The 72,089-nt window shown below is 43.7% G+C and overlaps 2 protein-coding genes and 1 long non-coding RNA gene across 10 annotated transcripts in view; all 3 read left to right on the forward strand.

The window, feature by feature from the left end:
• The window catches only part of LOC130380664 (NLR family CARD domain-containing protein 3-like), a 28,444-nt gene extending 27,621 nt beyond the window's left edge, over window positions 1–823 (forward strand). For 3 of the 4 annotated variants that reach the window (XM_056587938.1, XM_056587939.1, XM_056587940.1), the window contains exon 12: window positions 1–823. This exon is cut by the window's left edge and continues 2,295 nt beyond it. The gene's annotated coding sequence lies outside the window, so the exon portion shown is untranslated. The other variant, XM_056587941.1, reaches the window with a different exon arrangement.
• A 3,960-nt stretch (window positions 824–4,783) lies between these two features.
• Window positions 4,784–59,137, forward strand: LOC130380663 (uncharacterized). Of its 2 annotated transcripts, none has more exons than XM_056587937.1 (26): window positions 4,784–5,008; window positions 7,540–7,642; window positions 9,726–9,826; window positions 12,037–12,315; window positions 13,554–13,688; window positions 14,810–16,628; window positions 21,698–21,871; window positions 23,761–23,934; window positions 24,467–24,640; window positions 25,658–25,831; window positions 30,730–30,903; window positions 33,644–33,817; window positions 35,621–35,667; window positions 48,911–49,451; window positions 49,752–49,798; window positions 50,726–50,758; window positions 50,872–50,928; window positions 51,199–51,248; window positions 51,355–51,407; window positions 51,642–51,868; window positions 52,219–52,499; window positions 52,836–52,970; window positions 53,075–53,207; window positions 53,288–53,322; window positions 54,272–54,332; window positions 57,807–59,137. In XM_056587937.1, exons 2-26 carry the CDS (start codon window positions 7,584–7,586, stop codon window positions 58,079–58,081), a joined length of 5,412 nt encoding a protein of 1,803 aa, XP_056443912.1. In that variant the 5' UTR covers window positions 4,784–5,008; window positions 7,540–7,583; the 3' UTR covers window positions 58,082–59,137. The 2 variants fall into 2 exon arrangements, with proteins under 2 accessions (XP_056443912.1, XP_056443911.1); XM_056587936.1 differs by having other exon boundaries at window positions 4,785–5,008; window positions 7,535–7,642.
• A 7,844-nt stretch (window positions 59,138–66,981) lies between these two features.
• Window positions 66,982–72,089, forward strand: part of LOC130380671 (uncharacterized) — a 10,281-nt gene continuing 5,173 nt past the window's right edge. For 2 of the 4 annotated variants that reach the window (XR_008895315.1, XR_008895314.1), the window contains exon 1: window positions 66,982–67,536. This is a non-coding gene — a long non-coding RNA (uncharacterized LOC130380671). The remainder of the gene's footprint in view (window positions 67,537–72,089) is intronic. The other 2 variants (XR_008895312.1, XR_008895313.1) reach the window with 1 other exon arrangement.

A 72,089-nucleotide genomic window follows, 5' to 3' on the forward strand; every position in this document is an offset into this window, starting at 1 on the left:
CTATATTTCTAATGTCAAATGTATTTTAATTATTGATTGATGGTAAATTGTAACATTTTTAAACTACAATATTGTGTCTATTTTCAGACGTTAATAGTTTCATACGGCGGGGCTCTGATATCAGTTTATATTTTGATAAGCCTCACATGATGTAAAGCAGATTTTATATTATATTCATAATGCAAGCGGTCTATGGGAAAAGCTATAGATCATGTTGTGACGACTTTAAACTGAGTATTGATTCCTTGTGTTCTGTGGGGAACAACACAGCAGCAGAACATGTTCAGTTATCAAAGATATGTGCACACCTGTTTATGATTAGTAATGTCTGCTGCTTCTGTTGTTTGAGTCCTTGTGTTTATTGTGTTCATGTAAGGGACTGTTCTTCTATTGTTTGAGTTTTTTGTTTATTGTGTTCATGTAAGGGACTGTTCTTCTATTGTTTGAGTCCTTGTGTTTATTGTGTTCATGTAAGGGACTGTTCTTCTATTGTTTGAGTCCTTGTGTTTATTGTGTTCATGTAAGGGACTGTTCTTCTATTGATTGAGTCCTTGTGTTTATTGTGTTCATGTAAGGGACTGTTCTTCTATTGTTTGAGTCCTTGTGTTTATTGTGTTCATGTAAGGGACTGTTCTTCTATTGATTGAGTCCTTGTGTTTATTGTGTTCATGTAAGGGACTGTTCTTCTATTGTTTGAGTCCTTGTGTTCATTGTGTTCATTTTGAGGGTCTGTTTTTCTGTTTGGTTAATAAAGCATAATGGTGAGAAACAACTCAGTGGATCCACTGAATGTTCTCTTGTGTTCAGCAGAGGATCAGTTTACACTTTAAGGTCGGGGGTTCACAGAATAAAAAGCACAACAGAGGCTTTGTCTACACAACATTAATAATCAGGACACCAGCAAGTGCATTCCCCCTCAGCCTCGTGCGCCCGGTGAGGAACATGGAGAGAGTTCTAGACGCGAGCCGACAGGAACCAGCCCAGCTACTAGGACCTGGAACCCGATGGACCCCCCCCCCCCCCTCTGGTCCCTGGTCTCCATGGTAACCAAAGGTACCCGGACCCCGACTCGGTCCATGCGCTGCGACACACAGACCCTTTCCTGGAGGAAGCTTCCAGAATTATTTTCTCTGCTTCATTAAGTTGAAACCATCACAGCTTTGATATGTCTATCTAAATAGTTGTGATACAAAATAATGCTAACGCAATTGCCTTTGGAAATGTATTTCATGTCATATATGAATCACAAATGATTTAAAAGCAACCACATGATTCCCTCCTCAGCCAGCAGGGGGTGCTGCAGCCCCTCAGCGCCAGACCTCCAGCGCCGTGTGGATCTGGACTATGTTATGTGTGTTAGTTCCATATTTCTCAAATGGAACTAAAAAAAAAAATACCGTTGGATGATTTTTGTGAGGCTTGGTCTATTGATTTTATGGGGCGATTTTGGTGAACTTTTGATTATTTTTGTAGCCTGTGAATCGTTTTATCATGTTTAGCTTTAGTATGAAATTGTGGGAAAAGTTAACATCTTTTTTATAAATGCATCTGATTCTAGGGATTAATATTCTGAAAGAATTATGAGTCCAGGTCAATCTGTTGAGGAGAAATAAGCCCAATTCATGATATTTAACACAAATTAGGTAACCACATGTGGGTTTATGGGTAGTGGGGGTTATTGGTAACCATACCTGAACATTTGAAGAGTTTTCGACTTTCGGTATAGGCTGCAGTATGACTTTTACAGAATTTGAGGGAAAAGAAAAACGTTACAGAAACGATAGGCGACATAGTGGTCATTTATATGTACGGTATTCATTCACGTAATATTAATTTATCTTATTCATGTTAAGCTTGAATGTATATGTAACCCATATGGAATATAGGGCTACTAAACCCTTTATTATTTAAATATGCAATTGCATGTGTTCTCCAGTAGGGAGCGCTCAATATAATTCCAGTAACAGGAAATTACACGTGAGCAACCCGTTTCTGCACTATTTGCGCAGGTTGTTTTTTTAGTTTGATCCAAGGAAGATTGACTCTACGATGGCGAGCTTTGCCCAATAGAAATGTGGATGGTTCGGATACGGCGTGGCTAGCCGTGAACACCGCCACAGACGATTATGATGATCCATTCATAACAGATAAGACAACAGGTAGTTACACTAACCTACCCGGGTAGTAGTAAGAGAAACTGAAACACACATATCCGGATATCCCCCCCTGAACTAGTCATTCCTTGACCGAACAACTCATTTCCCAAGGAGTACTGTAGCTGGGGAGTCCTGCTACAAAGGACTTATTCTATTGGTTTTGTTTGTTATTTTCAAAAGCTTTATTTTGTATCAATGTCAATGTTTTATGATAAAAGGCATTACAATTGATACAAAGTAAAGCTTTTGAAAATGGGAGTGAGTCAGTCCTCACTAGTGTAAGGACTGTCTCTCCCCTCCAGGTGGGCACTAGTGTAAGGACTGACTGTCTCTCCCCTCCAGGTGGGCACTAGTGTAAGGACTGTCTCCCCTCCAGGTGGGCACTAGTGTAAGGACTGACTGTCTCTCCCCTCCAGGTGGGCACTAGTGTAAGGACTGACTGTCTCTCCCCTCCAGGTGGGCACTAGTGTAAGGACTGACTGTCTCTCCCCTCCAGGTGGGCACTAGTGTAAGGACTGACTGTCTCTCCCCTCCAGGTGGGCACTAGTGTAAGGACTGACTGTCTCTCCCCTCCAGGTGTGCACTAGTGTAAGGACTCACTGTCTCTCCCCTCCAGGTGGGCACTAGTGTAAGGACTGACTGTCTCTCCCCTCCAGGTGTGCACTAGTGTAAGGACTGACTGTTTCTCCCCTCCAGGTGGGCACTAGTGTAAGGACTGACTGTCTCTCCCCTCCAGGTGTGTACTAGTGTAAGGACTGACTGTCTCTCCCCTCCAGGTGGGCACTAGTGTAAGGACTGACTGTCTCTCCCCTCCAGGTGGGCACTAGTGTAAGGACTGACTGTCTCTCCCATCCAGGTGTGCACTAGTGTAAGGACTGTCTGTCTCTCCCCTCCAGGTGTGCACTAGTGTAAGGACTGACTGTCTCTCCCCTCCAGGTGTGCACTAGTGTAAGGACTGACTGTCTCTCCCCTCCAGGTGAGCACTCGTGTAAGGACTGACTGTCTCTCCCCTCCAGGTGGGCACTAGTGTAAGGACTGACTGTCTCTCCCCTCCAGGTGTGCACTAGTGTAAGGACTGACTGTCTCTCCCCTCCAGGTGTGCACTAGTGTAAGGACTGTCTGTCTCTCCCCTCCAGGTGGGCCCTAGTGTAAGGACTGACTGTCTCTCCCCTCCAGGTGTGCACTAGTGTAAGGACTGACTGTCTCTCCCCTCCAGGTGAGCACTCGTGTAAGGACTGACTGTCTCTCCCCTCCAGGTGGGCACTAGTGTAAGGACTGACTGTCTCTCCCCTCCAGGTGTGCACTAGTGTAAGGACTGACTGTCTCCCCTCCAGGTGTGCACTACCGTAAGTCGTGTGCGTCGTCGGGGGCGTGTCTCATCTCGTCGTCGGGCTACCAGCAGTTCTGCACGGGGCGCCTGCACTCGGTCTGCATCAGCTGCTGCTCCCAGCCGCTGTGCAACGGGCCGCGCCGGAGGCGGAGCCAGCCCTCCGCCAGCAGCGGCCCCGCCTCTTGAGCCCCGCCCCCTTCTGCAGGCTCCTCCCACTCCTCCTGATGTTGGGGGAGGGGCTGGTGTAAACGCCGCCGGCCGCGTGTGTGTGTGTGTGTGTGTGTGTGTGTGTGTGTGTGTGTGTGTGTGTGTGTGTGCTTCTTTGTAATGTTATAATTCTTTATGTTTATTTATAACCACATGTTAGAACACCTGGGTCTGAATTCCCGGTAGCTCGCTCTGAATAGAATAAAATATAGACCTGTTAAAATATAAATATATCGTCACCATATTGAGCGGAACACATTAGTTCACCAACAAGCAGCCGTCGAAGACACTCTGCCAAGCATGGCGTGTAAAAAAATACCCGATAACTATTCAGTATATCCACGCCGTACACCGAATGAGCCTTCACGGATGGTGCAGAGGAACTCCTGCATATTGCTGTGTTACTGGCGCCCCCTGCTGGGGACGCTGTTGAGTTACAACATGAACCCGGCAGTGCTGGTGGTTCCGCAGCGTCCGTCCGCAGCGCTGTCGACGAGGTATCTAAAAGGGGGTGGAGTCACACAACATTCAATGAAGACCTTAGTATACTGGTTCATGTTGGACTTCAACCATAGCACACTGAGTCCAGTTGTAAAAGAACATATGGTTTTAGGGTTCTTATTTAGGCCTATATCTCTCAATAAATCTTTGATCATCAAACCTCTCGTCTTTCAATGCAGTTTGTGTTTTGCTTTTTTCAACCATTTGTAGTTTACAGACAAATATAATGTCTATAACTGGTTGAAGTCTAACAACGGTTGGACTTCGTGCCAGTATATGTACTTATTACTCTTATTCTCTCTTTTGATCTACTTTTCACCCTTGAGCTGCTGGTGTGTGTGTGTGTGTGTGTGTGTGTGTGTGTGTGTGTGTGTGTGTGTGTGTGTGTGTGTGTGTGTGTGTGTGTGTGTGTGTGTGTGTGTGTGTGTGTGTGTGTGTGTGTGTGTGTGTGTGTGACAGACATACACTGCGCCTTTAAGACGAATGACGGACACGGAAAAGGAAAGAGGCGGGAGAGAGAACCGAAAGAACGAGCGGGAAGGGGTGAGCGGAAGATAGTGAAGGATCCAGGGGGTTGCATGCAGGTCTTTTTCGTTCTGGGAGTTCGGTCTGGGAGTGGTGCGGCGGTTTTGGCGCTCTTCGTGGAGTGAGTCTGGACGTCGGTGGAAGCGACGGGGGAAAGAGGCTCTCCTCCTGATTATTACGAGGAAGGACGCTGTCCTGCGTGGTTGCCTGGAGCTGCCTTGGGACGTTTCGGGGAAAGTTTTCCCTGGCAGCCATTGTACATCCCGAGGTGCGATCTCTGCTGCGGACGGTATTGTTAATCCTTGCACCACACTTAAACATTTACACGGAAGCAGAACACACACACACACACACACACACAAAAACACACACACACACACACACACACACACACACACACACACACACACACACACACACACACACACACACACACACACACACACACACACACACACACACACACACACACACCGTGCGCAACCAGAACAAAACTGTGACTGAATGAACCATTATGTCCATGGTGGAATGAACTAACGCTGCCCTGGCATTTTCTGTCCAGGCCAGCCCACTCAATTATCATTACTAGGGGTGGGACGAGAAGAACGGGGAGAACCCTGTATGTACTTGATTAAAACAATTTAATCAAGTACATACATCCGAATAATAGTACAGCACTGTAAATAATAGCAGTTGTTGCTTTTTTTTGTTTTTCAAGTTTGTGTCTCTTGTGCTGCTGACAAGAAAGGTGTGAAACCTGAACAGGAAGTTAACAGACATCCTGTGGTCGCTGCATCTCCACCCCACCTATCTGCATATCTACAAAACCCTTGTTAAATATCACACTTGATCCTACGCTTAATTCTCTCTCGCAGTTTTTAGTCTGTGAATGTGAAAATCTTTTGGTGTAAGCCCATCGTTAGTTAAAACCAGACTCGGACAATAATTACAAAATATCCTGACAAATAATCTAAATAGAAACATATTACAGAGTAGCGACATTAGAGCTGAAACTCATTTGTTTCAACCTTGACTCATTGTGAAACCATAAATAGAGAATTAATTTTTTTTATCTGTAGCTGCGACATGTCTAAGACATGAATTATAGGTCTGAACAGATATGCATTCTCATATTAGACATTAGACTTTTTCACACAGCTATAGATAAAAAAAATATCAATTCTCTATTTATGGTTATATTTAGGGCAATTTATATATTGCCCTACTTCCTCGTCCGCAGCCAGCCAGCTACACTCCTCCTCACCAAATTTATGACCTGCAAGAAACAGCCATGTAGACTTTTTGTGACGTAGTGACACGGATAAACAAATTTATCCGTCATGAAGGATGACTTAAGTCTCAAAATAGCCCTAAGGCCTACCTGCATAACTGTTAATTGTACTTAAAAGAAATGCAGATATTTGAAATTAAAATGAATATCAATATGAAAATCTTCAACCAGGAAATAAACCTTTGTTTCAATCTGAGACGAAACAAGTTGCATAGTAAACTCGCAAAGTCAAGACGAATCTCTCTCTCTCTCTCTCTCTCTCTCTCTCTCTCTCTCTCTCTCTCTCTCTCTCTCTCTCTCTCTCTCTCTCTCTCTCTCTCTCTCTCTCTCTCTCTCTCTCTCTCTCTCTCATCATAGAATAACTTCTATTAGGTCAGGAAAACCTGTTTGACAGGAGATGATGGTAGCAGAGAATATAAAGAGACATTTATGAATTACCAATTGTCATCTTATCACACATAGTATGTTTCTTCACATAAACCTTTAAACATACACATATTGCATTCCTCTCGAAATAGTCATGACCTCAGTAAACAATAAATGAATTGAAAGATGCTGTATTTATAATACAGCATGATTCTGCATCTCTATTTACAGCTCATTAGTCCATGTCAATGTTTACTGATGCTATGGCAACAAGAGACTGCTGACGTTAGAAGCTGTTTGCTACCTTAGCTAAATCATCTGACCAATAATAACCCATAATATCACAATCCGGCATATTTAAACAAAATCAACCACAACTACCAACAGTCACAGCCCTTCAACTCTGGGCTAATATGTTCACACAAGTATGCAGTTAATTAGGTCACATCACATTCAATGTAAAAACGTTTTCTACTTTGTTTTGGACATGTCTCAAAATGTAGCCAAGCTAGCCACAGGCTAACGTTACTTAGCATACATGCCTCCACTCGCTCGTCTCCCGGCGCAGCAGCACCTGCTGGGGTGTTGACCCCGGCACCAAATAGGTCCGTCAATTTTTAACATTTAGCAGCTTCCACCTCCAGAGAGTCGCAGCTTTTCAGCGCCACCCGGGCGTTTCTTACCCTTATCCATTTTCAGCTCCTTCACGACTTCCGAGACTCCGGCCCATGCCATGAGGTCCCGCCCACCCTGGTTTGTGTTGTGATTGACAGCACTTTCAGGGCTCTCTGAGCCTGTCAGCTCATGATTGATTGACAATGACAAACATAGACCAATAATATGCGTCGATGCTGGCCACACACTGCTAGCTCTCTGTAGCCCATTGGCCGGCACAATTGGAGGGAATTTAGAGAGAGAGAAAAAAACAAAACATAGCAGACCGGACCGGCCCACATTGGGTCAACGGCCCACCGGGACAATGCCCGGTGGGCCGTTGACCCAATGTGGATGAATGATGGCAGTGAATGATCCCAGATGGCCATTCCACACACACACACACACACACACACACACACACACACACACACACACACACACACACACACACACACAGCACCGGCAGTGTGATTAAAGTGTGTGTGTGTGTGTGTGTTGAAGCCCAGAGCAGCAGCAGAGAGCAGACTCCCCTGGACCCAGCTGTGTCTCCATGGGGCGCTCAAAAAAGAAAAAAAAGAATGATGGAAATCACCAACCTTCTAAGAAAAGGTGAGGATATATCAAATAAAGTATTGTGGTAGAAAATAACCGAGTTCTATCACTTCAACTAACTTAGAGAGCAAGAGGAATCGGGGAGTCCGGATCAAGTATTGACAGAGACTTTATTGTTTCCCGCAAACAAGCAACAACAAAGCAGAGTGAGGTTTGCAAAGACGCTAACGATCATAAGATCCCGGGCTTTTTATCCTCACAAACAAAGCTGTTGTCCATATGGTATGCCTGTTTACAGCCGGTCAGTCATACATTACTCTAGTTATGTGGTCAACATCCTCAGCCAAACTAATCTAAACATTAGGCTAACTAATCTAAACATTAGGCTAACTAATCTAAACATTAGGCTAACTAATCTAAACATTAGGCTAACTAATCTAAACATTAGGTTGAGCTAATCTAAACATCTGGTGGAAGCCAATCTAAACATTAGGTTGAGCTAATCTAAACATTTGGTGGACGCCAATCTAATCTAAACATTATGTTAACGTCGGTACGCCTTGACCCCAGACTCTGGCATCGTGCCGAGTCCCATAGTACGCCTATGAATTCAGAGATGATTTAGCTGCTTTCCACTATTAATGTATGATATATAGGCCTGATAATACTCATAGTTAATATAAAAGTACTGGTTCATTTCTCCCAGAGTATCACATAGTATGGACCCAGCTGTGTCTCCTTGAAGAGTGACCGCTCTATGGGTCAACCTGTTACCTTTAAAGATGGAAATCAGTCTATTGGGAAGAGGTGAGGACTTGGAGAGTGAGGGGGGGGGGGGGGGGCGTCTTCAGCGAGGAGGATCGGGGGGGGGGGGGGTGGGGGAGATGTTATGGTGGTAAAAGGCTGGGATTGGCCTCGTCAGTTTGCAAGCAAGAGTTCCCAGATTGTTTTGCTCAAGGTTGACTCGGATCTGATTTCTTTCAGGACAGTGTGAACAGCACAAAGCACACAGAATCAGGTCTGTTAAATTCTGGTTGGGGCCACTTCCATACGCGGTCGTGAATCAGATACAGGAGGGATTTCTCTCACTGCGACCTCAGGTTGAACAGTCTTATAGTAATGTGACTCTGACCTCACTCTAGATCCACAGTCATCATATCGGCCACGTTTAAAACACAACGTGAACAACCGGAGCAGAAACTCATGAAGAGCGATAAATCGGACCTGAGCGAAACAGTATAAACTTTGTGTTTTTGCTCACCTCAGATTACCCCGTTGACATATCCAGAACGCCCTCACTAGCCGGCATCCGTCCTGCTGTCGACTAGTGAGGGCGTTCTGGATAGGTCAACGGGGTAATCTGAGGGGAGTGACTCCATGCAAAAACACTAAGTTTGTAATGTTGCGCCACACTATTTGAGTTAATCGAGCACGGTGTTGTCTCGTGAGGACCCAACTCGTGAGGACCCAACTCGTGAGGACCCAACTCGAGAGGACCCAACTCGTGTTACATGGGTCTTGGAAGGGTTTTCTGAATGTATTGAGAAGCCCCAGAAGCGGCTAAAGAGTTTGCCCCCATAGGTTAGTGTTATAGCTATTCCGTATCGCTGGCAGCCAGGGCAGATCTCTGCCTAATGGGGTTTAAAATTGCCGGAGTTCTCCTTTAAAGGCTCCCCTGATATGAACAGGGTTCTGTCTTTGTTCTCTACTGTGTTTCTGTCTACATGACCTACATGTTCTGTGGTCAAGATTGACGCTAAAAAAGTGACTTCGATTTGGATATTGTCTGTTCTTAATATAAGAGAAGGAAAAGATAACATGCTTAAATAAGACTCAGACTTTGACAAAGCAGTTTGGTACGTCAGAGTTGATCAAAACTGATTTGTCATTCTGTCATTCTAGTTTCAAGCCTAAGGTTACTGAGAGCAAGTAATAAGATCTCAGTAGCAAGTTATAATATCTTATTAAGATAATTAAGGACTTAAAAGCTGGAAACAAGTGAAATGCTCTCACCTAAAAACTGCCGTGTGTGTGTGTGTGTGTGTGTGTGTGTGTGTGTGTGTGTGTGTGTGTGTGTGTGTGTGTGTGTGTGTGTGTGTGTGTGTGTGTGTGTGTGTGTGTGTGTGTGTGTTCTCCACAGACACCAGGAGAGGTCAAAGGTCACCAGTGCTCAGTCTGTACAGCAGCATCAAACAGAGCTGGAGATGAACCAGGAGGAACTGGCCGACATACTGGGGGACGGTAAGAGACTCTTACTTTGAAGACAGAGGAGACTATTATTTTAAAGGGCAGAAGAGACTCTTACTTTGAAGACAGAGGGGACTATTATCATGAAGAGCAGAAGAGACTCTTACTTTGAAGACAGAGGGGACTATTATCATGAAGAGCAGAAGAGACTCTTACTTTGAAGACAGAGAAGAAATTCAAATTTTAAGGAGCAGTATGAAACTCTTATTTGGTCTGTTCGGACTGAATTACTTTTTCATGTGGAGACATCTTACCTCTTGGGGGTTAAATGGTTTGATCCAGATATTATGGGTTGTGTGGTGTATCAGGTTAAATGGTTTGTTTCAGCTTGGCACCCGTAAAATTCTGCTTGCAGATTTTATTATTAGGGTGCCAAGCACAAAGTACGAAGGCAACCTATTGTAATTGTTAGTTTTATTATTATTATTATTATTATTATTATTATTCCGCCACGGTTGACTTACACAGCCTAAACCGGCGCTCCCACGCTTTTTATGTAACTTACAATAGAGGCTGACTCAAGATTAGAAGAATTGCTAGTCAGCAATTACCAGCTAATTGATAATGATTTTTTAGAGTGTGTGCGAGCAAGCAAAACTACCATGACAGCGCATGAGACTAAGCAAGAGAATACTTCGATCACAATAGGCCTTTTTAATCATTGTTTACTCACTATTGAAGCATAGTCTGGGGCAAATATAACGAAAGACCAACCTATATTTAGCCGATTCAAGGTTGCAATTATGGCTTTCGCCATGTTCCTAATAATTGTAATTCAAAAATTAAACCAGTGGTGATCTGACTGTCCAGATAGTATTTATTATCTTTTCAATTTTTCTTATTTTTACACGAGAGAAATGCGCTCCAGCAAAGTTTACGAATACACATCTCTGTGTTGGATCATGCCCCGTGTTGGATCAGTCCGAAACGTTCATATTAATAAAAGATACAGTTGTTGACCAGTTGTCAATGTATTGATAAGCTGAAACAAGGATTAAATGTAATGTCACCAAACTTTCCGATATAGCCAAAATATGTTGGTTTACTGTTCGCTTACAGCCTACAACTAAAAGATAAAAACCAACGTAAGCAGAAGTGTAAAGATACCAGCAGGTCATGAGAGGGTTCCTCTAAATCAGGGGTGCCCAACCTTTTTTGACCCAAGATCTACTTTTCAAGTAGCCAACCTCCCGAGATCTACCAGCAAACCTACCTTCAAGCCAGGGGGGGGGGGGGGGGGGGGGGGGGGTAGAGAACAATTGTTGACGGGGGGGGGGGGGGGGGTTGTATCGTGAACCTACGGACTTCAGTGGGGGTTTCATTCCGTCTGCGCACGGCACCTTCTCAACGATAATCAATAATCTTCCTCCCACTCAGGGTGAAAATGGTAGGTCTTAGCTTGTTTCCCCTCAGCCATGCCAACGTTTAGGAGTGTGTAACTACTGTTGACGGCTTTCAACTGCTGTTAACAGCACATGCGCTACCGCGCGTATATGTCCCGCGCAAATTTAATTTCATTAAAAAAAAAAAAAAAAAAAAAACTTTTTTTTTTTTTTTTCTTCACCCCTCGCGATCGACTTGGGATCTGTCGGCGATCTACTGGTAGACCGCGATCGACTGGTTGGGCACCCCTGCTCTAAATAAACCCTTTTGAAGCTCTCTGGATCTTGTTTGGACAAAAGCTCTTCTACATATTAAAGTCATAGGAAATAGGATTATTGTCTACACTAGATCGTTGATGATGGTTAATCTGCACGCATGAAACACACGTCATAGAATAGACACTATTCATAATGTAGTCATTCGAAATGTCAAAGAAGATATTCTAACCTTTAAAAAATCTGGCGTTAGCCTCAAGGAAGAGTGAGGGAAAAACCAAAGTATATTCGAAAGTATATGGAATCGGCGCAAAGCCACGTTACTATAAACTGGAAGGTAAGATGTGTTTATCCTAATGCACAAGGGAAAAACTGTTGAATTTTGCTGTATGATAGGCATGGGTTTTTAGAATTATTGATCTGAACTAGAAACAATATTTAAATGAACTATCAAAGTTGTTCGTTTGAAGGACTTTTTTTATGTTGTGAGTTAACAAGTTGGTGCAACAAACGGTTTTATCTTTACCCCAATAAAGACGAGCTTAATGAATCAACTATCGTGTTTGCTCATTGTCATTTCATATTGCCTTTTAATTTCTCTTCCAGGGGAGCTTCGAAGGATCCGTTCTGAATTTGTGAAAGGAGTTTCAGAACCAGCTATCAAAGGTCTCCTGGATGACCTTTATGATCATGAAGTGTTCAGTACTGAGGAAAAGGACTCTGTGATGGAGGGCCTGAAGATCAGAGCGGACCGAGCACGTTGTCTGATCGACATGGTGATCGGTAAAGGGGAGAGAGCAAGTCAGATGATGATCGATAGTATGAAGAAGAGGGACAAACACTTATGCATCAAGCTGGGTCTGATCTCTTCTCTTGCTGGTGTGGGTGAGTTGTTACCATGAATCTACTTTTTAAAGAAACGGTCTCTGCCAGCTTTGGTTCAACTAGAGGGGAGCTTCTTTGTCCTTTAATCCACTGGGATCCAGTGATTCATTATCATCCACTCAGGATTGAATTTGTGTGGCATACATTTTACCTTTTTTGAGAGGTAGGGGTTTTACTAAGTGCTGCTGTATTCCTTGGCTCAATGGTGTTACTGCTAGTTTGACAGGATACCTTTTATAGTTTGGTAGCCCTCACCTTAACCCCTCACACCCATTTTTAAAAGTGGCAATACTAAATCTACATTTAGTATTACTCCTTCCAGACCCCTTCCAGGAAGCACAAAATGGTTTATTCCACCTCTGCACATGGATTCCCCAAAACAGTAACGGGCTTGGGTTGAGTGACTGATTGATGGCCGCTAATGATGGAGCGCTAATTTTCACCACAATAGTCACGTCTTTCCCTCACATAAAAGAAAATAATCTTGGAAAGGGATGACAACTGTGGACCAACTTCAGTCAAGTCGTAGCATTGGATTACTAGCAGTCAACGTAAAGAATATCCCAGAATCCCAAACTGTTGAGATCGATTCGTCTTTTCAACTAATAAATTAACTTGTGAAAGCTGGAATGAACCAGCATGTGATGGGAACGCAGGTTAGGTACTTCATATGCAAATGCTGAAAAAATACTTTTTAGCTAAGGTACTTTAGCCGATCAGTGCTCCAGCACCAGGCCCTGCCAACACGTGCAGCTGCCCTGACTGGGCCATGATACCACTCACCGTGGGGCCTAGACTACGGGTCCCTCTGAGCTCCGGGCCCCAATGGGCCTGCACTGTAGTTACCTATAGTAACGCCTCTGGCTGTCTGTCACTGTTGAGTATTTTGCACTTCCTGCACTTGTGATCAATCATTTTAAAGTTTATGATTGTAAATGCATTTGGCCTTTTGTGTTGATGTCTGTACTCGTGTTCTTGGGTCTTTGTGATACGTCATTTGTCACAGTCCCAGTACTGTCCCAAGTTTGCATTTGGCAATGAATGGTCATAAGTGTTTTCTACACACCCATTTTACCCAGGATGCACCGGTTGGTATATTGTAGGAACTTGGCAGCACAGATGCACCAGAATTAATTTTGGCATTGGAGCGAGGAGCGGCAAGCAGCAGAGCAGACCAAGAACGCAATGTTGTTTTACAATTATGGTATCCATTCAAATTCTATTGATTTGTCTTTCAGAACAAGTCAGGAATCAATCTGCTGGTCTGATTACGTCAGGCAGTAGTGGCCGGGGGAGCTTGCCCGAGTCTGAGCTGTCTGCCCCTATGGACGGGAAGTCATCTGTTCCACTTGACCGGCATGGTAGCACGCTGGGTGAGTTCAAGTTTTAGGAGTTATTACTCTACCTGCATTACCCTCTATGTCATGGTTTGCTCACCAGATGAATACGTAGTTCATCTTTTAACATTTTAAAACACGTTTTATTTGCTAGGGCTCTGAGCTGAACTGAAAGAGACACCCTAACAAGATTCAAATCTCCTCAAAACACATGTGTTCCCACTGGCCTTCTCGCTGTAATGACCCCCTACCATGGGTTCCCCTCGTATACCCGTTCTGCTGCTGTTCTTACCCCCTCCTACCTGGGTCTCCTCACTGCTGTTCTTACCCCCTCCTACCTGGGTCTCCTCACTGTTCTTACCCCCTCCTACCTGGGTCTCCTCACTGTTCTTACCCCCTCCTACCTGGGTCTCCATTGTGTTCTTACCCCCTCCTACCTGGGTCTCCTCACTGCTGTTCTTACCCCCTCCTACCTGGGTCTCCTCACTGCTGTTCTTACCCCCTCCTACCTGGGTCTCCTCACTGTTCTTACCCCCTCCTACCTGGGTCTCCTCACTGTTCTTACCCCCTCCTACCTGGGTCTCCTCACTGTTCTTACCCCCTCCTACCTGGGTCTCCTCACTGTTCTTACCCCCTCCTACCTGGGTCTCCTCACTGTTCTTACCCCCTCCTACCTGGGTCTTATGTCTTGTTTTGATCATGCTGTTGGCGATGCAGCTCTTGCTGTTTTTTACTCTAAATTTTTGGTGTTTTATGAATTGTGAGGCGACCTTGGTTGTCATAAAAAGTGCCTTGAAATAAAATGTTATTCAATGTAATTATTGTTAATGTTAATATTAAACATAAACTGCAGATCGACAGCAGAATAACTCAGTGGAACAGATGCAACACTATCTTGTTATATCAGCATGTCATTTTTGCACCAATTCACTATCATTATTACTATCATTAGACCAATCTTATTGCTGTGGAAAAAACGAAATAGTCCTAAACATTTGTAATCTGTAACATACAGTCTTTGTCAAGACCAGCTTCTCCAACCACAAGTTATGAAGCCACTAAATATCATGAAGTTGATAATTCAACAGGAAATATTGACATGTTCCCAGTGATGCCACCATCCACTAACTGATGTCTTCTGTTGTTTTCTCATTTAGGATCTCCTGCTGTCGAGTGCCAACAAAAGATCAAGTCTTGTTTAAAGAGGATGTTCAGGTGTGTGTTTCAGGGAATCCCTAAAGCAGGACAATCAACACCTCTGAATGAGTTCTACACTGAGCTCTTCATCACAGAGAGAGGCAGTGGAGAGGTCAACAAGGAACATGAGGTCAGATTGATTGAAACAGCTTCCAGTGATCCATTCAAGGAGGAAACACCGATCAAATGTGAGGACATCTTTAAACCCTTACCTGGAAAAGATAAGTCAATCCGGACAATAATGACAACTGGAGTGGCCGGCATTGGTAAAACCATCTTAACACACAAGTTCACTCTGGACTGGGCAGAAGGCAAAACCAACCAGGACATACACTTCACATTTCTCCTCACTTTCAAAGAGCTGAATTTACTGAAAGGGAAAGAGTTTAGCTTGGTGGAACTTCTTCATCGCTTCTTTATTGAGACCAAAGAAGCAGGAATCTGCAGATTTGACCGGTTCCAAGTTGTCTTCATCTTGGATGGTCTGGATGAGTGTCGACTTCCTCTGGACTTCCAGAACAACCCGATCTGGACTGATGTCACAGAGTCCACCTCGGTGGACGTGCTGCTGACAAACCTCATCAGGGGCAAGCTGCTTCCCTTTGCTCGCATCTGGATAACCACACGCCCTGCGGCAGCAGATCAGATCCCTGCTGAGTGTGTTGACATGGTGACAGAGGTCAGAGGGTTCAACGACCTACAGAAGGAGGAGTACTTCAGGAAGAGATTCAGAGACGAGACGCTGGCCAGCAAAATCATCTCCCATGTCAAGAAATCACGCAGCCTCCACATCATGTGTCACATCCCAGTCTTCTGTTTGATCACTGCTCAGGTTCTGGAGTACTTTTTCAAAGATCCCCAGATAGGAGAAGAGGTGCCCAAGACCGTGACTCAGATGTACAGCCTCTTCCTGAGGGTTCAGTCCATACAGGGGGACAGGAAGTATCGTGGGATAGATGATAAAGAGCGATACTGGAGTTCACAGAGTAGGAAGATAATTTTTTCTCTGGGAAAACTGGCTTTTAAACAGCTAGAGAGTGGCGACCAGATCTTCTACGAGGAAGACCTGGCAGAGTGTAAAGAATATTTCAACGAAGCCTCAGTGAACTCAGGACTGTGCACCCAGATCTTTAAAGAGGAGTATGGGCTCATCCAAGGTGACAAGGTGTTCTGCTTTGTCCATCTGAGCGTCCAGGAGTTTCTGGCTGCCCTTCATGTCTTTAAGTCCTTCATCGACGATGAAGGACTTAATCTGCTCACAGAACAGCCAATCTTCGGTGAAGATAAACTCCTCCTCCTCTACCAGAGTGCTGTCGACAAGGCCTTAGAGAGTAAGAACGGACACCTGGACTTGTTCCTCCGCTTCCTCCTGGGCCTCTCTCTGGATACCAATCAGAATGTCCTACGAGGTCTGTTGGGCCAGACACGAAGTAGATCACTGATCACTCCGATTAAACAAGGTCTTCTGGGACAGACTAAGAAAACAGTGTCTTACATCAAGAAAAAGATAGGTGGAGATCTCTCTACAGAGCGAAGCATCAATCTGTTCCACTGTCTGAATGAGCTGAACGACCATTCTCTAGTGGACCAGATCCAACAGTTCCTGACATCTGGAAATCTCTCCAAAAAACTTGTCTCTCGTGCTCAGTGGGCAACTCTGGTCTTCATCTTACTGTCATCGGAAGAGAACCTGGATGTGTTTGACCTGAAGAAATACTCAGCTTCAGAGAAGGGTCTTCAGAGGCTGCTGCCAGTGATCAAAGCCTCCAAAACATCTCTGTAAGTTCATTAATAACATGTATTACAATACACACAACACTATATACAGAATACTAGAATATAAGTCATAATAATATACAAAATATCTCTTTAGGTTCAATTATTCAACACAATATACCTAATCCTTGAGTATATAAGTTATTATAACAAAAACATATCTGTACGTTCACTAATAACATGTATAACAATACACAAAAGATAATATACATAAAACTAGAAATTAAAAGTTATAACAACATATAATTATTTGCTGCACGTTCGGTGATAACGTATTACATTAAACACAACACTAAATAAATAATACAATTTAAAAGCCGTAAAGATTAAAAAAACATTTTCAATCAACTATTTAACATACACCCAAATCGTAATAAACATTTAAATATCCAATGTTTTAAACAGGTTCAGGTTACTTTATTTGTACCCATAGGTAAACTTTCTTTGCCGTTGAAAAGTTGGCTTCCGTTTCAGACAGGCACAGTTTCAGACATCACTTACGCACAAACACAAATGGGGCCGTCAGGTAAAACAGTTAAAGTGCTCCAGTGCTCATCCCAATTAGGACTCTTAAAACTGACCAGCATAATGTAGATAGTAAAAAGCAGATAAAAATATCAAAAAATCAACAAATGAATAAACAATACACAAAATATGTGCTCCAGGTATATTTTGTGCAAATTTTGCAGTTCCTGCAGCTTGTTCATCAGCGTGATGGCAGCTGGAACAAAGCTGTTTTTAAAACGCTTGGTTTTAGACCTTGGAATGAAAAAGCTTTTTTCAGAACGGAGAAGCTGAAACTCATTGTTCAAAGGATGCAAATAGTCATTTAAAATGGAGTTGGTCATCCGCTTTACCTGTCTAGTGTTCAGGGAGGCCGGGTTCAGCTGAGAATCTCCTATTAGCTTACTGGACCACTTCACCACCTGATTAAGTGACTTCCTGTTCTTGACAGAAAGTCTTCCAAACCATGAAACCAAAGAAAAGAATATAATAGATGTGATAAAATCAGGATATAACAAGGTCATTATGGTTTTATCCACATGGAGGTAGAACAGTTTTTCCCAGACAGTGAAGACGCTGGTGCCCCTATTTACACACAGATAAGTTAAAGTACACAGTTCAGTTTAAAATAAACTATCGTTCCAAAGGTATTTATACAAATCCACATATTGCACTGGTTGTATTTTTATTGTTGTGACATCGCGAGGGGAAACATGTTTTCTAAGGCCCCGTTTACACGAGGACGCCTACGGGAAAAAATGACAAAATGTTTTATCGGAAGGGCGGTTTGTTTACACGGTGACAGCGTTTTTGGGGCTTAAAAACGCAAAAATCTGAAACCACCCTCCATAGTGGAAAACTTGAATAAGCTCCGCCGTAGCGTTTCCGTCTACACTGCCAAGACGCAAAACTAGGGATGCACCGAAATGAAAATTCTTGGCCGAAACCGAAACTGAATATACTGAAACAGTTGGCCGAAACCGAATACCGAATGTGGCTTTTACTGTTTTTTTATTTTTCACCATTGCATAAATCAAACAATTAAATGTCCTCTATAAACTTTTTTGTCTTGCTTTCCAATAAAAAAAATCAATTACAAATTTGATACAAAATATTTATTTAATACTGAACGTTTTCTAACATTCCAGCAGACCTTATAGCAAGAATTTAAGAACAATGTTCCTTTTAAATAAATGAGGAAAACATTTTTTTTGAAATCTTTTTTTTTATCACAAATAAAAATGTTCGGTGTATTATGTTCGGCCTTTTTACTACTTTGGCCGAAACCGAACATTATGTTTTGGGCCATTTTCGGCCGAACATGTTCGGTGGCCGAATATTCGGTGCATCCCTATGCAGAACTCTGCGCAGATCTGTTCACGTCGCGTACGCGATTACGTTGCATACATGCGCCAGTATGGGGAAATAAACAAACATGTTGGACTATTTCCATGTGTCGGACCTTCAAGCTGCTCTGGCAGCTCTGATAAATTACAGGAGTCTTTACACGAAATGTACAGGATATGTACAGATAGTATTACTGAACAGAGAAGGATCTTTTTGGTTTTCGGGGCGCGGATAAGAGAAGAAGGAAGATTCTACGCATGCGCTCAGACATGGCGGTGTTGTGTGATGGTGTAGCACAGCACCACCTAGCCGCCTGGCATGCATACCCAATCGAATTCCACACACTTTTGCGTCACCGTATGCACGCAGATTTCCTCCCGAAAACGCTGGTCTAAGCGCGGAATAAAAAGTGAAGACCCAACGCCACTTTTGCGTGTTCTGTTCAGACCGTCATCATGTAAACGTAGCATAAAATAAATTATCATATCTTTTGGATATGTTTAATTGAAGATCTGAATCCTCTCACCACTTCATAAATTCATCAATTATTGGGCCATGACTAGTCAAATTTTCTGGAGGAGACTAACAATAACAGAGTCATCCGCATACTTAATTATGGTCCTGTTTTCAAATTTACTTTGACACATGTTGGTGTACAGGATAAAAAGTAAGGGTGGCAGCACACATCCCTGTGGTGAACCAGTAGAGGAGCAGAGTTGGCTGGACAGTACTCCATTAACCCTTACTCTCTGTCTCCCTCCAGTTAGAAAATCCACAATCCAACCCACAAGTTTAAAATTAGGTTGATCGGTTCAAAGAGGCGGCCCGCCAGGATGAGGAGTTGTATTGTGTTAAAGGCACATGAGAAGTCAACATAAAGGAGTCGGGTATGAGACCCACTTACCTCCAAGTGTTTAAAAAGCGAGGGGAGAAAAGTGACAGTGGCATCCTCTACACCCCTACGTGGCCTGTAGGCAAACTGCATGGGATGAAGTACTTGCTCAGTTTTTTCTGACCTTACCAATTTCTCGAAATTGTTCATTATAATTGATGTAAGAGCCACTGGTCTAAAATCATTAAGGGTTTTTGGGGACGGGGACTACCACAGCATCTTTTCAGACTTTAGGGGAATGCTGTGTCTGCAAGGACCTATTAAAAATGCAATGAAATATGGGGCTCAGCTCTTTTGCACAGGATTTAAGTAGGTGGCGACATATATTGTCAGGGCCTGTACTTTTGTTGACCTTTGTCGAGTGAAAGACGTTTGAAATGTAATTTTGTGATAGTTGAAAGTGCTGTTTGTCTTTGAGTTTAAAACCAAGTTCCTGAACCTCATGGCTAAAATCAAGGGTATCAAAACAATTATAAAAGCAATTAAGAGCATTTGCAAACTCATTGTCCGACTTGAAGTCCACTAGAGGGAGACATTGCTGTTTCTCTGATTCTGGAGGCCCGTTATGGATTTGCATTTACATTTAGGGCATTTAGCAGACGCTTTTATCCAAAGCGACTTACAATAAGTACATTTGTCATAAGAAGTGCATCAATATATCGCTGTCGGTACAGAAAGGATGTTCATAGAACCAAGTGCAAATACAACAATCGCTAGGCTAACCAATTCCCTGTGTTACAACAATGATAGCAGCTACTGCAGTTGCTATGTTTAATACAGTACTTTAATACAACAATACAATACAATACAGTGTACAATGGTGGCCAGGAGGGGGAGGGTGGCTATGCAGTGTCGGGGTGGACTCTGAACAGGTGAGTAGTCCTTTTCGGAAGATAGTGAGCGACTCTGCGGTCCTGAGAGTGGCAGGGAGCTCGTTCCACCACTGAGGTCCCAAAACCGGGAAAAGTTGTGACTTTGCTGAACGGCCTTTGCTAGCTCTTAGCGATGGCGGTTCCAGACGTCCAGCTTAGGTAGTTGAGCGGAGGGATCGAGCTGGGGTGTGTGGCTTTATCAATGCTTGGAGGTAGGCAGGGGCAGTTCCATCGACTGCCTTGTATGCCAGTACCATCGTTTTAAATTTGATGCGAGCTACTACAGGGAGCCAGTGGAGGTCCCGGAAGAGGGGGGTCACATGGGAGAACTTCGGTAGGTTGAACACGAGGCGTGCTGCCGCATTCTGGATGCGCTGGTTTTCATACTGGATCAGGCTGAGCCCAGATTATTCTCCAGTTCAGTCTTATATTTCCGTTTTGCTTTAAGATTTTCTATTTTCAGCTCTTTGGTATCCACATGCAGCTCAGAGACTGCTCCACTCTTAAGAGCAAGCCTTTTTCTCTGTCCATACGATTTAACAGAACTATACACCCATTGTTTATTGTTTGGAAAAATGTTAACCTGTTTGCATGGTATAATTGTGCCTCTACAGAAGGCAGCATATGAACATACTACAGCCAGCTCGTCCAAGTCATCATCACAGGACTGTTTAAACATGTCCCAGTCCGTGCTCTGAAAACATTCCCAGACAGTCCACAGCTTCTTCTATCCAATTCTTTTTTTCCCCTTATTTTGAGTATTTTGTTTGTTTGTTTTATGTTTAAAACAGTCTTGTATGTCGGCAATAGATGCACGCAATTGTGATCAGCTGAGCCCAGCGGGGCAAGTCGTAATGATTTGTATGCATCCCTAACTGACCCATAACAGAGATCAAGTGTCTTATCCCACCTGGTTGGACAGGTGGCAAATTGCTGAAAGTTTGTCAGTGTCTTATTAAGGGACACATGGTAAAAATCACATGAAATGAAGTTGGGCGCATCTGGTGAAATGGACTGTAACTTTTGCACCACGTAAAAGGGATTTCTGGAAGCAGAGGCAGCATTTGCCTTTTGGTGTATATAGACTCTTGTTAAAAAGGGTTGAGGGAACTCGCTTGGCAGATAAAAAGGACACAATGGTACAGATATAAATTCAATGTCCAATGTGAAGATGCAGTCTCTGACAGTCACAACGCTACAATACTGCTTGTTAAAATATAAACATTTTAACAAGCAGTATTAACAAAACATTAGGTCAACTAAAAACACTTTCTAATAACGAAGATAATGAAGATAATAAATTAATTATGTTAAAACTTGAGTAAAAGTTACACCGATTATTAAATTAACATTTATGGATTTTATGTAGTTGAATCAATAAAACATCTTGTTACATTTTTCAACACGTCCTTCATTGTGTTAAAAAGAAAAACTTGTTTTGTTTATTGTGTGTGAAGGCTGAATAGCTGTCATCTGTCAAAGAGATGCTGTGGAGCTCTGGCCTCAGTTCTCAGCTCAGACTCCTCTAGTCTGAGACAGCTGGACCTGAGTACCAATGATCTGCAGGATTCAGGAGTGAAGCTGCTCTCTGCTGGACTGGGGAGTCCACACTGTACACTGGAAACTCTCAGGTCAGTTTTACTCAATGGTCGAACAGGTACACCATAACTTCCACATCAGAGGACATTAAACAGATTTACCTCCAGAAAGTTAACGGGTCTAAATAAATAAGTAGAATATGTCCTCTCAGGGCTCAAGACACATTTTCTACTTGTGCCACTAACTTTTTCATTTGGTGGCACGCTAAAAAATGTGGTCCCACCCCTTTATTAGACGTGAGAATGTCTTTGGTCACGTACCATCCATCTGTGTCCATTCATGTGAACAGATTCCCTCCCTTTTTAAATCTGTTTTTAATGTTTTTAATGCATAGGAGGTATTTTTATATTTTTACCGCCAGTGCCTCAACATCTCTTTGCTCTGACCTGGGAACTTAAAGCGATACTTCCCCGATACAGAACCTGTGTTCTATCATTATCAAATCGCTATTATAATATCATGTCAGTGGAAATTTCCTTGCCTGCTAGAAGGGCCGAAGAGTACAAACCACTGGTTCTGCAAATCTGTATGCCCACCAATAAGGAATGAGGGGGGCGGGAGCTTGCGTACGAGATGTAAACACAATGTCCGCCATTTTTCTTCACCGAAGAAACATGTTTCTTAGCTAGAGAACTACACTGACCCGCTCTGTTCAGGCGTCCGACCCGACAAGCACCCGTGTCCGACGCAGTACCTAAATTTTTTTCCCCCATTTCATCGAAGTTGTGCGATTCACCCGTCGGGTACCCGAACCCGTGCAGGACTCTGGCCGAGATAACCCTCAACACTACAAGACTTTACTTGTTGTGGAAGTACCAGAGACCTCCGAGAACCTGACAGTCTTTAATTCACAATATCATCCGGAGGCGCACACAGCTTTTGAACGTGATATTGTATTATATTATTACATATACATATATATAGATATAGATATAGATATAGAGAGTTCCGGGAGTCCACAAACGGCAACAATCACTTCTCCTCCATGCTGCTGTTCATGCTGGACTGCAGAGAGTGAACGCTGGTTGGCTCTTATGTTACGTCCCTCAGAGAGTGAACGCTGGTTGGCTCTTATGTTACGTCCCTCAGAGAGTGAACGCTGATTGGCTGTTATGTTACGTCCCTCAGAGAGTGAACGCTGATTGGCTGTTATGTTACGTCCCTCAGAGAGTGAACGCTGATTGGCTGTTATGTTACGTCCCTCACTGGGTGAACGCTGATTGGCTGTTATGTTACGTCCCTCACTGGGTGAACGCTGATTGGCATTGTGGGAGTTGTCGTCTTCAATCCGCAAGTGGCAAAAAGTCACTGTCCACCTTTTCTCGGTCAAGGAGGTTCAAAATTAGAAATGTATGTTACTATTAATATAAATATATGACCCACTTTCAATTCAGATTCATGTCTCCACCGCTGAAGTATTCCTTTAAGTGGGTCGTGTTTCCCAATAGAGCGATCACACCGGGGTCGCAATACAGCCACGCTTTAACTCAGCACTGAACTAAACCTTGGCAGTCTGCGTGCATCACAGCGCCATTACCACTCATCTTATCAAACACAAGACCTCCATCTCACTCTATTTGTGTTACCATGACAGTAAAAGGTGTACGTTGGATTCAGTTTGTCAATGATGGTATAAGGTGTATGTTTTATTACATTCCTATTTTTCTCATAATGATTTATTTTGAAAGTAAGGTGGACTTTAGAGTTGTTCAGTAAAGTTTAATAACATTTTCATCTCAGTACTGGCACTTTTTAGGGACATTTTCAGGAGCTTTGTTGAATCTTTACTTATCCGACCTCTAAGTCATATTTTGAAGATCTACTGTACTAAGATTTAGTTCAACTAATAAAACATGTCTTATAACAAATTTCAAATAAAACAATCACAGTTCCTAACGTGTTGTGCTTATTGTGTGTGAAGTTTGAAAGGCTGTCAGCTGTCAGAGAGATGCTGTGAAGCTCTGGCCTCAGTTCTCAGCTCAGACTCCTCTAGTCTGAAAAAGCTGGACCTGAGTTCCAATGATCTGCAGGATTCAGGAGTGAAGCTGCTCTCTGATGAACTGAGGAGTCCAAACTGTACACTGGAAACTCTCAGGTCAGTTTTACTCAATGGTCAAACTGTTCAACCACAAGTTCTACATCAGAGGACATTGAAAAGATTTACCTCCAGAAAGTTAACGCGCATTACTGCCACGCTTTAGCACTGAACTAAACCTCGGCAGTCTGCGTGCATCGCAGTGCCATTACCACTCATCTTATCAAATACAAGACCCCGATCTCACTCCATTTGTGTAACCATGACAGTAAAAGGTGTATGTTGGATTCAGTTAGTTAATGATGGTAAAAGGTGTATGTTTTATTACATTCCTATTATACTCATAATCATGTATTCAGGCAGTAAGGTGGAATTTAGAGTTATTTAATAAAGTTTAATAACATTTTCATCTTAGAACTGGCTCTTTTAAACGACATTTTCAGGGGTTTTGTTGAATATTTATTCATCTGACCTCATATTTTGAAGATGTACTGTACTGACATTTAGTTAAACTGATTAAACGTCTAATATCAAGTTAAAAAATAAAACATTAATCACAGTTCCTAACATGTTGTTTATATTGTGTGTGCAGGCTGAATGGCTGTCATCTGTCAAAGAGATGCTGTGAAGCTCTGGCCTCAGTTCTCAGCTCCAACTCCTCTAGTCTGAGAGAGCTGGAGCTGAGTACCAATGATCTACATGATTCAGGAGTGAAGCTGCTCTCTGCTGGACTGAGGAGTCCACACTGTACACTGGAAACTCTCAGGTCAGTTTTAATCAATGGTCGAACAGTTCCACCATAACTTCCACATCAGAGGACATTGAACAGATTTACCCCCAGAAAGTTAACGGGTCTAAATAAATCAGTGGAATATTTCCTCTCAGGGCTCAAAACACATTTTCTACTGATGCCACAAACCTTTTCCTTTGGTGGCACACTAACAAATGTGTTTGCACCCCTTTATTAGACTTGAGAATGTCCTTTGTCACGTACCATCCATCTGTCTCCAATCATGTGAACAGATTCACTCCCTTTAAATCAGTTGTTAATGTTTTTATTGCATAGAAGCTATTTTTCTCTTTTTACCGCGAGCACATCAACATCTCTTTCCTCACCATCCAACTCTTCATCCTCCTCCTCCTCAATCAAATACCTACTAATAATAACCGGCTGCTGAGTGGATAATTTACTTCAATTAGGATTTATTTTCTTATATAAATATAAATATATGACCCACTTTCAATTCAGATTCATGTCTCCACCGCTGAAGTATTCCTTTAAGTGGGTCGTGTTTCCCAATAGAGCGATCACACCGGCGTCGCAATACAGCCACGCTTTAACTCAGCACTGAACTAAACCTTGGCAGTCTGAGTGCATCACAGCGCCATTACCACTCATCTTATCAAACACAAGACCTCCATCTCACTCTATTTGTGTTACCATGAGAGTAAAAGGTGTACCTTGGATTCAGTTTGTTAATGATGGTATAAGGTGTATGTTTTATTACATTCCTATTGTTCTTATAATCATGTAGTCAGACATTAAGGTGGAGTTTAGTGGTGTTTATTAAAGTTTAATAACATTTCCATCTTAGAACTGGCTCTTTTTAGGGATATTTTCGCGAGTTTTGTTGAATCTTTATCCATCTGACCTCTAAGTTACTCATATTTTGAAGATCAACTGTATTGATATTTAGTTAAACTAATAAAACATGTCTAATAACAGATTATAAATAAAACTTTCATCACAATTCCTAACATGTTGAATTTATTGTGTATGAAGGCTGAATGCCGGTCATCTGTCAGAGAGATGCTGTGAAGCTCTGGCCTCAGCTCTCAGCTCCAACTCCTCTAGTCTGAAAGAGCTGGATCTGAGTACCAATGATCTGCAGGATTCAGGAGTGAAGCTGCTCTCTGCTGGACTGGGGGGTCCACACTGTACACTGGAAACTCTCCGGTCAGTTTTGCTCAATATCTCAGACAGTTACACCACAAGTTCCACATCAGAGGACATTGACCAGATTTATCTCCAGAAAGTTAACAGGTCTCAATAAATCAGTGGAATATTTCCTCTCAGTGCTCAAGACAAATTTTCTACTGATGCCACTAACTTTTTCCTTTGGTGGCACCCTAACAAATGTGTTCGCACCCCTTTATTAGATGTGAGAATTTACTTGGTCACGTACCATCCATCTGTTTCCATTGTCCAATCATGTGAACAGATTCACTCCCTTTAAATCAGTTGTTAATGTTTTTATTGCATATGTGGTCTTTTTCTCTTTGAACCGCCAGCGCCTCAACATCTCTTTCCTCACCAACCAACTCTTCATCCTCCGCCTCCTCAATCAAATACCTACTAATAATAACCGCCTGCTGATTGGATAATTACTTCAATTAGGATATTTTTTCTTCTGTGTCATCCAGAATAGTCCATTTCTTCACAGGCTCTTGAATAGCTTTAGTGCTGCGGTGACATTTAAATTAAACTTTGCACAAAGCACACTGCACTGTTTTAGTTTTCTGATCAAAGCAGAGTGTCTTCATGGGAACTTAAGTGGGTCGTGTTTCCCAATAGAGCGATCACACCGGCGCTGCAATACAGCCGCGCTTTAACTCGGCACTGAACTAAACCTTGGCAGTGTGCGTGCATCGCAGCGCCATTACCACTCATCTTATCAAACACAAGACCTCCATCTCACTCTATTTGTGTTGCCATGACAGTAAAAGGTGTACGTTGGATTCAGTTTGTTAATGATAGTATAATGTGTATGTTTTATTATATTCCTATTAGGGCTGTCAGTTAAACGCGTTATTAACGGCGTTAACGCAATCCAATTTTAACGGCTTTAATTTTTTCGCGGGATTAACGCAAATTCATATTTAAAAAAAATAGTTTTTTTGTTGTTCCTCTCCTGGAACCGTCACCTTATCGTGGTGGAGAGGTTTGCGTGTCCCTGTGAACCTGAGGGCTGTGTTGTCTGGAGCCTTGTGCTCCTGGTAGGGTCTCTCATGGCAGAGTGGTCTCAGGCGAGGGGCCAGACTAAGAATGGTTCAAAAATCCTCAATGAATATCGAAAAAAGAGGAGATGTGACCCGGCCCGGAGGAAGCCCGGGGCCCCCGTCTGGAGCTAGGCCCAGACGGAGGGCTCGATGGCGAGCGCCTGGTGGCCGGGTTTGCCACGGAGCCCGGTCGGGCACAGCCCGAACAAACTACGTGGCACCCCCCCTCTCTTCATCTCATGGGCCCACCACCTGTGGGAAGACCCGTTGGGGTCGGGTGCGCAGCCACATGGGTGGCAGCGAAGGTCAGGGGTCTCGACGGACCAGACCCGGGCGGCAGAAGCTAGCTCTGGGGACGTGGAACGTCACCTCGCTGTGGGGAAAGGAACCGGAGCTTGTGAGGGAGGTGGAGCGCTATCAGTTAGATCTGGTGGGGCTTACCTCCACGCACAGTCTCAGCTCTGGTACCGTACTCCTGGATAAGGGTTGGACTCTATTCTTCTCCGGAGTTGCCAAGGGCGTGAGGCGCCGGGCGGGTGTGGGGATACTCATAAATCCCCGGCTGAGCGCCGCGGTGTTGGAGTTTACCCCGGTAGACGAGAGGGTCGCCTCCCTGCGCCTAAGGGTTGTAGGGGGGAAAACTCTGACTGTTGTTTGTGCGTATGCACCAAACAGCAGTTCAGAGTACTCGGCCTTCTTGGAGACCCTGAATGGAGTCCTGTATGGGGCTCCAGTAGGGGACTCCGTAGTTCTGCTGGGTGACTTCAACGCCCACGTGGGCAACGATGGAGACACCTGGAGAGGCGTGGTGGGGAGGAACGGCCTCCCTGATCTAAACCCGAACGGTCGTTTGTTATTGGACTTCTGTGCTAGTCATGGATTATCCATAACAAACACCATGTTCGAACATAAGGGTGCTCATAAGTGTACCTGGTACCAGAGTACCCTAGGCCGAAGATCAATGATCGATTTTGTGATCGTGTCATCTGATCTGAGGCCGCATGTTTTGGACACTCGGGTAAAGAGAGGGGCGGAACTGTCAACCGACCACCATCTGGTTGTGAGTTGGATCAGGGAATGGGGGAAATTTCCGGATAGACCTGGTAAGCCCAAACGCGTAGTGCGGGTGAACTGGGAACGTCTGGAGGAGGCCCCCGTCCTAGGTATCTTCAACTCACACCTCCGGCGGAGTTTTTCTAGCATTCCTGTGGAGGTTGGGGACATTGAGCCGGAGTGGGCTGTGTTCAAAGCCTCCATTGCTGAAGCTGCGGTGGCTAGCTGTGGCCTCAGGGTCTTAGGCTCCTCAAGGGGCGGTAACCCTCGGACACCGTGGTGGACACCGGTGGTCAGGGAAGCCGTCCGATTGAAGAAGGAGGCCTTCCGGGATATGATATCCTGGAGGACTCCTGACTCGGTTGCAGGGTACCGACAGGCCCGAAGGGCTGCAGCTGCTGCCGTGTCGGAGGCTAAACAGCGGGTGTGGGAGAAGTTCGGAGAGGCCATGGAGAAGGACTTTCGGTCGGCACCAAAGTGTTTCTGGAAGACTATCCGGCACCTCAGGAGGGGGAAACGGGGAACCGTCCAAGCTGTGTACAGTAAGGAGGGGACTCTGTTGACCTCCACTGAGGAGGTCGTCGGACGTTGGAAGGAACACTTTGAGGAACTCCTGAACCCGAATAACACGCCCTCTATGTTGGAGGCAGAGCTCGAGGTTGATGGTGTTTCGTCGTCAATTTCCCTGGTGGAGGTCACTGAGGTAGTCAAACATCTCCGCAGTGGCAAAGCCCCAGGGATTGATGAGATCCAGCCAGAAATGCTAAAGGCTCTGGGTGTTGAGGGGCTGTCATGGTTGACACGCCTATTCAACATCGCGTGGGAGTCGGGTACAGTGCCAAAGGAGTGGCAAACCGGGGTGGTGGTTCCCCTGTTCAAAAAGGGGGACCAGAGAGTGTGTGCCAATTACCGGGGTATCACACTTCTCAGCCTCCCTGGTAAAGTCTACTCCAAGGTACTGGAAAGGAGGGTTCGGCCGGTCGTCGAACCTCAGATTGAAGAGGAACAATGCGGTTTTCGCCCCGGACGTGGAACTACGGACCAGCTCTTCACTCTCGCAAGGATCCTGGAGGGGGCCTGGGAGTATGCCCATCCGGTCTACATGTGTTTTGTGGATCTGGAGAAGGCGTATGACCGGGTCCCCCGGGAGAAACTGTGGGAGGTGCTGCGGGAGTATGGGGTAAAGGGGTCTATCCTCAGGGCCATCCAATCCCTGTACTCCCAAAGCGAGAGCTGTGTTCGCGTCCTCGGCAGCCAGTCAGTTTCGTTCTCGGTGGGTGCTGGGCTCCGCCAGGGCTGCGCCTTGTCACCAATCCTGTTTGTGATATACATGGACAGGATATCGAGGCGTAGTCGTGGTGGGGAGGGGTTGCAGTTCGGTGGTCTGAGGATCTCGTCACTGCTTTTTGCGGATGATGTGGTCCTCATGGGATCATCGGCCTGTGACCTTCAGCACTCACTGGATCGGCTGGCGGCCGAGTGTGAAGCGGCTGGGATGAGGATCAGCACCGCTAAATCTGAGGCCATGACTCTTAGCAGGAAACCGATGGATTGCTTACTCCGGGTAGGAAATGAGTCCTTAGCCCAAGTGAAGGAGTTCAAGTACCTCGGGGTCTTGTTCGCGAGTGAGGGTACTATGGAACGTGAGATTGGCCGGAGAATCGGAGCAGCGGGGGCGGTATTGCGTTCGCTTTACCGCACCGTTGTGACGAAAAGAGAGCTGAGCCGCAAGGCAAAGCTCTCGATCTACCGGTCGATCTTCGTTCCTATCCTCACCTATGGTCATGAGGGCTGGGTGATGACCGAAAGGACGAGATCGCGGGTACAAGCGGCCGAGATGAGTTTTCTCAGAAGGGTGGTTGGCGTCTCCCTTAGGGATAGGGTGAGAAGCTCAGCCATCCGTGAGGAACTCGGATTAGAGCCGCTGCTCCTTTACTTAGAAAGGAGTCAGCTGAGGTGGTTCGGGCATCTGGTAAGGATGCCCACTGGGCGCCTTCCTTGGGAGGTGTTTCAGGCACGTCCAGTGGGGAGGAGACCTCGGGGAAGACCCAGGACTAGGTGGAGAGATTATATCTCAACACTGGCCTGGGAACGCCTCGGGATCCCCCCGTCAGAGTTGGTCAATGTGGCCCGGGAAAGGGAAGTCTGGGGCCCCCTGCTTGAGCTGCTCCCCCCGCGACCCGACCCCGGATAAGCGGAAGAAAATGAGATGATGAGATGAGTTTTTTTGTTTTTTTTCTTTGGCTCAAAACAAAGAAGCAGTAGCCTGACTGCTATGTTCAAGGCAGTATGTTTGATTGTTCATCGTTTAATTTCACTATAGTCTTTTTTTTTTGTATCGTCCTGTTTTGATCAGTATATGCCAATGTTGTTATCAATAAAAAAACCTTTGCACAAGGCAAGCCGATGCACTTCTTCATGTTGATAAGAGCATTAAAATTAGAACAATTAATGGGACAAAGAAAGCAAGGGATATTTAGCATAGAAAAAAGATTTGAGATTAATCGTGATTAATCGCTTGACAGCCCTAATTCCTATTCTTCTGATAATCATGTAGTCAGACAGTAAAGTGGACTTTAGAGTTGTTTAGTAAAGTTTAATAGCATTTCATCTTGGACCAGGCACTTTTTAGGGACATTTTGAGGAGTTTTGTTGAATCTTTATTCGTCTGACCTTTTGGTAAGTCATATTTTGAAGATTTACTGAACTGACATTTAGTTATACTAATAAAACATCTCTAATAACCAATTTCAAATAAAACATTAATTACAGTTCCTAACGTTGTGTTCATTGTGTGTGCAGGCTGAATGACTGTCAACTGTCCGAGAGATGCTGTGAAGATCTGGCCTCAGTTCTCAGCTCCAACTCCTCTAGTCTGAGAGAGCTGGACCTGAGTACCAATGATCTGCAGGATTCAGGAGTGAAGCTGCTCTCTGCTGGACTGGGGAGTCCACACTGTACACTGGAAACTCTCAGGTCAGTTTTACCCAACACTTACACCACAAGCAGTGGCGGTTTTAGGCACGGGCAAAGCGGGCAGCCGCCCGGGGAGGCATTCTTTCATGACACATGGGGGGCGGCACGAGCACTTAAAAAAGAAAAAAGTATAATCTGCGCCACAAAGTGTTTTTTTATTATCTATTATATCACTGTGTGGGGAATGGCACATTGGCGCCCCCTGCAGCTGCAGTGCAGGCGCCCCTGCTCGCTAGGGATGGGCAAAATGATTATTTTCCGGGAACTAGTTCTTTCAGTTCAGTTCACTATAACGATTCGTTTGTTTGATTCGTTCGTTTTGATTCGTTCGTTACGTCAGATTACGTCATTTGGTGTCTGCCCCCCCCCCGCGAGACGGCCCTGAGCATAATTTAAGCGACTTCTAGGCTCTAGCCCCCGTGAAAATCGAAAAGATACACTATATATTACAACCAAACGTCCCACCAATATTTATACCACTTGCTTACTCTCTATATGTCATTCATGGTTTTATTTTTACTATAATATAGTATTTACTTAAATAATAATTGTATTTTACTTTACATTTAATTCTTCATTATTCAGGCATTACAGAACTTTCATGGTCATTAATAAAAAATACGAACTGCAGTTTAATTTCTTTGTTTGTTCTTGAATTGACGTAGAATGGAGCAAAGACTCCTGGGATTGGGAAATTAGTTTATCGAATAAACAGATCGAGGTCAAGTATATTTTCGGAAATGTAGGGGGATATATGAGTGGCCCCACGTCGAATGGTATGACCCAAGATACGTCAGACAGAGAAAGCGCACATATTCGACGGTTCCGCCTTGTCATTTGTTTACTCAGGTGCCATGGCAACACCATTGCTACCTCTCATTGGCTGAATCTTTGAGAACGTTGTAGACTCAATCAATATAAGTAGTGGGGAGACAAAGCTCTGTTCGTTTGTATATTTTATTTACGTGACCATATTTTCGGTTTATGTTAAAAAAAAAAGAATCAAAGAACCAGTTCTTCTTGTTTTGTCGTCCACGTTAGGGATTCGTTCGTTGTGAATGAATCGGTCGCGACCGACTCATCCCTACTGCTTACTGAGAAGGTGCCGTAACAGAAGCTGTGTGTGAAGGGGAAAGGGGAGGGGGGCGCGGGGGACAGTTCACCTCTGGGTCTCCCAAATGGAACAACAAGGGGGGGGGACGGGGGATCCACTGTTAGCGTGGACTGAAATCCTTATTGAAGCCTGCAGGGTAATGTGATAAACATACGGAGGAACGCGGTCGCTGAGCTGCCCTGCCCCAACATGACACGGTAAACTCAACTAGCATCGGCACCCACCATCATCCAAAATTTGATGTCAACAGACCAAAAATAGTCTGAAAGCCTACAGACACTATAGATAGTTGATGTGACAATCACATTATTAAAAATACACATGGAGCAATGATTTACTGAGGGACAATTTTTTTGGGAGCATGCTTTTGCAAGTAGTTCCAGCCCAACCTGCTCATATGGACGGCACGTCTGAATATGTATTAAATTATTTCCAATAGTCTATTCTCCTCATTTCATAGCTTTTCTCTTGGTTGCGCTGCTTCCACTAGTGTAAGTTTTTGTTAGAGCTTTTATCCAATCACATTTCAGCCATCATGTGTTGCCAGGGTCAAAGAAATGTTGCTTCAACCAATCAGATTTCGAGTTGGCAACACCGAGGCCATCTAGCAGGCGTCCAGTGACGTCGTTATTTTCACGTCCTTTGATTGGATGGCCAGAAAGGTACTAGTCAGAGCCAGCAAAGCATCGATAGCTACCGGCACAAACTAAAATAAAGCGAATAATAAATAAATAAATAAATAAAGCGAATTAAAACTTACTCCAGAAACACGACTGGACAGAATCGACTTTCAACATTAGCCTCCATGGCGATAGAAAGGGACTTATGGTTGGAACTGAAACGCACAGATAAACTGTACGACAGAGTAATCAAACTCTCCTTGAGGAAAGAAAGGAGGATGGACTTTGCGTACAAATAATCAGTAGTTTTGGTGAGTTATGCATTTTATTTAAAAGTTTTAATATTTTTGTAATTTAATTAGGTTAATATTGACGTTTCTGCTAGAGATGATGTATGTATGGCAGCTGTGGCTACAGTGAAAATAGACTTGTTGAATTGTCCTAATTGGGTTTATTGCTTTAGTAATGGCATTCGTTCTTGATACATGAGATACCTGTCTGTGATGCAAGGCCCTGTTATACTGTATTTTCTGTGTAATATTGATGGTTTTTAGAGCCGTGGAGTCATAATGATGGCATTAAGAGGTGGATTAGTTCATGTAGGACACCAGTGAAGGCCTTGGTGTGAAATGCACGGCCCACCATTGGCGCCCGGTATAGAGCAGCACACTAATGGAATTAGTGGGCTAAAGTCAGGCACGCCTAGACTTTCTTGCAATTGAGAAATATAAGATTCTCTTTCACTGATATTGTTAGAATAAAACATGGCTGTTTTTGTCCCTGTCCCCCCCCCAAAAAAAATTATATATATATATATATATATATACACAACCTCACCCGGGGTGTAACCAACGTAGAATGGCCGCTGACCACAAGTGTTTCCTGTTGATACCTGGCTGCATCCTAATCTTCCCTAGTGGGAGAACTACATTCGACTTTGACTTTGACAAGTTAAAATTCTCGTGTGTGTGTGTGTGTGTGTGTGTGTGTGTGTGTGTGTGTGCAGGTTGTCTGGCTGCCTGGTCACACAGGAAGGCTGTGCTTCTCTGGCCTCAGCTCTGAGCTCCAACCCCTCCCATCTGAGAGAGCTGGACCTGAGCTACAATCACCCAGGAGACTCTGGAGCTGCGCTGCTCTCTGCTGGACTGGAGGATCCACGCTGGAGACTGGACACTCTCAGGTATGGAGAGGACAGCTCACCACTCAGGGACAAAGTCTCCTACAAGCAGGGCTCCAGACTAACTTTTTCACAGGTAACACTGGTGCCACCTAGCTTTTCATTTAGTAGCACCAAAACAAATAAGGGAGCACCATTTATTTTTTTTGTGAACGGGAGTTCCTCTTTAGTGATGTTGTACGCGGTGTTAAACTTGATGATCATTTCTACATTCTCCGCCGAGCGATTGCTCTCATCTATCCTATTAAATGAGGTGGGGAAGTGCTGGGAGCTTCGTGTGATGCACCGGTCCCTGCACGTATTGTGCTTTTGGCTTTTGTTGTGTAATTTTAATGACTGCACTTTGAATTGTGTGGATCCATTTGCAAAATGTGTCCTGCCTGCAACGGACGGGCCACATGTCCTGCAGTACACACACACCATGGCTTGTCCCCCATATCGTAACCACGGGAACTGCACCAGCCATTGTTGTTGAAAACAACAATGGCTCCCCACTGCCCCCCGCCTTTCTCCCCACTGCCCCCCGCCAACCTGTCACTGTCGCTTTCTCTGCTAACCCTTCTCCACCACCACCAACAGTAGGGGTGCAATGGATCACAAAACTCGCGGTTCGGATCGTGTCACGGTTTTTGAGTCACGGGTCGGATCATTTTCGGATCAACAACAGCAAAAAAGATAACGAGACAAATGTGACTTTAAATAAAATCTTAAAATGTGTAAAAACAAAATAAAGTGAACAATTTGGTAATAATCCTGCTTCCTTCAAGCATAGTCAATATTTAAAAAAATTGCAATCTGAGGCATTATTCCTTCTTCTTTTTAACATGGATAGTAAATAATCCCTAACCCTGGATTTACAACTTTAAATTCAGGATGTCTGCATTGCCTGGGGAGAATTTAGAGTCACTCTCCCAAGACAATGCAGACATCCTCATCATCTTTTTTTTTCATCAAGTATGGTAGCGAAATACAGTTTCTGTCGTGTTTTATTTGGCATTTTGTAAATCCATTGATTTCGGTTGGAAGACTCATTGCTCATTGCAAGGGTCATTTCGCTCGGTTCTAGCCCTACTGTTTATATGGAGAACCGAGCGAAAAGACTACAACCAAACATAAATATGACCGGTTCCGGTTCCGGTTTCCGGTTCAAAACAACTTATTTTTTTATCAGCCGATCCGCGGATCACTTGCGTCCCGAACCATGAGGGTTGCACCGTACGGATCACGGGAAACCCGTAAACCGTTGCACCACTAAACAACAGCCTCATTTGTTTCCTCTGGCACATTTATTTTCTTAAAATAATCGACTATCGACCGCTTCATATTGTATCTGCTTTGTTTACTTTTTTGTGCGTGCTGCGTGCGCAGCAAGACTGTGCACGTGTAGTGTGCAGACCATAGACTGTAAAAGGTGCAGACAGACAGGCATGCAGAGACAGGGAGCGAGAGAGAGTAGTGGACTCGCTGGAATGAGCCAGAAAGTAAGATTTTATTATCAACCACAACCGCGGGAGTGGGGAGAGAAATAAAAAAAATAAAAAACGATATATATATTTTTTTCAATCGTCCTCCTGCAAGTAGCACCGGAGTGACCTCATTCAATTTTAACTCGCACCTAAAGAAATTAGGTCGCATATGCGACCTAATAGGTCGCACTCTGGAGCCCTGCCTACAAGGTTTCAAGCTGCTGCTAGATGAAGTGGTTTGAAGAGGCAGCTGTAACTCATGTTGTGTAGAACGCGATGAGACGGCAGATGATGAAGGTGAATGTTTCAACATGCTGCTCTCACTTTGTTTCCCCCCCAGTGTGGAGCACGGTGGAGTGTGGAGGCTGGAACCAGCTCTAAAGAAGTGTAAGTGTCTGTTTGATTCATCACAAAACACACTCACTATTGAGATGGAAAGTCCATCCACACAGCAGGAGGTGACGTCCATCATTCACATGTGGACTTGTATACGTTTGTGTAGCTATGTTTCCCTGTGTTGATCTATGTCTAGTATGTTTGTTATAGGTGTGTGTACGTATGTGTACATGTCTATATATAGTATGTATGAACCAGTTCTATGGTACCAACAGTTAGTTTCCAGCCTGTATGTGAGGTCAGCTGGTTCAGTCTGTTGTTTACACAGGTGGATTATAATGGATGTGTATCGGAACCTTTCAAAGTCTAATATCTTGAAAAGTATGTTGACTATAGCTTAGATATTAGATGAATCAGCTCATCATGCTGAACGTTTTGATGTATAATATGTGTATGTTGTTTAAATATTGCATAGATTCAGTTTATACTTCAATGTTTGAATGGGACAGCCACTCACACACACATAGGATTTACATTTAAGTTGAACTTAAATTATCTTATGAACAATGTTCACAACTATTTCTAAAGCTATAGCACACTAGTCCTCTATAGTAGCTCTGATATGATTTAGTCTTTCTACGTTAATGCTTGTAGAGTAGATGAACGTGACAAAGGAAGAAGAAGAATGCAAGAGAACTGTACTGAAGTTGAGGATGATGATGATGATGAAGAGCGGTTCAGCAGCTCATCATGTCTGGTTCTCCCTCAGATGCCTGTGAACTCAAACTGGACCCCAACACGGCCTACAGACGACTCTCTCTGTCTGAGGACAACGGGAAGGTGACGCGGGTTGAAGAGGACCAGTCGTATCCGGATCACCCAGAGAGATTTGACTCCTGGCCCCAGGTGTTGGGTAGCGAGGCTCTGACTGGCCGCTGTTACTGGGAGGTAGAGTGGGAAGGACGTGTTGAGATAGGAGTGACATACAGAGGAATCACAAGGAGAGGAGATGGTGAGGACAGCAGGCTTGGACGGAACAACAAGTCCTGGAGACTTGATTGTCGTGATGATGGTCGTTACTCTGCCCGGTACAACGGTATAGAAACAGCCATACGTCTCTGCCCCGATGGCTCCACCAGAGTTGGAGTGTATCTGGACCGGCCTGCTGGCTCTCTGTCCTTCTACAGAGTGTCCCCAGGTGGAGGAGGGTCCTCAGACACACTGACACACCTCCACACCTTCTGCTCCTCCTTCACCCAGGAGGACCTCCTCTCTGGGTTTGGGTTCTGGAGGAGTAGCAGGGGTGATTCAGCGTCTCTGTGGCCGTTATAGTCTCTCGCTCGCCCTCTCTCTCCTCATCTCTCTGTCTGAGGACACACATGAACACAAACACACATATATTAGCACACACTTGCATATATTAACACACGCACATATATTAACACACACACACGCATATATTAACATATACACACACATGTACGCACACATGTGCCCGCGCGCGTGCGCGCGCACACACACACGCACACGCGCGCATATATTAATTCACATATATAAAGACACACACGCACATTAAGACACGCAAACACACTGATAAATGCCATTGTGTTTGTGCGCGCACAAACAACAACAAACGCATATATAAACACACACAAACGCACGTACATATGAACATAAACAAGCGCGTGCGCACACACACACACATGCATATTTCAACACTGAAATATACACGCGAAAGACACGCGAATGCAAACGTGTGCACAATGTACACATGCATTTATAAACGCGCACACGCATGCACAGACCCGCGCACGCATTTATAATCAGACATACACGTACACACACACAGAAACACACAAGCAGACAGGGGCGTAGCCAGGACATTATTCCTGGGGGGGCCAGCTCGGGCCAGTCTTTTATTTGGGGTGGCACTTAATGGTCTAAACCATGGTGGTGGGTCATGGTTACCTGAGGCGGTCCGGGACTTTAAACTGACACAGGGATGCTTTTAGTGCACATGACAGAAAGACATGGCATTTTCGTTTTAAGCAATCATTTCTTCAGGTAAACGGTAGCATTTTAAGTGAAATATTTATTTCGATATGAAAATATAAGACTTAAAATAAAAATAATAAGTCAAAGTAAGGGTTAGGGTTAGTTAATGCATATATTTCAGCTTCCTTTAGGCCGTATCTGTTCAGGATATTTTTTTTACATTTTCCAGGGTGCCCGCGGGGTCTTAAAAAGTCTTAAAAGCATTGAATTTATGAATTTGGAAATATGCTATGTTCAAGGCATTTTGTTTGTATGTTCGTTTAATTGCACTATAGGCTTTTTTTTTTGTATCGTCCTGTTTTGATCAGTATATGCCAATGTTGTTATCAATAAAAAAAACATTTGCACAAGGCAAGCCGATGCACTTCACCATGTTGATAAGAGCATTAAAATGAGAACAATTAATGGGACGAAGAAATCAAGGGACATTTAGCATAGAACTTTTTTTGAGTTGACTGACATTAATGCGATTAATCGCGATTAAATATTTTAATCGCTTGACAGCACTAATATATTAGGGCTGTCAAATTAACGAGTTCATTTCGATTTATTAATCACAGAAAAAATAACGCGTTAAAAAATGAACGCAGATTAATCGCGCTTCTATAGTGCCCTTTGACCCGGTGCGTCATGTGCGTTGAAACTATAAGGCCCGGTCCACACTAACCCGGGTAAATGTAAAAACGCACATCCGCGATGAAAATGACCTCCGTCCACACTATCGTTTTCGGAATGTTTTGCATCCACGTTACACACTGAAATTATTTTGATAAACAGTTGTTGTCATGGTAACATAACTCTGCGAAGTCTCTCTGTTTAGATTACAGGCGCGCGATCAGCTGATATTTACAGTTGATTAGCTGGTTAATCATTTTCGACCTGTCTTGTCCAGAAACGCCACTCCAAGTACAGTTTGAACGGCCGTCTTTCAGATTTTTTACCATCACTGAAGAAGATCAAGTACAGCGCTCGCCTCCGGCGTTGGAGCAACGAATATGTTAGAGCCAATATGTCGAGTTGTTTCTGGAGATAAATTAGTACATTGTGCAGAGAGATCATCATTTGCATTTCTTCTGCCATTCTTTTGATGAGCGTCTCGGTCTCGAGTGCAAGCTTGTGGCAGCGTCATGTCAGTGTCATGGCAACCGAACGTCATCGTTTCTGAAAGCCTCCATCTTCCCTGTCCGCACTACAACGCGAACCCATAATTTTCACATGTTTTGCTACAGAATAAACTTTAAAGTCTATTATGTCTATTATTCATTGAATCGCTCATCTGCCATTATTTACTTGAATTAAATTATTTTGAAATACTTTCTCGGAAAAATGCAAGCATGCGAATAATTTAGATTAATTAATCACAGAGCCTGTAATTAATTAGATTAATTGTTTGAATCACTTGACAGCCCTAATATATCTATATATATGTGCATATATATTTTTTTATATTTATATATATATACAAATATATAGTATAAATAGATATTTCTGTTCTTTGGCAGCACAGATGAATGTTAGCACAGATCCGTTGATGTATTCTACATGCATACCACATTCATGCTAATTATTGGAGCTGAATGAGGTGCAGTACCGAACCATGCCTTGAAGCGGTCGAGAAACAGCGCTGCTGATTGAGATCGTGGAGAAGCTTAGCTGGACCCTCTGGGACAAGGCTCTGCTTCACTTCACACGGACACACACCCTGAGAGACGCTCCGACAGGTAGCTGGGATGTCTGGTTAAACCGCCCGTCTGGAAGCTGCCGCCACTTGAAATGAGATGCATCTCATTTACGTCTATGTGCCCCCCCAAGATCTGTGCGTGTGTTCCCTGACCAAACACCTTGGTTTAATGGGGACATAAAAAAAAAAATCATAAAGAATCATAAGAAGACGTGAGCCCTCAAGTCAGGAGATCAAGGGGAATATAAGAGAGCCCGTATGAGGTTGAGAGGTCCATACAGGTACTTGTCGAAGCGTTCACAGGCCGACAGCTGCAAAAAGGGCCCATTCCCAAAAACTTGAAAGCCTCTACCTGAACAACATCACGTGCAGCATGTGGAAGGGAATCCAGGCAGCTACAAATTATAGGACTATAATCCTCACACACTTCCTCACACTCCTCTGCCCCGCTGGGTTTTCTCTGGCTGTGGTCACTCCGCAACGTTTCGGCCCGTGGCAAAACTGGTCATCCTCGCTGCTGTCGAAGGCAATTTGAGGCGCAGCATTTATTTAATGCTCATGTGACCTAGTGCAAAAAGAAAAAAATGGTTCTCTCAAAAAGGTGTGAGGGGGAGCGGTGGTGTGCTAACTTGTTCTGTGAGCAGCTGGATGTGAACAATGGTGTGAACACAACGATTTATTTTCGACTGCGCGCATGCACAATATTGCATTGGTGTAATCGAGCTGTGCTGCTATAGATTTTTTTATCAATGTAGCGAGTGTGTGTGTGTGTGTGTGTGTGTGTGTGTGTGTGTGTGTGTGTGTTTTGAGAGTACATAAGTGTATGAATGCAAGTAACTGTATTTGTTCAGGAGGAGGCGCTGTTGCGCCAAATATGTCCTGGAGCCGCGTGTGACTGATGACACCACTACCTTATAAGGGGATGTTACCCTCCTCTCTCTCTGTACCTGACTCTCAGGTACAGAGAGAGAGCAGCATGTTCTGACCAGTTCTTCAATAAACAAATTGTGTGTGGGCGCGCGCTGCGAAACATTCTGAACATTTCCCAGAAAACACGTGACCCGCGCGGAGAGGTGTGACAGCTCATCTGGGGCTTCCACCTCTCTGTCAAACCGGTTCAGCAAAGTTACTTCCCCATCCTACCGTCGGTCGCAGCGAGGAGCCTTTCTTTCTCCACTTTGAAACCTTTCACCTGATTAACTTGTTGTATCAACACTTTAACCTCAGTTTCTTCCCTTACATTTATACTTTATACCGTATGGGACGGAACGTATTTTCTCCAGTCTACTATGGATGAGGAGAGAGAGGAGGGGGGTCCTACCTCTAAGAGCACTCTGTCTGGGGAACATGGCCGCCGGAGCAAAGCTAAGAGGTAAGAAGAGGATCTCTCTGTCTGTGACTGTTGTCCATCTCAGAGCTCAGCAGTGATACATTATGACTCCATCATTAGTCTGAGTAAAAGCTGTGTGTGTGTTGAAGCCCAGAGCAGCAGCAGACCTCAGGTTGAGATCTATCGTAATGTGACTCTGACGTCACTCTAGAGCCACAGTCGTCGTATCGACCACGTTTAAAACACAACGTGAACAGACAGACCAGAAACTCAGGAAGAGCAATACATCTGACCTGAGCAGTAAGGCTCCCCTGATATGAACAGGGTTCTGTCTTTGTTCTCTACTGTGTTTGGTCTGCATGACTGCTGTCTGTGGTCAAGACTGACAGTAAAACAGGGACCTCCATTTGGTTATTGTTTGTTCTTAATATCAGAGAAGGAAAAGATAACATGCTTAAATAAGACTCTGACTTTGACAAAGCAGTTTGGTACGTCAGTGTTGATCCAACAGATTTATAATTCTGTGATCCTAGTTTCAAGCATTAGGTTACTCAGAGTAAAAACATATCGGTAACAAGTTAAATTATTTAAGTATATATATATTTTAATTAAGATCATTAAGGACTTAAGCTGGAAACAAGTACAATTGTGTGTGTGTGTGTGTGTGTGTGTGTGTGTGTGTGTGTGTGTGTGTGTGTGTGTGTGTGTGTGTGTGTGTGTGTGTGTGTGTGTGTGTGTGTGTGTGTGTGTGTGTGTGTGTGTGTGTGTGTGTGTGTTGAAGCTCAGAGCAGCAGCAGAGAGCAGACTCCCCTGGACCCAGCTGTGTCTCCATGAGGAGTGACAGGTCTATGGATCCTCCTCCTGACCAGTTGAAAGATGGAAATCACCAACCTTCTAAGAAAAGGTGAGGATTCAGCCAATACATCATGGCTGTTCAACTGGCGGCCCAGATCAGAACATACCAACGTCCGATCTGTTACGTATTTTAAGAACATGAGCTGCCTCCACATAGCCTCTAGGAAGCAGATTCAAACATACAAGCCCTAAATACTATACATTGCCACAAGGGGAGCAAGACCTTATTGAAGGCAGCTCCATCCACAGAAAACAGCACCTTTAGACAGGGGCGGAGCCATTACGTCACCCCGGCCACGCCCACTAGGCCACGCCCACTTGACGTCCTCTAGCGGGTGATTCGAAGTGAAGAGGCCAGAGATCCATAGGTAGACGGCGGAGAGCCACTGGGCCTAAGCCCGGGGGGCTTGAAGTAGATCACGGTATTTTCCTCTCCACGCGTTAGATACAATTCCCTCCCTTAAGCTTCATAGTTTACCATACCGAAACATGCCTACTTTAACAAATAAAGTCTGTTAAAAGCAACCCGGGATTGGACTATTTTCTTCGAAGAATGCTGCAATAGATCACAGGACCGCTTGGTACTGGATTGACTCATGGCTGAGGCCGTTTATTCTGCTGTTTGAATCGTATGAATGAAATTAATATTAAGACGGCTTGTAGCAGACTTTAGAGGTTTATTGTTAGAAGGTTCAATGTCTTTCAAAGACGTTGAACCGGACTGCTCTATTTTCAATGTTAGCTAAACACATTGTGAATCAAGTACGATTGCCGCCCCAAGTAGGAATGCAGAAGGCAATTATTTTTTATTGTCTCAGGTTGTTACACCCTAGTGTCATACAGTCTCTCCCCTGAGCTAGCTGTAACAGCCTGACTGTGTAAACCAGGGATGGGGAACTGGCGGCCCGCGGGCCGCATGCGGCCCGCAGCCCGCGGGCATGTGGCCCGCGGCCCGCATGCCCACTCAGCCTGCACATAAAAAAAAAAAAAAAAAAAAAAAAAAAAAAAAAAAAAAAATTATAATAATAATAATAATTGATCGAGTTACAGAAAACTCGTTCAAGAAAGATGAGAAGAATTCATAGAATTCAAAGGCAAACCCATGCGTCTAGTTTGCTTAGAAGCGATATCAGTCACTAAAGATATCCACTTAAGTCGCCACTACAACTACTACAACTGCTTGTTGGGTTTGAGTTCATTGAGTTGTTGCACTTAATGTTGGGCCACGGTTTTTCAGTTTTTTGACTTCATTGAATGATGATGTATGTGAGCCCTTTGCACTGATAAAAATACTGACCATTCATGTGGCTGTTTGAGCATGGAAAACATGAAATTAATGTATGTTGGTTCAATTAACATACCGTACATAGGTTATGATTCTGGACGATTTTTTAGGTAGTGGCCATCGCCAAAATGCACCAGAACACAGGAAATCATCTACCAAATTCAAAATTATGTAGCTTCTCTCAGCTCACGTATAGTTGAAGTGTGAAGTCATGTGGCCCTCCGATGGTTATGATAAAAAATGTGGCCCTCTTTATCATGAAAGTTGCCCATCCCTGGAGTAGCTTCATCATCACTGCCAGCTGACATCAAACGCCTTGCTAGAGAAAAACAGTTCCAGCCATCACATTAGGTGCGTCTAGAAATGCAGCAAACATGAGGCTTAGTAACACAGCAGTTATAGACTTTTTTTGTCTTTTTTTTCATCTTTAGTTATGTGTTCATAATGGTACGGCCCTCTGAGGACTTTGGAAAAATTGAAATGGCCCTTGATGTGAAAAAGGTTCCCCACCCCTGGTGTAAACAGTAACAATAAGTACCCACATCACCTCCAGACTCTATCCGTAACAAAATAAGACAATCAGTTATAAAACTGAAAATTCAGCATGTCTTATTTATGAAAGTGCAAAGTACACAGAATTTGCGCATTTCCACCGGAGGGTGCGGGTCGGTTCGGTGCGGCTTGGTAGAATAGTGAAGGTGCGGTTCGGCGCAGCTCAGTTACAGCTCGCGTTTCCACCACCGACAGTACCCTTATGGTAGGGGAGGGGGGAGTGGGTTAAACCGGATCGCGATAGCAGCGACAGCTACGTTAGCATTGTGACCTCATAGCAGCCCGACATAGTGTAGCCTCCTAATAAATCTAAGGAAAAAGAAGAACCCGCACAATGAGCAAAGATCAACCATGTAGGACGTCCAAGAAGGATGGGAAACTTTTGTGCAACATTTTCTTCAATAAACAAAGCTTTCGCCGTTGTCCAGAAATACCTTGTGGATTATGTGTTTGTTTATTATCCCCCTGTCTCATGGAAGTGTGATTCTGTCGACCAATCAACGGACTGCTTTTGTAACTCGAACTTGCCTGGACCCTTTCAGGCGTCTCAGTTGTCCCTGAAGATGGCGGATCTAACATTAGTTTTATTCGCACGCCAGTTTTATTTAATTTTATACTGTGTATTCTCCGTGTAAATCCATGCACCGAACCGTGACGTCCGTACCGATTCAGTTCAATACGAATACATGCATCGTTACACCCCTAGTGCTCACACTAGGCAATCTGAACCGGTCCTGAGTACGGTTGCCTCTTGTAATACTTCAAGTCGTAATACGTCACCACCAAGCGTCCGCTGCTTAGTAGAACAACACAGAGAACACAGTTGACACTTTACTGACTTTGTTGCTTATTTGGAGCCGTTCTACTCAGATACAGGCTGTAAGGTTCTAAATTAACTTTCTAGAGTTACCAGCCAATCTGAATTTCCACTAGCCAAATTTCTTCCTGTGAAAATAATAGAGATGAGTGCCGCTGAATGAATTACTTTCACATTTTGGATTTTATTAAAACAATCCTAGTACAATACATTAGGGATCAATCGATACAGATGTTTTGGGACCGATACGATACCGATCAGCCTTAGCCGATACGCCCATACCGATTTCCTTGAGCCGATATTTAGAGCCGATATTTAGAGCCGATACTGCTTTTGCTCCCTCAATCATAAAAATTACACTGATAACAAATGTTACAAGTCTCAATTTAAAAAAAGGAACATTTATTGAACTTCAATATAAAAAACAATATTTAACAAATAGTAAAAACTAGGGATCGACCGAAACAGATTTCTTAGGGCCGATACCGATATCGATTCTTTTTCATCAGCCTTAGCCGATAACCGATACGCCGATACAGATTGTCTTGAGCCGATATTTGAAGCCGATAATACCCTGCAAATCCAGAGTTCTCGCGAGAGCACAATTTGAATTTGCTCAGCGGTCACTCTGGGAACGAGCAATATACTCGTGTATGTTCTGGGCCTCCCCTGACCCAGAACACTAATCAATCACATCGATGTATCAATGTAGGCGGGCCAAAAGCGTTGCTGTTTTATCGACTGGATACGGCAAGAGTATTGTCTATTGGTTAGCTCCACTGGTCTGGATACGTCACCCCTTGTATTCTTCTGATTGGTCATAGTGTTATCCAATGTGTGTTCTCCAGTGATATCTTCGAATGCATGCTTGGTGCCGCCTCTCGAGTTGGGCCATTTTAATTTCTCGTTGCCAGACGCTACAGCTTTCTAGATGTGGGTCTGGATTTCCTCCCTCAATTGACATCATAAAAATATACACGATGATGATAAAAAATGTTACAATGTGTCAATTAAGAAAAAAATGAACATTTATTGAACTGTCGGTAAATCACGGCAAAAAAAATAAATCTGCTGATACAGAAAAAATATCGGCCGATACGATACACGTAAAAAACGCAAATATCGGCCGACCGATATATCGGTCGATCACTTGTCCAGATCCTTGCTGTTCATGAGGGGTACCAGTGGTTTGTGATCGGTCACCGGTCTAAAACTGTCCAGTCCATACAGGTACTTGTGATCGGTCACCAGTCTAAGACTGTCCAGTCCATACAGGTACTTGGTTTGTGATCGGTCACCGGTCTAAAAATGTCCAGTCCATACAGGTACTTGTCGAAGCGTTCACAGGCCAAACGCTGCGGCGCTCCTTCTCTCACTGCTTTATTCTATTTCCTGAGGTCTGCGCGTAGCCGGACCTCTCTCTTGTTCGGCCTCAGCACCGGCACCATGGCGGCGCACCATTCGGTCGGCTGCGTCACCTTTTCAATGATGTCCTCATCCTCCATGCGCTGGAGTTCCCGCTTCACCAGCGGTACCAGTGGCAGGGGTATTCGTCTGGCGGCTGGCACTGCATACGGCTGGGCATCATCATGCAGGGCTATTCTGACTGGCTCAGTTTCCAATAGCCCACTCGACCCAAACACACGGCTGACCTCGTCCATCCTCTTAACGAGGCCCATTTTCACTGCTTCCTCACGGCTCAATTAGCAGCTTGTTCCCCCCACCACATACATTTTGAAAGAAAACATTTTCTCTCTGTAGCTGGTGGTGCTTTGGAACACGTCTGCACATTTGAGGTCACCTCCTGGGCTTACAAAGCGTGTGTCCGGAGGCCCTAACTAGTTTACAAAGGTAAACCCAAAAGGTCCAAAAATTGACCTTACTTACTTACCGTAATCTACCTTACTGCTCAGTGAGCAGTAAGTTTCCCCTGATATGAACAGGGTTCTGTCTTTGTTCTCTACTGTGTTTGGTCTGCATGACTGCTGTCTGTGGTCAAGATTGACAGTAAAACAGTGACCTCCATTTGGTCATTATATGTTCTTAATATCAGAGAAGGAAAAGATAACATGCTAAAATAAGACTCAGACTTTGACAAAGCAGTTTGGTATGTCAGTGTAATGTTGTTTTTGGCGGCCTGTTTTAATTGTAGTTTTAGTCCAGTCTGTGTCAAGCTGTCATTTTAGTTTTTAGGTCAGGGTAGACAGAGGCTTGCAGATACGATGGCGTTGGGTTGCCATGACACTGCCATGACGCTGCCACAAGCTTGCGCTCGTCTAAAAAAAAATGGCAGGTGAAATGGAAATGATGATTTCTCTGTGCAATATGCTATGTATCCTGTATCCTGCGTCTTGTGAATCTAAATACTGCCGTGACGAGCGGGATTCAGGAAGTAACGTAACCTGATACAGACCCAGAAATAAATAACATAAACAATTTTTCTCGAATAGTTTTAGAGTATAATTTTGTAAAAGACATTTAGTCTGGTTTTTATTCGTCAACAATATTGCATTATGCATTTAATTATAGTTATTGTCACATGACCAGCATTCACGTTGCGTCTGGTCTCGTTTTCCCCACCTGATAAAGGGTCGTTCACGACGATATTTAGTCATCATTTTCGTTGACGAAAGCAACACTACGTCAGTGTTGATCCAACAGATTTATAATTCTGTGATTCTAGTTTCAAGCTTTAGGTTACTCAGAGTAAAAACATCAGTAACAAGTTAGATTATTTAAGTAAGTTTATATTTTAATTTAAGACTGGAGGATCCACGCTGGAGACTGGACACTCTGAGGTATGGAGAGGACAGCTCACCACTCAGGGACAAAGTCTCCTACAAGGATTCAAGCCGCTGCTAGATGAAGTGGTTTGAAGAGGCAGCTGTAACTCATGTTGTGTAGAACGTGATGAGACAGCAGATGATGAAGGTGAATGTTTCAACATGCTGCTCTCACTTTGTTTCCCCCCCAGTGTGGAGCACGGTGGAGTGTGGAGGCTGAAACGAGCTCCAAAGAAGTGTAAGTGTCTGTTTGATTCATCACAAAACACACTCATTATTGAGATGGAAAGTCCATCCACACAGCAGGAGGTGACGTCCGTCATTCACATGTGGACTTGTGTATACGTTTGTGTAGCTATGTTTCCCTGTGTTGATCTATGTCTAGTATGTTTGTTATAGGTGTGTGTACGTATGTGTACATGTTAGGGATGGGCGTGAGGAATCGATTACTCGAGTACTCCTCGTTACAAATGAACTCGGTTGGTGGACAGGCAAACTCGAGTTTGCATATACACACACAAACAAAGTTTTCTGAAGCAAATGTATCAATTTTCTGTCGGCGTCACTAACGCATGACGTGGGCACAAAGAAAATTAAATGCATCCATTTCCATGGCGCGTTCCGTGCCGTGTGCAGGCCGTGCAGGCACGCCAGAATTCAATAAGTTAAGAGATGGCGGTTAAAGCAAACCGCAGCGAAGAATTGAAATACTTTAAAGAAATAGGAGATCATAAGGTGAAATGTAAAATATGCCAAGCGAAATCGAGCTACCAGAAAGTACTAAGCGGCAACATATGCTCCTGAAACACAACGGTGAGTTCGGGAAAGCAGACCCGCAGCAACGGTGAAAGTGAAAGTGTGTCGGCTATTTTCACCGCCGCAAGACGCAGCTTTAATCCCGGGCGTGTAGAGAAGATCACAACGCTGAGTATTTCAATAGTCCATTTGCTGCCGTTTTATTTGCAGCTTTAAATTATTTGCAATGGTTAGGCTACTTGTTTCGTTTTTTTTAAACTGTTATAGGCCTTGGTTCGACGTCATTTAAATTGCAAGACGCATATTTATTTTTGTAAGGAAAATGTGTTTTGAACGTTTGCAAAAATAAATAATGAATACTCTGATAACTCTGACTGTTTTGATGGAGAATAAGCATTACATGTTTGGTTGGTAATATTGCCGTTCATCATTGCGCCTATTCCTGCTGCAGATGCGTTGCATTCTTTTTTTCTCTGAAGCACTTTGAGATTCTTGAATATAAAGTGCATTATAAATACAATTTATTATTATTATTATTATTATTATTCTAAAAATAGATTTGATTTAACGAGTACTCGATTGATCCTCGAGGAATTCCTTCGATCACTCGAGTTTGGAATTTACTACTCGTGCCCATCCCTAGTACATGTCTATATATAGTATGTATGAACCAGTTCTATGGTACCAACAGTTAGTTTCCAGCCTGTATGTGAGCTCAGCTGGTTCAGTCGGTTGTTTACACAGGTGGATTACAATGGATGTGTATCGGAACCTTTCAAAGTCTAATATCTTTAAAAGTATGTTGACTATGGCTTAAATATTCCTTAGGAGCAATGACCTCATCATGCTGAACGTTTTGATGTATAATATGTGTATGTCGTGTAAATATTACGGTAGTGGATTTAGTTTATACATTTTTCTAGGCTTCAATGTTTGCATGGGACAGCCACTCACCAATGTTCACAAATATATTTCTAAAGCTGATGATGATGATGATGAGGAATGGTTCAGCAACTCATCATCTCCTGGTCCCGATCCCGGTCCCGGGTCCGGGTCCTGGTCCCGGCCCTGGTCCCGGACTATAATGAAACTTAATGTAACAATTGTGTAACTATAACATCACATGACCCCCCCCCCCCCCCCCCCCCGGGGCAGCTCATCATGTCTGGTTCTCCCTCAGATGCCTGTGACCTCACACTGGACCCCAACACGGCCCACAGACGACTCTCTCTGTCTGAGGACAACAGGAAGGTGACGATGGTTGAAGAGGACCAGTCGTATCCGGATCACCCAGACAGATTTGACTCCTGGCACCAGGTGTTGGGTAGAGAGGCTCTGACTGGCCGCTGTTACTGGGAGGTAGAGTGGGGAGGAGGGGTTGGTATAGGAGTGACATACAGAGGAATCACAAGGAGAGGAGAGGGTGATGACAGCGGGCTTGGATGGAACAACAAGTCCTGGAGTCTTCAATGTACTGATGGTGGTTACTCTGCCGAGTACAACGGTACAGAGACAGCCCTCCCTCTCCGCCGCGCTGGCTCCACCAGAGTAGGAGTGTATCTGGACCGGCCTGCTGGCTCTCTGTCCTTCTACAGAGTGTCCCCAAGTGGAGGAGGGTCCTCAGACACACTGACACACCTCCACACCTTCTGCTCCTCCTTCACCCAGGAGGACCTCCTCCCGGGGGTCTGGTTAGGGTGGCCGTGGAGCAGCGTCTCTGTGTAAGTTATAGACACACACAGGACCTCCTCCCGGGGGTCTGGTTAGGGGGGCAGGGGAGCAGCGTCTCTGTGGTCCCTCAGTGGTTCCCTCTGGGTGGGGGTCCTCAGTGAGGCCCTCCTGGGGTCCTAGGGGGGGTTAGGAGGTGGCTCAGCATCTTAGGACCTCCTCCCGGGGGTGTTGGTATGGACCCTTAAGGGGGTCCATACCAGCTGTAACTCATGTTGTGTAGAACGTGATGAGACGGCAGATGATGAAGGTGAATGTTTCAACATGCTGCTCTCACTGTGTTTCCCCCCCAGTGTGGAGCACGGTGGAGTGTGGAGGCTGAAACCAGCTCTAAAGAAGTGTAAGTTTTTGTTTAGTTTGATTTATCACAACACACCCTAACTTTTGATGTGGAAAGTCCATCCACACAGAAGGAGGTGACGTCATTCAGATCCTACTGGGAATGAAGATGATGGCTGCTGACATCATGTATCTTACGTATATTAATACTATCAACCATCACAAATAATCCTACTTGTGTAACATCCAATAGGTATTATTATTGATTAATAATTTGTGTTATTAATATTATTGATATTATCATATGATGATCATGATACTAACATTATTAATATTAGTTAAAGTGTAAGTCCAGCGAAGATGTAACCCGGGGTCTTTTTCTGAATGAAAACAGATCAAATAAGGGCTTTCTTTTTTTGTTGATCAACCAGTATATAGGTTGCCCCGAGCAACGCTTAGAGCCCAAATGGCTAACAGTGCATTGGCTAGGGGCCAATGCACTAATATCCACTAATATCTCCCAATATAGCACCAAACCTCTACAGTAGCAGGACTAGACCATACACATAAAACAACAGAAAAAATATTTTGCCTGTAACTTACATATGCAACTTCTTTCATTTCTGTGTCAACACTAGATATCACTAGATATTGTCTATAATTATAAATTGTATGAATTATAAATACCAAACTTTACTTTTTAATCGGTAATCTACTTTTATGTAAAGATGGACCTACCAGTGAGGCACAGACATGTAAAACAGTCCTTTTTAATAAACTCCCTGTACTAACCCTAACCCTAACACTAAGTTGTGATTCTTTGTTTTATGTGTATGGTCTAGTCATGCTACTGCAGGGGTTTGGTGCTATTTTAAGAGATATTAATGGTTAAAAAGATGCAGGTTTGGAAGCGTTCGGCGCAACAGCCCATCTGGACACATAGACACAGCCGTTATCCTTGTAATGAATAGTTTGCGTGTTGTTGCAGATTCACCGTCAAAAGTGGAAAGCAGTAGCTCAGGTATGTTTGCATATTGAAATAAGCCGTGAGTTTAGCTTTTAACTAAACTCCCCATGATTGGTTGAGTGCTTTCAGACATTTCAGAGATTCATTGTTCTCCTTTTTTTTCACAGGGATGAGTCTCAACAAAGACATAGAAAGCACGCATTTGATGGACAGGGATGATGATGGTAAGAGTCTGCGTTCTTCTCTCACAATATATACCTCCAGGTTTCTCTATAATTCCTTCTGGCTCTCTCTTCTTGTTTTGTCTTTTTGTCATCTGACAACAGAAGTATCTCCCTGGGTGTTAAAAAATATATCCAGGTTCACTGAACCAGGAATGCTGCCTGCCAGTGTACCATGAGGCCAACTGTTATTGGAGGGCTTAATGTACACATTACTCTTTCACTGGACATGCTGTCGGTTTTGTTACTGACAGTAATTATTTATCCTGACAGAGGGGATGCACTTCAAGTCACATTGTGAAGAATGTAAAGCAGCTCAGAAGGTGAATTTCAACAAAATACATACCTTTACATTAAATGTACATTACATAAAGGAACTTAAAGTTAAGAAAATTACAAGTATTGCTCTTTGCCTCTGTGTTTTTACAGAGTCCTGATTATGAGAAGGTTACCCCAAGAAAGATGTCTAAGTGGAGCTTCGAGTGAGTGACATTCGGCCCTGAAATCACTCCCATGGGGTTATCAGAATAATATGGTCACAACCACAAACATTTTCTGTGTGTGTGTGTGTGTGTGTGTGTGTGTGTGTGTGTGTGTGTGTGTGTGTGTGTGTGTGTGTCTGTGTGTCTGTGTGTCTGTGTGTCTGTGTCTGTGTCTGTGTCTGTGTCTGTGTCTGTGTCTGTGTCTGTGTCTGTGTGTGTGCGTGTGTGTGTTAGGGTACAGCTGGAAGGCGAGGGGACCTATGAGTGTTCGTCTACAGGTCTGGTGTTTGAAGTGTCGGAGCAGGCTCTGGTCCGCTACTCGGTCCTGTCCTGGTTCCAATTCTCTGAGTGCCTCAAGAACTCCTGGAGACCTGCTGGATCGATTTATGATGTGAAGGTGGTCGACAAGGATCCATCTGTGCTCAAATTTATCCATTTCCCCCACTCTTTGTGCCTTGCTGGTAAGAACACACGCTGTGGGTTGGGGGGGGATTCATAAGCCGAATACTTGAATCTCTGTGCATGGATGCTTTGGCATTGTTTTGTTGACCAAACATTTTGTGAATGTTTTGGTTTCAAATTGGTCTGCCTCAGCCCACAATAACTTGTTTATCGATTGAACTTGAATTATAATCATATTTGTATTATATTAAATTGACAAAATATGCAAAGCAATGCCAATCAATCAAGCAATTATATAATTGTTGCAAGAACATGAACTAGTAATGTAATGTTTTAATTTACTTTACAATCTGACTTAGTATTCCCCAGCCAGCCAGAATAATGTTTTGTTATGTTAACGTTTCAACAGAACCTGAGCATAAGCAGAGCTTCAGTGTTCTGCATGTAAAGAAACACCATGCCGACATTGAGTCGACGGTGGACTTCACGGCGAGCCATGTTAAATGGCGCGTGTCCTCGCTTTGTCCCGTGGGTGTCATCATTCCGAGCAGTCAGCCTGTGGAGCACCAGCCAGCACCAAAGCCAGCACCAAAGCCATCAGCAAACCATGGTTTGGTGATGGTTTACAAGGAGCTGGGCCTCAAAAAATATTTAGTGTTTTTGTCCTTGAACACCCTGTCTGAGATCAAGGTAATGAAGCAAAATAGACGAACGACTCAGTAATGTAACGAGAGTCCCTGTATGTTCATAAACACATTCATGGATAGACGGACACACTACACTAAACTGGGCTAGGCCAAGATGAGCTTATTTGTGCTGGGCCAAGCTGGGATAAACTAGGCTGGGCTGAACTAGGCTGAACTTTGATAGACTGATAGGTTGGAGTGGGCTAGCCTATAACAGGCTAGAGTGCACTACGCTATCGTCGATCTGCTATCTCGAAAATAACTAACATCTCATATATTAATACCTCCCTCTCACTCTTCCTCTCTCTCTCCATCTCTGACCATCTGTTCCTGTTTGCAGGCTATTGAAGAACAGGTGCTCATTTCCAGGAAGAAAGGCTTCAAGATTACAGAAACATTCAAACATCTCACCTGTAGGCTGGAAGAAAAGTACTACTGCCTCAAAAGTGATCCAGAAGGACAGATTGATCCCCTGGTATGTATGGTCCCACATTCAGGTTATATTTATTTCGATTCTCATTTGCATGTACTTAATCCTGCATTGAAAATGAAAATGAATGTGCTTGTGTGTGTTCACAGAGTCTAGAATTCACCACTGCAGTGTTAGCGTTGAAAGGATTATTTGTAGCACGCGGGAATCTTCCTCCTTTCAAATTGTTTCTCAAGGACACAGACTGTGACCAACCTTTTTTGAATGTTACAATCAGAGAAGGTAACATATGGACACAATTCAAATGTTTTTTGTGGTTTGCATCTTAAGACTCTGATTACCTTTTATCGTGCAAATTCTAGATGATTGGCCCAGCGAGGAGAGTTTTTTCTACAATGTAAGTCAATGACCCTTCTGACACTTCAACTACTTAGACATCGTAACTAAATCAATTTTCAACCGTTTACCTTCATTCAAACCATGTAACAAATCTACACACAGAATTTCGATATCATATATAATTTATTCAGAATCATTTAGTTTCAAAACGCCTTTCGTTTTCAGTTGGTCTCATGATCTACGCTGAGGTAAGAGCGTGGAGGACGTGCAGGCATTGTTGCCTGATTGGGTGGTTTATTATGTATTACGCGCTTTATTATTTCATGCTATCTACACAAACGAAATGTCATAGGAAAGCTGAGACTGAGAGTTCAACGGTACAAGCCTCATCATTTTGTGAGGTTATCTCGATTAACTAGATGTGAAGGGATAAGGTCAATAGCATACTTTTCCAAGATACTACCGCACACACTCACTTCCACTGTGCGTGGCTTAATTAAAACATGTTTCAACCTCACTTTGCACACACCACATTTCCTGTAGGAAACTATTTCCTAGTTAATATTGTTGAACGTTAGTTACTTACTAATTATATGTTGGGCTGCTCGATTATGGGAAATATTTTTGAGTTTGAAAGCATGTTGTATTTATTCAGCATGTCTCCCCTCAAAAAATACTGTAACTGAGAACTTTGAAATTTTGCCTTAAAGAATTACACAAAAAGGTCAGAAAGAAAATGTTCCATTGTAAAATGATATGCAGATATGTATCCAGCTGTTCTGCCCTTTCTACAAAATATTAAATAAAAAAACTTGATTATGTTAGTTTGGTGATCGTTTGACGCTCAAAGCGAATTTGCGGTCAAAATTAGGTTAATCGCCCAGCCCTAATTGAATGTAGTTCTTAGTCAAATTCTATAAATTTAATTAGTACAGGGCTACATTATATGCAGTAGAATGACTGGACTTAATGCAGTGGTGTAACAGTATGGATATGTTTGAACACAGACTGCAGTTCCAGCAACATCCAGCCCTCCAGCTACCTCCAGTGCAACACGCCCTGTAGCAGGTGAGTTAAACAATGTTACAACTGCAGTTATGTCTCTATTGCCAATCTGAACTAATGCCGACCCATTTTTGCTGCAATTATATCAAATGATGTATGAACATACGTAATCCACCCTGTACCTTTTGAATGGCTTGTCCATTTGTGCATAATTGGATGCCAGGGAATCTATTAGACTATATTTTAGACTGCAACGATTTCGATTTATTCAAGTTGTCTACAGCACACATAAAACTAGAATAGCAAATTCCCATGAAATATTTCAAACCAAGATTCCTAACCTTTTTTCACTCATGTAATTGAACAGTTCAACCGTTCTCTATCATCGATGCTTCAGATGTGTTTATTGCCTGGTGTCTAATTTATAAATCATTGTTTATACTTACTAAAGGATTATTAACTATGTTTGCATCTATGCTTCCGACACCAAAATGGCTAGAGCCGGCTTCGTGTCTGATCATGCCAAATAATTAATATAAATGAAAGCTACTGTTGTTTACAAGCTGTCAATGTCAATTGACAGCTTGTCACAGAATGTTTCGATCTAGCCCAAATTACATTGGTTTTCTGTTGACTTACAATTGCTTGCATTGGATCAATTGAAAAATTGATCCAATGTAGGTTGAAAAGTGTAAACATACCAGCACGTCATGAAAGGGTACCTCAAAACAATCGTGTACGAAACAGGTGAAAAATAATGTACTGTGTCGGACACGGGGTCGGGTCGGACGCGGGTTTTGCGAACAACTTCTCCGGTGCTGGATGTTATTCAGGAGCGCTGGAGACAACTAAAACCGTCCACGGTGGATGATGGGCTTTTTTTGCACCGCAATCTAAAACAATGGTTCCCAACCTTTTTCTCCCTAATTCACTTCTTATGGAATTCGTGCTCCCCCCCCATCCCCTTTCCCCAGAAGCTATTCAAGGAAAATCATACATTTCTATTTTTTGTGCCTTTATTCAATAAATGTGTTACTTTCGTAGCTTACAGTGCACAGCATTAATAGGCCTACATTCATTAATGTGAACCTTGGGCTTGTGTACCCACAGCCAGGGCTGGTGTGTCAGGTGTAATATGAGTGACAGCCAGTCGTTGTGCACCTCAAGTGCGCTGAATGGCAATAATGCATTTACCAATAGATGGGACTGACCTGTTGCTTAGCCCCGCCCTTAGAACGCAGATGAGCCAATGACATTCCAGCCTCAACTATGCTTGGATATCGACTCGGAAAACTCCATTGAATACAACAGGGAGTAGGCATAATATAACAATTTAATGATGGATTTATGTTGTTTGTGTAAAAAATAATAAACATGGTCAAATTATGTGCTTGGGGTACATGTAACACAGACAGTCGATATCCCGAGAGGCTGCAGAATGCGGTATATTTCATCCCTTCTCCCAAGCCACAACGGGAAAAGAGAAAGTGTGTAATGTGGATCAGACTAGTCGTGTTTACATGGACACTTCTGATCCGATTAGAAGTGGAAGAACAGCTCAATCGAAATAAAAAATGATCATGTGTACGCCTAAATCGGAATACAATTCTCTGACCGGAATAGAATTTCATGCGGAATAGAAGAGGTGGTGTAGTCCGCTATAATCGACATGTATACACTCATTCCGATTGGTTCGGGGTGGGTGCGGCTACTTTATAACTGAGAGAGATGGCATCAGCAGCTGTAGTAGTTTGCAATTGGTCCGTCTGTACTATTATGCACACCGAACTAGACCGCTGTCAAGGAAAGTGGATTTTTTGCCTGATTCACTTCTTTCTTATCACTCCGCATGATGTCCGGTGACATCAACCCCAGCGTGTCCGGTTGCTATGCGACGTCAACGTCTTTGTTTGACGTCGTTCATCAGCAGCATTTCTCTGCTGATGAACACTACGAAGGGTAATTATAAAAAGCAATCTAAGCGGGATAATGTACAGACGTCGCTGGTCTATATCGAAAATAAGCCCCTTCAGGGCGAAGCAAGACACCTCCGCTGGGCATTGGGGCCCAGTTTGGGCTTATTTTACCAATAATGACCGGCGTTCTACACATTATCCCTTACATAACAGTAGTGTTTGTGGCAGTATTGTTAGCGGCGGAGGACGGGGTAGATATAAAGAGCAGACGAGAAACGGACTTCGCTGTGCTGTCCTCCATCTTCTTAATTGAAGGAGCAGGCAGAGCAAAGCTCTCTCCTGCTGGGCTTTCGTTAACATCAAATGCATAAAAATGTCGCCGCCGGTCAAGATGTGTTACCACTTTTGTAAATGCCATATATGCAGTACGTTCGGATCGCATGATAGGAATAGATCTATTCCGATTAGAAATCTAAGCGGATCAGAAGTGTCGATGTAAACGCGACTGTGCGGCAGTCCAGAATACCAACTGAGTTTAAGCTTGTTACCTTCTGTATGTATTTTAAAGTTTTGAGTATACCCCTCCATAGCGTAATGTAGTCCCTTTCAATTGATCCTGGAAGAATTTAAATCATTTTTCGCCCAAAACCTGCTTTGATTTACCGTCAGCTGACATTTTCCATACGTTTTTGTTATCGAGTCTGGTTTGTTTGTCCCAGTTCGTCATGGTAACGATGGGGGGCGTGACTTAGCGAAAGGTGTATTTTCAATCGCGGGGCCGTGAGATAGTTCTTTCAAGCTCGGATGAGCTGTTATAAAGTCAGGCACGGGCGCACTGCTGCTGCATTTGCTACATTCTGAAATTGCTGGTCGAACGTGCCGAACGTGCCTCTAGCCGTCAGAGGCCTCACACCCCCTCAGGTTGGGAACAGCTGATCTAAAGCACCACGCCAAACACCAGATATTGTAATTCTCCGGCGTTCCATCTCATGGGTTTAATTTTCCTTCGGGTGCGGGAGGGGTGTCTGTATACATCTATAGCGGGTTGGGTCGGGAGCGGAATGGAATTCGCGCTACTGTCGGAACACGTCGGATGCCGTTTTGAGAATTGCGGGTACAGGCGGGTGCGGGTTTGCAAAATAAGACCCGTGCAGGACTCTCTGTATCACGTTTAGACAAAAGCTCTCCTACACATTCAAGTGGTAGAAAAAAGTATTATTCTCTGCATTAAATTGTTGATGAGAAATTCGTAATGTCAAAGAAAGTATTCTAAGCAATAAAAAATTTGCAAGTAGCCTTAAGGATGTGTGTGGGGGAAAAAAGGAAAGAATATGGAATCGGCGCAAATCCACGTTCCACGCAAATGCAAAATGTGCAAAGGACAAAATATTCACTTTTGAAAATGCCTGGCCTATGATATGCATGTTTCTTTTTTAATCATTGATCTGAACAGGCGACAAGATTTAAATGATCGATCATCAATGTCGTACATTTTTTTATTTTATTTAATGAGGGGCCAAGCTGGTGTGACGGTGAATGGTTTTATATTTACCCAAATAAAGAAGAGTTTAATTAATCAACTATCATGTCATTTTATATTGCCTTATGATTTCTCTTCCAGGGGAGCTTTTGAGGATCCGTCGTGAATTTGTGAACAGAGCTTCAGACCCACTTATCAAAGGTCTCCTGGATGACCTTTTGCATCATGAAGTCCTCAATTCTGAGGAAAAGGACTTTGTGATGAACCAGAAGGACAGAGCGGACCGGGCACGTGAACTGATCGACATGGTGAGACAGAAAGGAGGGATAGCAAGTCAGACGATGATTGATTATATGAAGGATAGGGACAGTCACTTATGCTCAACCTTGGGTCTGATCTCTTCTCCTACTGGTTAGGGTGTGGCTGAGTTGTACATATGAGCGACTTCTACAATTTTAAAGAAATTGTCACTGCCCGCTTTGTTTTGACCATACGTGACATTTATTGAGTAATTGTTGAACAGATGTTTAGAATAGGACCTCCTGCCTCTACCAGGAAGGAGGTCCCCATGTGTTCCCCTGATACCTCCTTTACCCAGATAACTTTTACATATTTTTAAGTAATGTTGGTATGGTTGTGATCACAGAGTTTGTAAATCAAGCTGACATAATGCCAGAGATTTTTATTTTTTGCTTATCTTGACATTTTAAATAATCCTCTAACAAGCACAATTGGTATTCAGGTATTTTTATTATACAGTTTCCCCAAAATTCAGCTAGTAATGGGTCCATGGTTTGGGTTGACATTGACCCTTCAGTTGATTCATGTGTAACATAATTTATGGTTTCACTCATGGCTCTAAGATCCTGCGAGTAGAAATGTGAGCTCAGGTTATTTTAGAACGGTGGAAGCATGTATTCCTTATAGTGAGTAGAGGGCCTGAAATCTGTAGACCGTAGCGTATTAATTTAGTAGACTGGATAGGAGCTATTTAGGAATCATTGTATTGAAGAATAAATAATGGTTGTTAATTTGTCCGTCAGTTTTTTTTTTTTTACCTATTTGATTTACGATTGCAAGCTGCAAAAATAGTTATTATATGGATTGTCAATGCAATGTCATTGAAGAAATGTGATGACGCTGACGCGAGTTGCTAACGGATGTAAGGCTGTACATGCAAGCTCTGTTTGCCAATCTATTTATCGAGTCTTAAAGACAAGATGGCGACGACGGGTGTACCACTGATGGTATTGTGCGTATAAAATGTCCTCGTTTGAAAATAAAAACCTATTGAATTCTAAGCACTGAATATCTATGCATTGAAATAACGTACCTGAATTTTTTGCCACGGAATTTAACTCTTTCAATAAATAATTTTCACCTTGATTTATTTTATTGATATTTTCAACGTCTATAAATTCAACCTGCCAAAGTCAGCCTCAAAATTCAATGTACGAAATTCAGTGTTAACATCCGGGTAACTCTATAAAGAAGTGATGTGCACCCAGGGCTGGCCCTGGGCGTAGGCAGTATAGGCGAATGCTAAGGGCGCATCAATCCGCAGGGGGCACCAAAAATATGTATTATTATTTAATTTTTTTTGAATACTGTATTCATCTAACTTTAACTTCAATGTTTATATGACTTGGTACCAGTTGTTATGTCGAAATAAATATTCGACAACATAACATAACATGTAAAATAAAAGAGCGCCCTAGTTTCCGTGTACCCCCCCCCCCCCTCCCATAGACTCTACCTGAATCGGTGGGTTGGGAGGGACGAGTTACCTTAGTTACCCACTTGATACATCATTCTGACCGGAGAGGAGAAAGCTATCTATTTGCACATCATAATGTCAAAGAAACCTGAACACTCTGGCGCCCCGGGGAGGAAGAGAACGAAAGAAGAGGAGGAAAAACAGGAAAAGACAGAAACACAGTAACTTTAATTCGTTTATCTTTAATGTAGGCCTGGCTGGCTGTAGCCAACTGGTCACTTTGTCTGGCTCTTGTTCACCTTTTATATCTTTATTTCTCTGGAGCTAACTGTTCCCTATACATAACTCTGCTTAATACGTGGCTATTGGTTTATTCATTCACTTATCGAAGCAATATGTGGTTTTATTATTTAGTAAATACAAATAATCCGCCAACAGTTGTCAGTGTGTAGCGCGTTGCCAAGTAACGTGTAAACAACTTAACCGGAGTTAACTAGTCATGCAGTGTTTGTTTTTAATAAAGAAAAGGAACGGCAGCTCTTTACCTAGCTAGTCCGCTGCTCAATCCAAACCCCCACGCTTCACTGAAAATCAAAACATGTCAGCTATGTTCATAGGTCCATAACAGATTGTAATCCACAGTAAAATGGGGGTATAATCCTTAAATGATCCAATGCATTGTAGTAACCATTGTTGGAGCAGTGTTTATTTTCAAGCTGATTTGGATAATAGTTTGTGGTTTGCATATCTTACATTTCCAATTTCTTTCATATAATAATATATTATTGTATTTTTTTTACACTTCAGTTGAGTGCTTGTCTAATCTCTGGTTAGAACCAAACTAGATAAACCATACTACATTTAATTGTATTTACAACAAATTGAATCATAGGGTTAAAACTCATATCTATTATTTTGCTTATGAATGCCTTTAGTAAGCATCAGGCATTTCTTTGCAGTATTTTGTGCATACCTTATTGTATGAGTGATTCATTGTCACTTGTTTTGCAAGACTTTTTTTTTTACTGCAAAGTATTTAATTGTTAAAAGTTCTAACGTGTGCAGTATTTTGTGCATACCATATTGTATTATTCATTGCTTGTTACTTGTTTTGTAATACGTTTTGTGTGTTTAATTTTCTATCTAAAATCAAAGAGTCTCAAAGACAAAGCTTTGTAGCTTCTCTGAGTGTATGAACATTAGTAGTCGAATATACTGTGTGATCCAAAGGGGTAGGGGGGCGCCAGCAGAAATCTTGCCTAGGGCGCCAAATTGGTCAGGGCCGGCCCTGTGTGCACCCCTGTATATATGCCATTAGTGTGGTTTGCTTCTGTAAGATTCAGCAATGGACAATACTAACGGACACTTGTACATAGTGTCACGTGGTTTGTTGACTACACTAAGGATAAGGACGTCTAATAATAAACTCTCGGCTCATCTATTAGCTGCAACATAGTAATTTTCCCATGGGCATAATAAAAGTATATATATTATATCTAAGCACTCTGTGGGCCGGATCCGTTCCACAGAGTGCTTCAATCCCCCCGGAGCTGAGCTCCTGCCGGTGTTCTGACAATTTCCGCTCCCTTGTCAGATTTTGCTACCGTAGTGCGACTCGATAGCGGAGTCTATCAAATCATGCTACCTTATCAGAAGGGTACCTTGTACCCGACTCTGCTCCGACTGCAGAATGACGTTATTTCACACCACTACTCACTAGAGATGGGCAAAATGATTCTTTTCCGGGAACTAGTTCTTTCAGTTCAGTTCACTATAACGATTCGTTTGTTTGATTCGTTCGTTTTGATTAGTTTTGATTTGTTCGTTACGTCAGCTCCCCATATTCTTACAGTGTACGTGGGTGAGTAGTAGGGATGAGTCGGTCGCGACCGCCTCATCCCTACTACTCACCCACATACACTGTAAGCAGGGCTCTAAATTAACACCCGCCAACCCGCCAAATGCGGGTGAAAATTCATTTTGGCGTGTATTAAAAAAAACTCACTAGCCGGCTTGGCCGGTGATAAATGAGTAACTTTACCATCTATTTCGCGGGACGCGTGAGCACGGTTTCTATGGGAACGCATCCGTCGAGGCTGCCGTACTAGGGGAGGGGGCGTAGGTCACTCTTGGGTTGGAAAAAACGATAGACGCCGGTACAAATACAAATACAGACACAAACACAAACAAGATGTGGCGATGGTTGGGACAGCCGGCCATCAAGAGAAAGGATATTCCTACCAAAGAGGTAGGGGAGGAGGAGGATATTGGACCTCGCGAAAAAAAAGAAAGGAAATTTAACTGTAAATGGCTAACTGGTCGTGAGTGGCTCGTGTATGATCACGAAAACAGCGTAATGTTCTGTCAGGATTGCCGAATGTATGCTAAAGAAAAACACAAAACGAATAATTTCGTGGTAGGAACCAATAATTTCAAAGTAGAAGCAGTAAAGGATCATGAGAGTGCCCGAAGTCATCAGGAGAGCCTGAGGACGAAAACCGCCAAGACGTGTCGTATCGAAGAGAGTGAAGCTGGAAGGAGCCTTGCCTTAATGAAGACGTCCGAGTTCGAGAAGATGGAGCTACTTTTTCGCAATGCCCACGCCATCGGGAAACAAGGCAGGCCTTTCACCGACTTCGCATGGATGTGTGAGTAAGTGGATTAACTTTATTATTTACATGTTTCAGACTCATTACATTTTATACGGTATATTGACAGTACTATTTTAGTAACTATTTTAAAGTTCAGCCTCACACTTTATCAGTCACATAACATGCAAAGGTTTAACATGAATATATCATGTGACAGTGTGCGCACACGCCGGCCACACTTTGTGAGGAAGAAAAATGGAACTGATGTAGATGGGGGCTCTAGCCGTTTCTCAATTCGCGTACTTGTGCGTGCTCGTGTGCTCGTGGACTCGTGAAACGTCATCAGTCGTTGCCCGAGCACTGTTCCAATTCGAAGCACGCATCAAGCGAGTACTGTCGTAAAACCCGGAAGTGTTCTGGATGCGTGCTCGATATCGCCGTTTCACCGAGCATGCATCGGAGGTGGCTCGTGTGTGCTTGCTCCCGCAATAAATCCCAGGATGCATTTCGCACTCGCAGCAGTACGAGGGCGGACAATATGGAGAAGACGCACAAGTTACAACTGTAGCTTAAGTTACTCTTAACTTATATATTTATATAATATATAATATATAATAATAATAATAATATATAAATATATATGTAAGGTCGTGTGTGTATAGCTTATACACATGACAGGACACTCATACCTTTTCATGTTGTTATTCATTCAGAATATTTACATACTATTTGAAAATGAAAGAGGCTGGGATTTTGTTTTGTATCATTTGTTTATATTGTTCAGTAGTATATGCCTAAATGAGGCCGTAGCACAATTAACGGACGAGCAGAGGTGGTGACGTCATCGAGTCCGCTGCTGTTCCAATTGCAGGTACGTACTCGCGTGCTCGCAAGTATGTGCTTGAAGTACAGACTTGCCAAGTACGTGCTTGCAAGTCATCGAGTCCGTAGTACGCGTGCTACGAATTGAGAAACGGCCTCTGAGTCAGAGTCCTCAGAGAGCTCTGCCTCTGATGATGTTTAACCTGTCTCTTTGTACATAATACATTTGTGTAATTTTGTACATTATCTGCACTAAAACATGTTTAGAGTTGTTTAAAGTTTTAAGTTGTAAAACGCTGGCCCCAGCCCCACCTTCTGGCGGTTAGGATTTAATTTTAATTGGATATACATTCCCAACTTCACTGTAAGATGAATTTAAAGCTTTAGTTAATAAAATGATCAAATGAATTCAGTGGCTCTCAGAATCTGTCTTTTTTGCACGGGAAAAAATGTGGAAATTCTGATTGGCTGGTAACTTCAGAAACGTACCAGCCACATTGGCTGGTGATCAAAAAAGTTAATGTAGAGCCCTGACTGTAAGAATATGGGGAGCATCTTTTGATGCTGGTTTATAACGAAGATGTATGACGTTATTTTACAGCACTACTCACTACTACTTCTGTCCCCCAACGACGGGGGGACGCAGGCTGAGAGTCTGCCCCCCGACGACGGGGGACAGACCCTCGGCCTGCGTCCCCCCGGGAGAGGGGGGGAGGGACTGGGGCCACCGAGGAGAACCACGGCCTTCCTCCCCTCCCGCCGATCAGAGAACGGGGGTCCCACCGCCCGGGGGGCCGCGGGACGTCAGGGAGAGAGAGAGAGAGAGAGAGAGAGAGAGAGAGAGAGAGAGAGAGAGAGAGAGAGAGAGAGAGAGAGAGAGAGAGAGAGAGAGAGAGAGAGAGAGAGAGAGAGAGAGAGAGAGAGAGAGAGAGAGAGAGAGAGAGAGAGAGAGAGAGAGAGAGTCTCCGATAGGCTGCAAAACTCAAGCAGCAGCAAAGGATGGAGAGGTTCACCACCAAACAGTCCCCCCAATCCCTCCCCCTTGCACCTCACATCCATGCCCTCACTGCGATAGAGTATGTGGCTCCAGAATTGGCCTCTTTCCCCATCTGAGGACCCACAAGAAGGATACCCCAGGAGGACCATCATACTCCGAGTGATCGCGGGTGTGTGTGTGTGTGTGTGTGTGTGTGTGTGTGTGTGTGTGTGTGTGTGTCGAGTGACGTGTGTAGAGGACGCTGTTCCAACGTGACTCCAGTGATGATCCCCTGTTGTGATGACTTTAAACTGAGTATTGATTCCTTGTGTTCTGTGGGGAACAACACAGCAGCAGAACATGTTCAGTTATTAAAGATATGTGCACACCTGTTTATGATTAGTAATGTCTGTTCTTCTATCGTTGGAGTCTTTGTGTTTACTGTGTTCATGTATGGGACTGTTCTTCTATTGTTGAGGGATATGAGAGGAGCTCTGTGTGGGCGTCGTCCCAGTAGGACTGCTGGACCAGAGGTTCTATAACCCAGTAGAACTGCTGGATCAGAGGTTCTATAACCCAGTAGGACTGCTGCACCAGAGGTTCTATAACCCAGTAGGACTGCTGGACCAGAGGTTCTATAACCCAGTAGGACTGCTGGACCAGAGGTTCTATAACCCAGTAGGACTGCTGGACCAGAGGTTCTATAACCCAGTAGGACTGCTGGACCAGAGGTTCTATAACCCAGTAGGACTGCTGGACCAGAGGTTCTATAACCCAGTAGGACTGCTGGACCAGAGGTTCTATAACCCATTAGGACTGCTGGATCAGAGGTTCTATAACCCAGTAGGACCGCTGGACCAGAGGTTCTATAACCCAGTAGGACCGCTGGATCAGAGGTTCTATAACCCAGTAGGACCGCTGGACCAGAGGTCATATAACCCAGTAGGACCGCTGGACCAGAGGTCCTATAACCCAGTAGGACCGCTGGACCAGAGGTTCTATAACCCAGTAGGACCGCTGGACCAGAGGTTCTATAACCCAGTAGGACCGCTGGATCAGAGGTTCTATATCCCAGTAGGACCGCTGGACCAGAGGTTATATAACCCAGTAGGACCGCTGGACCAGAGGTCCTATAACCCAGTAGGACCGCTGGACCAGAGGTTCTATAACCCAGTAGGACCGCTGGACCAGAGGTCCTATAACCCAGTAGGACCGCTGGACCAGAGGTCCTATAACCCAGTAGGACCGCTGGACCAGAGGTTCTATAACCCAGTAGGACCGCTGGACCAGAGGTTCTATAACCCAGTAGGACTGCTGGATCAGAGGTTCTATAACCCAGTAGGACTGCTGGACCAGAGGTTCTATAACCCAGTAGGACTGCTGGACCAGAGGTCCTATAACCCAGTAGGACTGCTGGACCAGAGGTTCTATAACCCAGTAGGACTGCTGGACCAGAGGTTCTATAACCCAGTAGGACTGCTGGACCAGAGGTCCTATAACCCAGTAGGACTGCTGGACCAGAGGTCCTATAACCCAGTAGGACTGCTGGACCAGAGGTTCTATAACCCAGTAGGACTGCTGGACCAGAGGTTCTATAACCCATTAGGACTGCTGGACCAGAGGTCCTATAACCCAGTAGGACTGCTGGACCAGAGGTTCTATAACCCAGTAGGACTGCTGGACCAGAGGTTCTATAACCCAGTAGGACTGCTGGACCAGAGGTTCTATAACCCAGTAGGACTGCTGGACCAGAGGTTCTATAACCCAGTAGGACTGCTGGACCAGAGGTCCTATAACCCAGTAGGACTGCTGGACCAGAGGTTCTATAACCCAGTAGGACTGCTGGACTAGAGGTTCTGCTGTACCCCAGTAGGACTGCTGGTCCAGCAGTCCTACTGGGTTATAGAACCTCTGGTCCAGCGGTCCTACTGGGTTATAGGACCCTAAAGAGAGCCTGCTGTAGCCTACCTCACTATGAGCCTACACGTAGTCCCCCTAAAGAGAGCCTGCTGTAGCCTACCTCACTGTGAGCCTACACATAGTCCCCCTAAAGAGAGCCTGCTGTAGCCTACCTCACTATGAGCCTACACATAGTCCCCCTAAAGAGAGCCCGCTGTAGCCTACCTCACTATGAGCCTACACATAGTCCCCCTAAAGAGAGCCTGCTGTAGCCTACCTCACTGTGAGCCTACACATAGTCCCCCTAAAGAGAGCCCGCTGTAGCCTACCTCACTATGAGCCTACACATAGTCCCCCTAAAGAGAGCCTGCTGTAGCCTACCTCACTGTGAGCCTACACATAGTCCCCCTAAAGAGAGCCCGCTGTAGCCTACCTCACTGTGAGCCTACACATAGTCCCCCTAAAGAGAGCCTGCTGTAGCCTACCTCACTGTGAGCCTACACGTAGTCCCCCTAAAGAGAGCCTGCTGTAGCCTACCTCACTATGAGCCTACACATAGTTCCCCTAAAGAGAGCCTGCTGTAGCCTACCTCACTGTGAGCCTACACATAGTCCCCCTAAAGAGAGCCTGCTGTAGCCTACCTCACTGTGAGCCTACACATAGTCCCCCTAAAGAGAGCCCGCTGTAGCCTACCTCACTGTGAGCCTACACATAGTCCCCCTAAAGAGAGCCTGCTGTAGCCTACCTCACTGTGAGCCTACACATAGTCCCCCTAAAGAGAGCCTGCTGTAGCCTACCTCACTGTGAGCCTACACGTAGTCCCCCTAAAGAGAGCCCGCTGTAGCCTACCTCACTGTGAGCCTACACATAGTCCCCCTAAAGAGAGCCCGCTGTAGCCTACCTCACTGTGAGCCTACACAGCGACTAGAGGCTCACGGAGGCCCTAGAGACCGCGATTATATTATTTTAAATGAATGCAATAAATGCAGAGTGCGGCTTAACCCTCGTGTGTGTGTGTGTGTGTGTGTGTGTGTGTGTGTGTGTGTGTGTGTGTGTGTGTGTGTGTGTGTGTGTGTGTGTGTGTGTGTGTGTGTGTGTGTGTGTGTGTGTGTGTGTGTGTGTGTGTGTGTGTGTGTGTGGGCATGGAGTTGGTACAGGTAATTCAGTTAGTTAATGATTGATGGTTTTACTGACAGCTCTGACTCAGGTCCAGGTCCGTTCCTGATCTGAGGTGTTTCTGACAGCGTGGATAAGATCTCTTTACTAGATCTCTTTACTGTTGTCTTGTCTTTTTCCTAACTCTGAAAAGTCTTTGGTCGTTTTCTTCTCCTTCAAAGTAATACAAATGTTTCCTTATCTTTTCATCAGATTGTATTTTGATTTGTTGGGAGTCACATGAGTTCACAGCAGACGATACAAAGTACAGCAGAACTTAATACCCTTGACGTAACTTTAGTTCCGCTGTTTTAACCTCGAACCTCGTTACTGAGACATGTTGGATTTATGGCTTTATAGTGGCGTCCTCAAACCTTTGCTCCATCTTATCTTATCACTTGATACGGTTATGGGTGCGTGTTCTGGTGAAGCCCAGCCCTGACCATCATAAAGGTTTTAGGTGTAGTTAGATATTGTTTAAAGCCTCCTTCCTCATTCCATCGGTCTTCACTAAGGAGCCCAGCAGCTCAATCTTTACTCTCAGAACCTTTAGAACCGTGTTCACGTTCTGTCTCGGTACAGAATACTTCCTTTGTGATTTGGCGAATACCTGAATCTCTTCATTCAACGGATCTTACTTTCCATCCTTTTGTGCTTTTATATTTTCATACGACACGGGGCAGCACACGTTTTCATCAAAGAGAGGCTAAGGTACAGTTTGCTTCATTTCATGTTTTCTTAAGATTGTTGGTCATATCTTCTCACTGTATTAATGTATTCTAAATTAATCAGTTTCCAGTCTAAGTTAAGTGTTCCCTAGTTTCTGCTGTAAAAGAGATATTGATCTCGGAGAGACAATCTGTCTGAATAAAGGAATATGGGTCGGAACATCAATAACTAGTTTCAATGTGTTGGGGGTGTTTTCATAAGGAACCTCTGGTCCAGAAAGGGAACAGAACTCACATTGGATTCCAATGGAAAACGGTTTGGATTCAAACATTCCCTGTTTTGTGCAGAAAGGACGAGTTGTGACAATCTCTTGGACTGTGTGCGTGTAGTGTGTTGTGGAGGTTTATTGGTAACATAAGTGTCTTATTGTTGGTTTTATGAGCGTCGATAACGGTTCAGTACCCTGATCTTTGCACTCTTGATGCCAGTGACTCCACTCTGTGGAAGAGACGTTTCAGTGGTTCCCGTTGTGAGGGGGCAACATTTCCTCCAACACTAATCACAGTCGGCCATCTCAGAAAGGACACCGCGTTATCAACTGCTCGCAGGTGAGCAGTCTGTCATGGTCAGACTGCACCCTCCGGCAGATAAAAGGGGGGAACGGGAGACTTTTTCTTGTCGCATTTACTTCAAAAATGGAAATATGTTTTATTAATATTTTTACTTTGTGAATGGTTCATTTTTATTTGATAGCAATAATAGATGATGTGGGTATTCATACCTTAATATGAATCCCCACTTTGTATTCAGTATGTCCCAGCTCTTACTTAATCTCCCCACGGAGAGTTAACAATGGGTGATTGTCTCTTGGGCTGGGTAGACCATCAGTTTGTGGTAGAGTGTAGATCTAGACATAGATAGTGATAGTGTGTAGATCTAGACATAGGTAGTGATAGAGTGTGTAGATCTAGACATAGATAGTGATAGAGTGTGTAGATCTAGACATAGGTAGTGATAGAGTGTGTAGATCTAGACATAGATAGTGATAGTGTGTCGATCTAGACATAGAAGGGATGGGCACGAGTAGTAAATTCCAAACTCGAGTGATCGAAGGAATTCCTCGAGGATCAATCGAGTACTCGTTAAATCGAATCTATTTTTAGAATCCAACGCATCTGCAGCAGGAATAGGCCTGATGATGAACGGCAATATTACCAACCAAACATGTAATGCTTATTCTCCATCAAAACAGTCAGAGTTATCAGAGTATTCATTATTTATTTTTGCAAACGTTCAAAACACATTTTCCTTACAAAAATAAATATGCGTCTCACAATTTAAATCACGTCGAACCAAGGCCTGTAACAGTTTAAAAAAAACAAAAACGAAACAAGTAGCCTAACCATTGCAAATAATTTAAAGCTGCAAATAAAACGGCAGCAAATGGACTATGGAAATACTCAGCGTTGTGATCTTCTCTACACGCCCGGGATTACAGCTGCGTCTTGCGGCGGTGAAAATAGCCGACACACTTTCACTTTCACCGTTGCTGCGGCCCTGCTTTCCCGAACTCACCGTTGTGTTTCAGGAGCATATATGTTGCCGCATAGTACTTTCTGGTAGCTCGATTTCGCTTTGCATATTTTACATTTCACCTTATGATCTCCTATTTCTTTAAAGTATTTCAATTCTTCGCTGCGCTTTGCTTTAACCACCATCTCTTAACTTATTGAATTCTGGCGTGCCTGCACACGGCACGGAACGCGCCATGGAAATGGATGCATTTAATTTACTTTGTGCACACGTCATGCGTTAGTGGCGCCAACAGAAAATTGATACATTTGCTACATTTGCAGAAAACTTTGTTTGTGTGTGTATATGCAAACTCGAGTTTGCCTGTCCACCAACCGAGTTCATTTGTAACGAGGAGTACTCGAGTAATCGATTCCTCACGCCCATCCCTAGGTAGTGATAGAGTTTGTAGATCTAGACAGAAAGTGATAGAGTGTGTATGAGATCTAGACATTGATAGTGATAGAGTGTGTATCTATGTCAACTAGAGATAGATAGTGATAGAGTGTATCTAATCCAGACATAGATAGTGATAGAGTGTGTGTGTGTGTGTGTGTGTGTGTGTGTGTGTGTGTGTGTGTGTGTGTGTGTGTGTGTGTGTGTGTGTGTGTGTGTGTGTGTGTGTGTGTGTGTGTGTGTGTGTGTGTGTGTGTGTGGGCGGCTCCTCCTCTCTCTGTCAGTCAAACCGCTTCAGCTCGGTTACTTACTTCCTCGTCTAAAACTTCGGTCGCAGCGAGGAGCCTTTCTTTCTCCTCTTTTAAAACCTTTCACCTGATTAACTTGTTTCATAAAAACTTTAATCTCAGTTTCTTCCCTTACATTAATACTTTAATAACTTTATACCGCATTGGACGCATTTTAATTAGATAAGTAGATGAGGTAAGAAAAGATAATAGACTACCGTTTATATCGTCTTTAGGTTACTGGTATATAATAATGAGTTTACTGTAGAGAATACAACGTTAGTTCATGTTTCACAGCTTTTCTGACCCGTGTGATGAACTGAACACTGCTTATTTAGGTAGATTTGTGTCTTTATTGTGCAATCAAACAGAATAGGTTTGAGAGCAAAACTTTCCACACTGCAATCCAAAAATTGATTTGAGAACAAAACTATTGACACTGCAATCAAAAAATGCTTTATTGCAAGTAAAATAAATGTGATAAAAAATATATTAACGGGAATCCAACATTTTGTTTGCGAATCCAAAAGTTTTGTTTGCAAATCCAAAAGTTTTGCTTGCTGTTGAGCTGAATCTCGTGGGCGGGACCTACGCCGAAAGATGTAAGACACGTCTCTATTGGCCAGTCTCGATCGGAGGGACAGCTTGGCAACATCCACAGTTCGTAACGAGCAGGGCTGTAGTGGTCAAATTAGAGGTGGGTAAACTATGAATTTTGTGATCAGACCGACCTCGACACAACGCCACGCAAAGTGTTGCGACTCTGTAAGGCTAGCCTGGCTTTATATTCCATTATGTTATCAATTATAGTCATATTAAATCAATCAATGACAGTCAATGAATGTGTTTGTAGTTTATTCAAGTTATTCAAATTTCAACAGTAAAGAAAAGTATGTGTAGATTAAGAACTATCTATCTATGGCATGTGTGTATGTGTGTGTATTAGTATGCATGCTTTTCACAGTAGTACCCAGAGGGCCTCCTTGTCCTCCACGTCAGGTCCTGCCTTGCAGGGGCGTGTTCTGGAGTTCATGGCTCCCCTGTGCTTCACCAGCCAGGACTTCACATACGTGTTGGATTGAACTTTGTGGTGGCTGAGTGGTGGGCCATTCAGTTGAATAAACATCAAGGACGACACTGTGACCAAGTGCAGACTGCATCTCAGGGGGCACACTATGATGTTCATTAAGCTGAACCCCCTCTCACACTCAGCAGTGCTAACTGGAATGAGATGGTCGATATTCAGGAGTAGTGCAAGGTTTTCTGGAATGATGCTTGAGTTATCCTTAAAATCCCTATAGCCTCCAAGAATTGTTCTGTCATCAAGTCTGAACCTTTGGGCAAGTTGTTTCAACTTGGATTCCCCATACGGTTCCTAGGGGAACAGGCCAGTTTGCTGGGAAAATAAATAATAAAATAAAGATATTTATAATAGGCCTATATCAAATAAAAATATAACCGCCAACCGCCCGAATTTAATTAAAATATATATATTTTTGTCGCGTCGTCCGCCCGATCCACGGTTCAGCCGCGGAGTCCACGGCTGCAACCGCCAACCTCGCATCTCCAAATTGAGGCTTTAACATAGCGACCAAGCTATAGCGAAGTTGATACGCCAAAACCGAAGTTTGATATGGATAGTAAAACTCTGACTGACTTTCGCTCATTTTGACATGGGCAGTACACGGATAGCATGACTACGCATTGGCCAATCTGAATGCTCGTAGTCATTTAATAGTTCGTCAAGTAAAATTGATTTATAAATCACAAAAACAATTCATGTGAATTGATCATCTTCAGTCTTACTTTGTACTTGAGGCCTTTTTCGGGCATCTGTTGGAACGTGAGCACTCGAAGGTCGCTTCAAAAATCGCCTGATATCCATGGCTAATTAATGACAGGTATAGGCACTGGCAGGCATGATAATCCACAACGCGTAGGGCCATGTGTTTACATACTTCCTGTTTACATATTTTCCTGGATCCTGATTGGTGTCGCCGCCGCAGCCGCAAGGCACTGATTGGAGGGCCACAGACCATAATATAGGCCTACAGCGCAGATGAAAATGATTCAGATGACAGCGTTTATTTGTTCAACAATATGAAACTTTGTCTTAGGTGTTTTAAAATGATGCAAAATTTATTTTCGATTATTCCAACGGCAGAATACAAGGCACAGGGAACTTTGAGGTGCGTAAACGCTATTTTGAGGTGCGTAAACGCTATTTCCTAAATTCCAGAGGTGCGTAAACGGCGTTTACGTGCGTTTACCCTCCACTACAGCCCTGGTAACGAGAGATCGTTGAACACAAATAGTCCTGTTAACATGCACAATGTCATG

The sequence above is a fragment of the Gadus chalcogrammus genome, chromosome 4 (assembly GCF_026213295.1).
Source record: "Gadus chalcogrammus isolate NIFS_2021 chromosome 4, NIFS_Gcha_1.0, whole genome shotgun sequence".
NCBI lineage: Eukaryota > Metazoa > Chordata > Actinopteri > Gadiformes > Gadidae > Gadus > Gadus chalcogrammus.

What these genes read in the sequence shown, in the direction of transcription:
- LOC130380663 (XM_056587937.1), top strand. Translation starts at nt 7,584, where the DNA reads ATGGGGCGCTCAAAAAAGAAAAAAAAGAATGATGGAAATCACCAACCT. An exon ending in ATGTCTAAGTGGAGCTTCGA is followed by an intron (nt 51,408 to 51,641) that starts GTGAGTGACATT and finishes TGTGTGTGTTAG; the next exon opens with GGTACAGCTGGAAGGCGAGG. An exon ending in GAATGTTACAATCAGAGAAG is followed by an intron (nt 53,208 to 53,287) that starts GTAACATATGGA and finishes TGCAAATTCTAG; the next exon opens with ATGATTGGCCCAGCGAGGAG.